Here is a 72,089-nt window from a genome sequence, read left to right as displayed (position 1 = left end):
CGGTTGCATGTTCCTTGATTTTAACTTGACTGTGATTTAGCCCTCCATGGTGATAAACTAGTACAGAGTTAGAAAATAAATTGGCTCAGGTTAGCTTTTCCTTTAGGCTGCAGAATTGGGGAAATGAAAACTAATCCCTAAAAAGTGATCTGCCAGGAAGAAAAGCTGCACTGAAATGGGCACCTGAATTTTTCCTTTCTACTTGTTTGCTTTGGTCTTAAAGAATGTAAGAAATTCTTACTGCAGGAATTTCTTCACTGGCTCCTAGTCACCTCTTCCTTCATCTTTTATTTTTAGAGCTTTGTTTGGATCTATATGTCTTTTAGGTCTGAGTAGTACCTTCCATGAGATAATTCAATTCTGAGAAATCAAGTCAGGAGAAGATGAAATGTAAGGTTTGCCTCACCTCTGCTATACTTTTTGTCTGCTTTTAAGATTGACAAAATTTAAAGTTTTAAATTTCCTCCAGGATTTCTTGGCATCATCTATATTTTTTCCTCTTAGTTACAGAACATTTTAAGTTTGATGGTACCCTAGCAATCATGTAGCCCACCCTTCTTATCTTACAGAAGAGGAAATAAAGGCCTAGAAAAGTATTTGGCTTGTCAATAATTGTATACTTAGTGACTGAATAGGGACTCGAACACAGTTGTTCAGATTTCCAGTTCTGCGTGCATTCCACTTCCACGACCAGCCAACTAATTGACCAAGCCCAGAGAATAAAAGCAATTACCATTCAACCTAACCTAAAGAAAAAAATATGGAAAAGAAGAAGAAATAAAATCTTCAAAGTATTGAGTTTTACTAGGCAAAGGGGAAGATTTTGAGCCATGTGGAAGAAAGAGGCAGAGAGCTATTGGTTTTTGGAAGGATTGCTTTTAAGCCCACTACCAGATTGCTTAATCCTCTGGGCAAGTGCCTGAATGTTTATTTAATGGGTTAAAGGATCCCTTCAAGGTGAGTGAATGAAACACTGTCTCATTTCTGTGTGAACAAAACTTTTAAAAAGAATTTTTTTCCTCTTGGGAGTTTGTCACATTAAATCTGCTTGGTTTGAACATCTATGTTGAAAACAGGCTGAGAACTTCATCTTATTTCTCTCATTGGCTTCTTGCCTTCCTGTCTTGCAAGAAGTGATGCTGTCTGGGCACCCTGTTCCTTCCCCAGCTTGAGACTGAACGTCCACTGTCCGCTGGGTAGCTCGTCTCTTTCTGGGGAACCACGCCCTAGGTCAGGATGGTTTGTTTTCACTATAGGGCCAGCTGTTCCAGGATTACTTTTTCAGAGTTGGAAACCACAAATTTGAACCCTGAGGCAAAAGGCTGAGAATAAAAATGTAAAGAAAAATGTCAAAGAACTTTTTGTCAGACTGTCACCTTTCTGTTCAGAACTGAGTCTGTCTTTTACTGTTGTTCAGTATCCCTCCTATAAACATATTGCTCTAAATAATATATGATGAAAAGTCATGAGTATAAAGGGAAAAAACACGTCCCTCTTCTTTCCTCTAGGCAACAAAAGCAAATATTAAGAAGGAGTAGAATAGTTGGAATTTATACTCTTCCTTCTGAATAAAGGGGCACTTCTTGATAACACGAAGGGTTTGGGCTCTGGGGTTGGACTCTCAAGTCCTTCGTTGTGTAATTAAAAGACAGTGATCAAAGCCAACATTTTGGTGAGGAAAACAACTTTGGAGCCATCCTTACCATAATGGGTTGCTGAAGTTGAGTAATTAGTAGCTACAGAATTTAGAGCAGGGTTTTAGGAAGTCAGTCTCTGTGGTTGAAAGCATATGCCATGTCATGAGAATTTACTGTACCATAAAAATATTCAATGAATTCTTTAAGACAAAGGAAAAAGAAAGAGATAAATATCAAGTTGAGTAATTGAAGCTTGTTGTATTTTGGAAAGTAGGTTATTTTTTCCTTTGTATTTAGATTACACTTAGAAACTTTTGAATCATAAATCCCTGTGATTTTTAATAAAGGTCACCAACAATATAAACACACATTTAAAGACAATTCATAATCACATTTCCCCATTTAATGATACATATTTTTACATAATAGTTTCTATAGTTCTTTTCATAGGCCTATGTGTTTTATATTTTCAACCATACTATTTTATATTATGCTTTTTAAATATAATATTCTGTCTCTATTAAAATTTCCAGTTTTTTAAAATCATATTAACAGTTACTATTTAAATGATCGCATAATAATATTTCATATTATCTATCTTAATTTGCTAACTTCTACTGTTCAACCTTTAGCTAGCTTTATTTTGGCAATTAGATGTGTGTTATAGATAACATTACATTGAGCATCTTCTTGTTTGTAGGTATTTATTTTATTAGTGTTCAATTTTTTTCTCATAATTAAATTCCCACAAATGATTGTGATTATAAGCATCCTTATGCTTCTTGCTGTATAACATGACATGTTGTTTTCTGAATTGTTTATGTAACATGACCATATGACATCCTCGACAATGTTACGTATGTTGGATATTGCTATCATTTCTTTGTTTTAATTTGCATTTCTTTGATTAGTACTGGAATGAACATTTTCCTTTGTGGATTTCCTTTTATTGTTTTTGCCAGTTGTATTTATTTGAATGTGCACTGTCTATGACAGTTCAATAGCCTATTTTTTCCTGTTTAATAGCTTCTCTGAGGAATAGTACACTTTGATCTCTGGACACTTGACTGTCTATTCTAAAGTGATCTTCAGGCCAGGAACATTAGAACACTTTTTTCTTAGGTGAGATTTATCTGAAACCATCGCACTACATTTTAACTGCAGTAACTATTTGTACCATGAGGAAACTATTCCACTTTCTCACTGTGTCCTCTGAGAAAGAGAGACACCTCTGGTGACTCTTCTTATACAGGCATTAACCCCATCATAGAGCTCCACCCTTATGACCTCATCCCACCCTAATTACCTCCCACAGGCTCGATTTCTACATGTTACCACATCGAAGGTTACGGCTTCAACACACGAATTTTGAGGGGACGAAACATTCAGTCCCTACGCTCTCTTTCTCCCTCAGGTCACTCCAACCTCTACCCAAATACACATCTTCTTAACTAAGGGGAACTTGATGTGTGTTAAAGACAGAAGTATTAATAAAATTTCAGGAACACTTAATTGAGCTTATAAAAATTTAATCAGTAGGTATAGAAGAAATTGAAATAAACAAGCAAAAGAACAGTGTGGGAGGAGATGGGGCATTTTATATCAGGGCCAGTCTTGAAGCACGATTTGCCTTGTGGGTATTGATGGCAGTCTGTGGTTTTAAGAGTCCATTTAGAAGAATATTTTCGTGTCTTGTAACTCATGCGTTCTGAAGTTTGAGTCTCAGGCATGAATGACAGGAATGGAGCTTCACGATACAGGGATCTCAACAGCACTAGCAATTACCCCTTGGGTGCCTCCACTCCTCCCCTTCCCTTCCCTTCATTCCCTACCCACGGCCCTTGCCCTAAGCTCCCACATACCAGCTGGCATCAGGCTAGTTACACATCTGGCTATTTCTTTATTTTCTTTTGTGAGTCAGAAATGAATCAATACCCTGGCAAGGAGTTAAAAAGGCTAGTCTTTACGAAGTGCTGTTTTGTGGGTAAATACAAACACGATAATTTGAGTGTTTAAAAACTTAAGCTTGAATAGTTATTTTAGGATTTAAAGAATCCCATTATTGATCATTAAAAAAAATTCAATTAGCTTGTAGGATCTGAATAAATCTTATTTGTACATGGTAAAAATACAAGCATTAGAAAAAGGTGTACAGTCAAAAACAAATTTCCTTCCCATTCTACAACCCCAGTGCCTTTGTCTCTCTTTTTCTCAGAAGCAACCATTACTAATTTCTTGCTTGTGCCCTATGGAAACACTCTCTATATAATCAAACTTAAATATTAGTTAGATAGTCCCCCTTAAAAACTCAAATAGGAAATACTGTATACACTTTGTGTTTATTCTTATTTTTTCACTTTTAACTATGTTTTGCTTCTTGGAAACTGGTCTATATCAGCACACATAGGTTTATCCCATTCTTTTTACTGGCTGTATGATGAGGATGTGTTGTAATTTATTAAATTAGCCCCCTACTAATAGGTACTTAGGTTATTTCTAGTCTTTTAAAAAACAAACCCTAATGCATTGTAAAGACTTGTGTGTTTGTGCAAGTATGTTTGTAAATATATTTGCATGTTGAATAATCGCATGAAGATAAATGTGGTTTTGTAGTGATTAAAGCATGAATACTAGAGTTTTACTATCCACTACCTGCTTACCACTTACTAACCTAGGGACAAGTTACTTAACTATCTGTACCTTAGTTTCCTCATCTGTAAAACTGGTATAAATACAGGTATAAATAAAGAGATGTTGGAGATATACATATTAAGGGTGCTAATACAAGTACAGCATTCTGACATCAGCATAAAAAGTGGTCTCTCTAAATTTTCTTGTTGGGATCATTTCTTGGAATCCAAAACCTTATCGTTTAGAAGTATCAGCACTATTACTGGAGAATACCTTTATTCCCCTCAACTTTGACAAAGAAGAGCTCACTTCTAAGCTTGTCATAAGTATTGACATAATTGATGCTTAATTTTGGCTCAGAGAAGATGGTTGGGAAGGTAAATTGAGAGTAAGAGTTCCTGCTTACTCTCAGAAGCAGGAGGTTGAATTTAGTCTCATTTGTTTTTGAATGTTGGGTTGAAAGTCATCATTTTGGGCCTCAGTGTCCTTGCCAGTTCTATGCAGGGATTAGATAGATGATTCCTAAAGTAACTTCCAGCTCAAACAATTTTGTCTGTGCTTATTCCAGTCTCAAAATGAGGTATGATTTATATGACTTAGGCAATTATGAGAGAGAAGTTTAAAACCTGACTCATATACAGTGTCACTTTGCACATGTTGTTCCCTCTGTGTGGAATGACCTTCCCCCATCTGACTGTGTAGCTGAGCCCTGACTCATCCTCGTAGACTTAGCTCCAGCTGGGTTTTCACTGTGAAGCCCTCCCTGGGTGCCCCAGCTCAGTTAGGCTGTCTCTCCCTTTGAACTATCTTGGCCTCTGCATTATGTGGTGGGGCAAGGAGATCCAACCAGTCCATCCTAAAGGAAATCAGTCCTGCATATTCATTGGAAGGACTGATGCTGAAGCTGAAACTCCAATACTTTGGCCACCTGATGCGAAGAGCTGACTCATTTGAAAAGACCCTGATGCTGGGAAAGATTGAGGGCAGGAGGAGAAGGGGATAATAGAGGATGAGCTGGTTGGAATGCATCACCAACTCAATGGACATGAGTGTGAGTAAACTCTGGGAGTTGGTGATGGACTGGGAGGCCTGGCGTGCTGCAGTCCATGGGGTTGCAAAGAGTTGGACATAACTGAACTGAACTGAAGAGTTTTTAATTATTACCTGATAGCTTTTATTTGTCATCCCAGACTCAGCCTTGGTATTGCATCTTTGATGCATCAGGGTTGAGATGACACAGTCATTTCTTGGATTTTAAGTTCAATCAAAAGTCTGGGCCCTTCAGAGAGTGAGAACGTATGTGTACATAGATAAACCCACCACCAGGAGAACACATGCTGAGCAACTAAAGCTCCGATGCACCAGAAGGGAGAAAGCACTCTGGACAGGAGGGTGCCAGGGGTGAGGAGACGCTGTGGCCTCCAACAGAGGAGTGAAGTCCCCCTGCCTGGTCCTCTCACCTGGTCCTTTCCCCGAGCTCAGCACAGGACTAAGGAGAGTGACAGAAATACTCCAGAGGCGTGAAGAGTCTGAGCCCAGAGGGAAACCAGCGAGGTGGGAAGAACCCAGAGTGGACATGGCTGTGCACAGTACCCAGGTGCCCAGGCCCAAGGGGGCTCACAGAGGCTCAACAGTGTGGCAAGGTGTGGGAGCAGAGGGTGACATCCTGTGCTCCAGCAGAGAGGGGCATGGGTGGAGAAGGGCTGAACCAGGCTTTGCTGTATCTCCTGGGGCCCTGTGTGGTGTCGGAGCCACCAAATGGTCCTGAGTACTGTAAAGGGGCAAGGGGATTAAACAGGGTTGGGCCCCAAGGTACTTTAGACCGGGAACATGGACAGAATCAACAGTTTGACCTACATGGCCCAACTCCTGAAGACCAGATGGAGAACAGTTCAGTAAATACCTGGACTTGTTCACGCACTCCCAACCTGCCCCTGAGAAATGGTAGAATCCCGATTCAACTGAGATTCAGTTTCCATAACCTGGAGAAATAGGAACTCCATGAAGTTTGGTAGAAATGGATGCTTTTGATCTGTAGTGCTGGAGAAGACTACTGAGAGTCCCTTGGACAGCAAGGAGATTAAACCAGTCAACCCTAAAAGAAATCAACCCTGAATATTCATTGGGAGGACTGATGATGAAGCTGAAGCTCTAGTACTTTGGCCACTTGATGCAAACAACTGACTCATTAGAAAAAAAACCCTGATGCTAGAAAATATTGATGGCAGGAGGAGAAAGGGATGGCTGAGGATGACATGGTTGGATGGCATCACCGACTCGATGGACATGAGTTTGAGCCAGCTCTGGGAGTTGGTGATGGACAGGGAGGCCTGGCGTGCTGCAGCCCATGGGGTCCCAAAGAGTCAGACACGACTGAGTGACTGAACTGAACTGAGAAATTTAAAATGTTTGATAAAGATTCCAAGGACTTCTAACTCTTCCCTATTGTCTCATAAATGTTTGATTCCTTATCTGCATTTCTGGATCATGAACTCTTTGAGGGCACTAAGTCTTCGGGCTTCCCAGGTGGTAAAGAATTGGCCTGCCAGTGTAGGAGATGCAAGAGACGTGGGTTCAGTCCCTGGGTCAGGAAGATCCCCTGGAGTAGGAAATGGCAACCCACTCCAATATTCCTGCCTGGAAAATTCCATGGACAGGAGAGCCTGGGGGGCTAGAATCCATGGGGTCTCAAAAAGAGTCGAACAGGACTAAGCTCGAACACATTGTCTGTATCCTCTATTTTATTTTTCCCTATGCTTTGCAAGTGCTGACACAGAGAAGGCCTGTAGTAAGCTTTTGTTGAATAAGTAAATGGACCTTTATTGGATGGCTCTTCTGTGCCACAACCTGTCCTAGCTGCCTTTAGAGCCCTGTGAACAAGATGTTATTATCTCCATTTCACAATTGAGAACACTGAGGCACAGGAAGTGATGTAACCATCCCTGGGCAGTTGGGAGGCAGATCTCATTCACACTCTAGACCCTCTGACACTCGACTGCTTTCCTAGGCAAAAAGGATTCTTTTAGAGTCTGAATATACCTATGGAATTAGGATGAAAATTAGTTTTTCACTTACTGTAGTAAGTTTTTTTTTTTTTTTTTTTTTTTACCTATTTCTCGATTACTTTGAAAATAAACAGCAGGGTGTTCTGCTCATTTTACTTTTCTTATTGATTACAAGTTAGAAAAAAGTACCTATCACAGTATAACTGTGATACTATATGATACTATAAGCATAATAAAGGTATGTGTGTGCTTAGTCGCCCAGTTGTGTCTGACTCTTTATGACCGTATGGACTGTAGCCTGTAGACTGAATCCATGGGATTCCCTAGGCAAGGATACTGGAGTCGGTGACCATTCCCTTTTCCAAGGGATCTTCCTGACCCAGGGATTGAGCCTGGGTCTTCTGCATTGTGGGCTGATTCTTTAACGGCTAAGCCACTAAAGCTTAATATTCTTGCTAACACTGCTTTGTTTATAAAAGAAATGCAGGTTTTTATAGATGATATGTAAAATGAGAAAAGTACAAGAAGTTAGAATTCACTTATGATTTTACTTCCTACAGATACTCACTACTAACCTTTCGTTATATTTCACCCTGATTGAAGAAAAATTTAAAAAATGGATGCTGACACTCCATCTGTCATTGTATCAAGAATGTTCTGCATAGCATGGAGTGTTTAATGTTCACTGAACCAAATTTATTTGGACTCTAGTGATCAGTGGGAGAAGTTATTAGAGTTATGACTTCAGAGGTAAATTGAGATATTCAATATGCAAATTCTTGCTTAAGATACTCTTCTGGAAAACTTAAAATTTCAAGGAAAGTAAAAAAGTTAAAAATATATATATATACATAAATGTATATATATATAATTCAATAAGACTATCATGACTATAATAAACTTTAATTGCAATTTCAAAACCAAGAAGATGATAAAAAAATCACCTAATGAAACTGGTTTAGAAGTGGTTTAACAGTTCTGTGGGAGAGAGGAGGGGCCACATGTCCTGGAGGACACAGAGTGATTGAACAAGTGCAGTAACATCTCCCTCCACTTTAGAGGTGGTGATACACTGGATTACAATAGGGAGTAAAAAGTTAGGACTCGATTTACATTTCAAGCTTTCTAAAAAATTAGCATGTCCGTTTCAGGCCAGTTAAAGAAGCAAGGTACCTTCCACTTAAGGCATCAGAATTTTTTCAGTATGAATGGAAACTGCTATAGGATTGTTTTGGCTTGTGTCCATGGAGTTTAAGAAAGAAGGAGGCCTGGAGGGCAAGCTAAATTGACTTGATGTTTTTAGGTTTTTGACATGTGGGGACTAATCTTATTTCCATGTCAATGGACCCTGTCAGCTGCTGCAGATTAAAATATGATTAGCCCTTCCCTTTAATTGGCCATGTAATAAACTCATCATTCTCAAAGCATGGCTTGGTGGTTCAGAGCACAGACTTAGAACTGGATGTCTATCACGTTACTCTGTATTGCTTCAAGCAACTGATAAGGAAGACAAAAATCATAAGGAAATAAAGAGGCACTGATTTTTAGTCTTTCCCACCTATCCCAGCTGCCGTCTTTTCTGACCTTGAAGGTTGTCTCCAAAGCCTGGACTTACACCAGAAGGTATCCTCTGATTCTGATAGAATTATCTCCTGATCCTACTGCAGTCTGATTGAAAGAAAACAGCTTAAAACATAATATGGATTTTTATCAAAATGGTGATAGTTGTTTTTCCATTAAGCACTTATTGGGTGTCTACTGTCTATCAAAAAAGGCAAAGAGCCCTGTCTCCTGCATTTTAGAAATTTATAGTCAGGGAAACAAGACAGACAAATTACATGATTACAATGTGGTGTGGAGAATAGCATAACAGAAACAAAAACCACACAGTCTAATCTGCTTAGGGGCTTCAGTGGAGGTGGTATTAGAACTAGGTCTTGAAAACTGAATGAGCATTTATAATTTTAAATTGAAGCATTTAGTATAAAGACAAAATTGTGACCCCAAATTATAAAGATTATTCACATCGCTGTCAGTGGCAACAATTTCATCTACTGGCAGCAAAAATATTGTTCTCTGGTCTTCTAAGGTTAAGAAGTGAGCTCATCAAAAGAAAGTAAAAAACTGAGGAAAAAGTATGCTGTTGCATTCTTAAATTATAACAATTTTTAAACAAAGCCCTACTCCTAATCACCGTAGTTTCATGAACTTAACTAGATGTAAAATGTGCCAGGTCCCTCCAGGCTTCTGGAAGCCCTCAGCAGCTGTCACTCATTGACTGCACAGCTTGAAGGTCAGAGCCCATCCTGGATGAGGCAGGGGCCTTGGGTCAGCTACTGACTTTTTAGTAGAGGCGCTACTTATGCATTTAACATTCATATCTTGGCTGGAACTCATCTACAGTGTGCTTTTGGGTTAGCGATGTGTCTGGATTTCAAGCTTCTGTAGAGACTGAAATGAGATTCAGGATATAATAGTAAAGAAAAAAACTGAAAATGCACATGGATAAGAAGAATCTCATCACAAAATAGAGTTCTAAAGCCTCACAAACTAGCAGTTTATTTTTATTTTTTTTGCTTTTATATCCCTTCTATTATGGTTTATCACAGGACACTGAATATAGTTCTCTGTGCTATAGAGTAGGACCTTGTTGTTTATCTATTCTGTTTATAAAGGTTTACATCTGCTAACCCCAACCTCCCACTCCATCCCTCTCCCAACCCCAGAACAATTCCAAGTCTATTCTCTATGTCTCTGTGTGTGTTTGTTTCTGTTTCATAGGTAGATTCATTTGTGTCATATTTTAAATTCCACGTATAAGTGATACAATATGGTATTTGTCTTTCTCTTTCTGACTTACTTCACTTAATATGATAATCTTCAGATCTATTCATGTTACTGCAAATGGCATTAATTAGTTCTTTTGCATGATTAAGTAGTATTCCGTTGTATGTATGTAACACATCTTTATCCATTTGTCTGCAGATGGACAGGTTGTCTCTATGTCTTGGCTATTGTGAATAGTGCTAGCAGATTATTCTTAATTAGTAAAACTATTGTCTTATGTCTTCCATTATAATTTCTTATAATGGAAGTGTGTTTTCCTATGCCAAATGAATATTCCTCATGCAAAGAGTTGACTCATTGGAAAAGACTCTGATGCTGGGAGGGATTGGGGGCAGGAGGAGAAGGAGATGACAGAGGATGAGATGGCTGGATGGCATCACGGACTCGATGGACATGAGTCTGAGTGAACTCTGGGAGTTGGTGATGGACAGGGAGGCCTGGCGTGCTGCGATTCATGGGGTCGCAAAGAGTCGGACACGACTGAGCGACTGAACGGAGCTTAACTGAGAGTGTTGGAAAATTTTTTTTCTCTTCTATTGATGTGCGTGCTTTACCTTGTTGCATTACATGTGTCTCTATAAAACTACCTCAGGTCACTTTTCAGACCAAGGTGGGAGAATCAAGAGGAAATAAATGACTGTAGGAATAAACAAACTCTAAAACTAAAGTCTATTAAAAATTGCATGAATTATCTAATGTGAGTTAATGAAACTGTTCAGTGTCCTATAAAATGAAAACTGTTCAGAGTCCTATAAAATGGTTCCTTTAGTCTCATTCATTTGCAACAGGTTTATAAGAAGTTAGAATACCTGAGTTTTGTCTTGGATCTACATCTACCTACCTGTGTGAGTTTAGGTGAAATACTAGGAGGACACTGATGGATGAATTGACCTGTGAGGAACTTTCTACATGAGATGGTTAGCCCTACCCTTTGTAATCTCTTTAAGTCACTTTACCTCAAGTCTTACCACTACTTAAATCAACTGAATTCACATAATTCATGTGGTTTAGTCTGGACGTATTTGATTGAGGTCTGCTTTCAATTTAGTAAACATTCCTGCCATCCGTTTTGGTTAAAACCTCTCTGAAATACAATTTAATTTAAAGGACATGCAGGCAAAAATAGCATCTCTAAAGGCTGTTGGTGGGCAGGGAAAGCTTCTAGGTGACCTGTGGATTTCCCATTTGTAGGAATGTAGAACAACTTGCTCAGCAGTTATATGCTTAGGTCTCATATGACTACTGTAATTGACAGTTTTCTCTGAGTTTAGTGGGCAGAAATCCTTAAGCATCACATGTTGATGCATTCAATTTAGGTATTGGATTGCTTTATTATCAGAGGTTGTACTTACATTTCCCCAGAGTCATCTCAAGGCATATCATCACATAAGAGAACTAAGAGTATATGCACATTTTTTAAAAAGATATATTCCACCTAAAACTTTGAAGACCAGTTTTCTTAGGTGAAATTTGATCTTCAACTTAATTATTTCCTTCTGTCAGGATTCTAAATTTTCTTCATCTTTCTATTTTTTCTTAGATTCTTGCTCATTCTTGCTCATGGAAACTTTCTCTATATCAGAGGTACCTAATAGAGAAAAGGCTCAGCAGAATGGAGGAAGAGAGATAATCATAGAAACCCACATTGAGCTAAATGATCCCTGGAATGCAATTTGAAGATGAATGTTCCAAATTACTTTTTCTCTGTCTAGTTGACAGACTAATAAAGAAATCCATCAATCAGTCAATCAGGCTCAATCAATGAGAACTGGAGTGAAGCTCATCTGAATAGTGATGGATGATACTTAAAAGTGAATTAGTGACTGATTTGGAGAGATTTCAGAGGAGTACAGCTAACAGTGGCAAATCAGGTTAACTCATATGTATTGCTGACAGGATGTGGTCTGGGCAACAGAAAATTCTATCCAGCAGCCTCCAATTGCCTGTGAAGCTGACCTGGAGACTACTCTACATCCGATTAATTGAAACAGGTCCATCTGAAATAGTTTTTTTTCAGCCTCGTAATTTTTATAATAATATGTATCTAGCCTAGAAACCTACATTTAAGTATCTGAATACATCTGCAGGAGGCAAACAACTCCCAACAATGCCTCCATGACAATGTGCTGTTAGTTGCTAATTGGGAAAAAGCACAAATAATAATTAGAAGGCATTCTATTGCTTGCTGGGGGAGTGGGGTGGTGGTGGGGGGCGGCTCCTTCCCTCAGTGATTAACATATTCAGCTGTATTGGGCAACCAGCTGGTTTAAAAATCTTCGACAGGTGGTGTTAGCAATGCATATTTATTTGTTCACGTCATATCTGTGCAAAAGCTCAAAAATCAAGACCAGCTTTGAACAATCATTAATATGACCACTCTTGGGACCTCATCACTTCCTCTAGAGATAAAGTTCCTTCCATGTCAGTTCACCTTCAAAGATCTTCTAAGCTGCTGCCCTTCCTGTCTGTCCTCTGCAGGCAATGGTGCCATCAGGATATTTTTCCCAGGTGTTGATAATTAACACTTCAGCAAGGTGATTGCCAAGTAGTGGAGGAACATTCTGTAATGCATCCTGAAAGGATGTCAAACCCAAGCTTTTAGCAGGTTCAAATAAGTGAAATTAAGACAAAGCGTGTGGCTCATATCCTCTTAGCCTTTGAAGCCCAGGGTCCTGGCCCAGATCCTATAGTTTTGACTGGATTGCCCCACTGGATGGAGGTACTAGTGTTGCAAATCCATTAGGGGTTTATTCACTCTAGAAGATTTTTATATTGGAAAATAAACTGTAGGCTGTCCCATTTTCTGCTATATCCATTTCCCCCTCATTTCAGTACTTAGAAGTTGTTCAGTACTTGGCAGTGTCCCTTTAGTCTTAAGTTTCTGGTGTATTGTCCCTCCCTCATGCTCTTTTCCCCCAAGAAACAGGGACTGAAAGTAGGTTTCGAGTGCTCCTGCTTGCGGCGGGCATTCTCTTCCTGGCTCCCAGTTCACCTGGCCATTTTAGGCAGCAGGCTGCTGGGATCACCTGGATACCCAGGGGTCACTTGTATGGCTCTGATGGTCCCCTGGTGGATCGAGCTGATTAGTCACAGCCAATTGCTTATTTCAGGGATTTTCCTACTTTGCCAACATCATCTAGTTGAGGACCAGATGCTTTTAGTGAGCATCTTCTGCAGTTTAAGAATCTCCAAAAAAATCTCCCGTTACTCTGGGAATCTAATGCCCAGGCCTGAACAAATAGGTTTCTCCTCTTCTCTCTGAAGGAAGTATGTGATTTTTAAAGGGAGCAAGTGAGCATATGGGTGCTTTTCTTTTCAATGCAGGATGAAACAGTGTTTTGGAGACAGTGGGGGAGCAGGTATAAGTATACACTTTAAGAACTATAAACCGGTGTACACTTTTTTGGGAGGCTATAATTTGATTCTATATCTACCAAGAGTTAAAACACAGATACTCTTGACTGAGGAATTTTACTTCTTACTGTGCATCCCCAAAGTATACTGGCATGTGTTCAAGGGCAAATATATATTTATACAGTATTGTTTACAATAGCAAAAGATTTGAAGCCATCTACATGTCCACTTAATGGGAAACTAGTTAAATGATCACACATCCACATAGCAGATTCTTTTACCAATTGTTAAAAAAAATGAAGCAAGTCTATGTGTACCATTGTGGAAAATTTCCAAGATATGCTGAGTATCTAAGAAGGGACAGACCATGATAAGCATTTATGTTAAAGAAAAAAAAAAAGCCATGTGTATATTTGTGTATGTGTAACTTATTTTGATTATTAGCAGTTGACTCTGTTGAAGGAACTGGGGAGCTGAGAGCCTTTTTATAAAGCTTTAAGTGTTTTCCTCATACATGTAATTGCTATTCCATTAAATAGGTAATTAAACAAACAAACAATAAAGATGTCCGTTTTTAAAAATCTTGTATTTACGATTTCTTCTCACTGCTTGCTTTCCACAGAAAGGATCCTCTTGCTGGTCATTGAGATCAGAGAAATCTTCAGCTCTGGCCCCACTGACTAGTTGTGTGATACTCAGCAAATTACTTGGTATTGTCCAGAGCCTCACCACTTTTTTTCTCCTCCAAAAAGGATGAATAATATCTCAAGACTTGTGAGGCTTACCTAAGTTCTCTTGCATCATACCTAGGACTCCATCCTTGATGGGGCCTGAGTAAAGGAAGCAATGCTGGTGGGTCAGGTATTTCTAGCACCTTACTTCAGGCAGAAATCTTTCCTTTGCCTTTGTGTGAAGCAAGTCTTCTCCTCATAGAACACTGAACATTTTATGGCGTACTAGATTAAAACCAACAACAACAAAAAAACGAGGAGAAGATACCATAAGCTAAATAAGCAAAACCCCTTCTCCACTGGTGTTATGATTCAAAACAGGTCTCCCATGAGGGCCTTAGGCTGGCATTAGAGCAGGTGGGGCCATGGTCCCACTAAGCCTGAAACATCCTCCCCAGGGCCCCCAGAGCTTTATGGTTCTTTGCGGCTGTGACCCTTAGAGGCTCCTCTTGGGTCCTCTTTGTTTGGCAGCCACTCTGTCAGTGTACGAGGACCAAATAGCCACTGAGCTATTCAGTCTTTTTTCCCTAGTCTCCTGGGGTCTTAACTTTCAGGAAGAGGTTTTGTGTTTTGTTTTTTTTTTTCCTTTTCTTTTAGTTTTCAAACATGTTTAAAATATTGTTTCTGTTTTGGTAGGAAGAGGTACTTTTTCAATAACCTACTCTCTGGGGGAACTGCTGTGGCAATGGAGTGTGTGTGTGTGTGTGTGTGTGTGACTTTTAGAGATCAGCAGAGAATCTGAAGCAGGGGAAGTGTTTTGTGTTGGTCCCGCTGTGGCCTTGGTCTAGTTGTAGATTACCACATCCTGGGTAGTTTTACACATACCAACTTCATATGCTGCTGAAGCCAGAGGCCTGGCTTTTTATCCACAGAAAAAGACCTAGTTCTTTTGAGCTCTGGTGAGAGACCCGATACCCAACCATTTATTCCAGCTTTTGGAATTTGTGCTGGTTGCAGGTTTACAGGTACGTCTTGGTGAGGACGGATATGTCTGTGAGTAGCAGAGACCAGAGTATTTGCACCTGTCTCTGTTCCTACACATCACGTCAGTGTGTGTGTGGGGCTGGGGTGGAGAGTGTTGGCTTTGGAGGTAGACTGACCTGGGTTTGAAAGCCCAACTTGCTACTTCCTAGCTGGGTAGCTTTTGCTGTCTTAGTTTGTTTCAGCTGTTCTAATAGAGTACCATAAACTGGGTGGCTTATATACAACAGGAATTTTTCTTACAATTCTGAAGGTTGAGAAGCCCAAGATCCAGGCATTGGCAGATTTGCTGTGAGGGTCCATTTTCTTATAGATTGTTCCTTCCTGCACATAACCTCATATGGCAGAGGAAGAAGTGAGGAGTTTCTCTGTGATCTTTTGTAAGGGGACTAATCGGATTCTAATCACAGGCCCTGCCTCCTAATACTATTGTAATGAAGGTTACCATTTCAACATATCAGTTTGTGGGGGGACAGAAAGGTTCAGATCATAGCACTGGGGTAAGTTATGGAAACTCCCTAAGTCTTAGTGTCTTCATCCATGGTACAGGAATAATAATGGCAGCTGCCTCTTGGGGCTGGTGAGCTCAGCACAGTGCCCAGCACACGGTGAGTACTCAGTCAGGTACAGTGCTAATGCAGACCCTGGTTGTCTTTCCACTCCATGATGAGTTCTCACGGGGCAGACACTGTGTCTTTCCCTTTATTATTTTCCAAGTGCCCAGCATATTACCTAAGCCCTTGATGAGTGAATGAATGAAAAATGAATGCATGCACTCAATCCCCAAAGCCGAATCATACTATGACTGATTTTGTGACACATTTGCCAGTCTTACTTAAATAGCATCCATGGAAGAACTCCTTTTAACTTCATTTCCTTCTTGACTACTTCTCTCCCCTTGGAAAACTCTCCTGCCTCTATGTATTTATCTATAAATTATTTTTCACAGGTACCGTATGATAGTTTGTTTTCTCTTTATTTTGTCTTAAAAAAAAACACCTCTCATTTTCAAGATGAAAAGGAAAGAAAAAAGATCTCAAAGATTTATAGCAGATGTTGTTAGTATTTCTTAAAATATACATTTGGCTAGAATATAGGAGAAATATTTGTTTTTCAGGATTTTATGTAGGTCTACTCTGTGGCACTCAACATATATCCTTAGAGTCTTTCCTCTCCAAACTTGAACTGGGTATCTGTTAAATTTTCATGTAACTTCCTGATGTAGCCTCATCATACCCAGATTCAAAAGTCACAATTACTGAGTTGATTCAAACTATACATTATAACTTTCAAATAGTGGAAACCAACCAGTTACCTGTTTTGTATTTGACCTGAAAATTCTTATACTACCTAATGGTGGTGGTGGTTTAGTCACTAAGTCATGTCTGACTCTTGTGACCCCATGGACTGTAGCACACCAGGCTCCTCTGTCCATGGGATTTCCCAGGCAAGAATACTGCAGTGGTTTGCCATCTCCTTCTCCAGGGGATCTTCCCAACCCAGGGATGGAACCTGCGTCTCCTGTATTGCAGGCACTTTCCTACGCTGCAGGCGGATTCTTTACCACTGAATCACCAGGGAAGCCCTATACTACCTAATAAATGGAAATAATTTGATATGAACTTTCCCCCAAATGTTAATATTTTGGTTACAAAGAGAAGGCACTAGAGTTTTTCTATTTCCTGGAGAGAAACCTCTTTCCTCTGCCTTTCAGACATGGCCAAATAGGGCTCTGATACCTTGTTGGCAGCTTTATAATCATAGAAAGAAAAAGCTGGAAGAGATCATAGAGGTCACCCAGTCCAACCCCTTCATTTTACAGAAACACTGTGGCTTAACCAGGATCACAGAGCTGGTGACAGGGTGGTGACTAGAAGCCGGATCTCTTAAACCATTGTTCAGTGATTTTTTTCTAATTCATGCAATGCCTGTTCTCTTACACTCAAGATTTAGAAGCTCTAATGATTCACATTCTGATATTGTTATTCTTAAGTTCGATAATTTGGGGATTGATGGCAGAAGATTGATTTCACTGAGGAAATTCAACAGATAGTGATGAGGGTGTGCCAAAATATCCCATTAAAATGGGAAAAAGCAAAGATGAGGGATTGAACAAAATGTGCTTGGGGTCATATTGGATATGAAGACCAGCATTTTGTGACCTAATTTATTATCTAATTATCGAGATGAGTCTAGTGCTCTTGTAATAAGTGGTGAACAATAAGCAGGTGGTTTGTGAAATGATAGATTATATGGTACAGAGAAGATGTTAAGTGAGTATTGTGGGAGTGAAAGAAGGCCTCGTGGAGGATGGAAGCTAAATCCAAGTCCTGAAGAATGAGAAGGGTTAGGATTATGTAGTTGGCGAAGCAGGGCATTTTATACAAGAGCAAGCAGTGTGTGTGCAGCAGCGGAAGGCACAGTGAAGCAGTGTGGGTGTGTGGCCTGTGTGTTCATGGGAGATTGGTGAGGAAGCCAGTCTGACTGGAAAGTAAGGACAGGTTGGTAGGGTGGAGTCAGATTATAAAGGGCTGCTTATCATGCCGAAGAGCTCAGACCTGTAGACCACAGAAAGCTCACCTTGCATTTTGTTCCAAAGTGTGATTATATAGACCTGTTTGAAACGGTCACTTGGGCAGTTTGGTTTGGAGACTCTGAAACCCTAGTTACCATGCACTTGAGTATAAAGGCAGGAGATGGTAAGATGGCAGAGCAAGTAGAAGTGGAAAATAAGAAAATATATAGGCTCTCAAAGGGATAACCACTGGGGTATAGATTTGGTAGGTCGAGAGAAGAAATTGTTCAAAGTTGGGTCCAAGGGTTTTATCCTGGGTCACCAAGCTCAGAAAAGTTTGTGTTCCTGAATTTCTTTTCATGCCAAGATTAGAGTTTGAGCTGATTTGCTCTAACAGATCCTATTCCTATTGGCCAGTCTTTCTCTCCCTACATCTCTTTGCTTCTTGTTTCACGTTACAGAGCTGTTATGTTAAAGGCGTGTCTCATTTCCCTTAAGGAAAAATAATATTTGTAAAAAGGTTCTTGGTTCCTTGCACCCGCCCTCTGATTATTGTTGACTTTGCCACTTAGGTATCTCATGGTTAAATATATACAGAAAGATCCCTGGAGCCCATTAGTTCACTGCAGGTGAGAATGTATTTAATCTATGGGAGAAAACAACATTACTTACCTGGAATGTTTGTTCTCTGACTAATAATTTAGTCACATTGATCCACCCTCTATGCCCAGTGAGTTCCCAAAGGATTTGGTATTGAAGGGGGCATAAGAAATGGTTGAATTTACATATATAACTAAGGAGTCAGTTGAGGGATCTTGGATATACTCACTAGGAGACTGATGAAGTTAAAAAAATATGTAGTGCACAGAGGCCTGAAGATCTTACATAACAGAGTGATACTTTTTTTCTGGTCCGGGAGACATCTCTTTCTACCACTGCCATATCCCCTTCATCCTGAGAGAGACTGCAAAGTAGGCACAATAGAAGAGGACGGTGCTACAGGTTTTCCTAATGCCAGCAAACATTTACATAGTACACATATTTATTCTTGCTATTACTTAATCCTCACTGTGGTTATCATTCTCGTTTTACAGATAACGATACTGAGAAAGGCTGAGAAATGATACTGAGAGAACTAAAATGAGATGGGTGTTAAACCCGCTCTCTGACTTTAAATCCTAGATTTTTCACTCTGCTGTGGAGAGCATGGGCAGGAAGTCAGGCTCACAGAAGCTGCCAGCTTGTTTACATGTTTTATTTTTCAATTATGTGACACTGGTTCTTTATGGATTGTTTGGACTTGTCTATTACAACAAGTAATTCAGAGGGTTGTATATTTCTTTCCACCAGCTATTAGCTCCTGGGAACTAATTATGCTACAAGAGTCATCCTTACAGCTGTCTAAATTATCCAACAAATTCAAAGCCTTGTTTTGCTTTTTTTGAGGTCCTGCTTGACTTGGGAAAAACTGGGTATTCCATTTCTCTCACTATATTTAGCTGTCTGGCATGGTAACTTCTACCTGCTCTTTGGGGGTCTGGCTCAAAGCCAAGGTGTTTGGGCATGGGGAGGGTGAAGTGGCTAGTTTAGGCTACGTCTTAGGTCAGTCATTTTTACAAGGGCAGCATTCTGAGAAAAATGTCACCACATGGCTGAAGGAAATGCTAGTTTGGAAATATACTTGATGTGGTTTTCTATAAGTTTACTCATTTTTTTTTTCCCTCACCTCATTAGGCTTTCTTGATCAGCTTGTCTTTTGCCCATGCATTACTCTAAAATAGAGTTCCACGAAAAGTGACATGTCCTTTCCTTGAATATGTGCAAATCATCAACATCACTCCTTTTAAATTCCAAGAAGATATCCTAGGCACCAAGGAAAAATTAGCTTGGATTTTTTTCTGCATGTGATATAATCATTGCATTCCTTGACTGGAGGAGACCTTGAGAAGGCCAGCTTATGCTCATACTTTCTACCTTGCCCCTATCTTCTTGATATGGATCCATTAAAAACATCCTTGGGGAAAGAATCACATTGTATTAAACCCCTAAAGAGAGTCCAACTTCTTTTTATTATTCATTCTATTGTTTAGCATTTAGACTGTGTTTAAATAACAGAAAAAAGCAGATGGTGACAAAGCTGACCAACTTTGTGGCCATCTTCCTGTTTGTTTTGGCCGCTACACAGCCAGTTGAGTTGATTAGGTAAACAGCAGCTATTCACATAGAAGAAGATTGGAGTACGTGACACTCAGGTCACAAAGAAAGACCTAACCTTAGTGTCAGTAAATTCATCTTTGGGGGGATGTTATTTAAATAAATCTCCCATGAAGCTGCCCTAAATGGAGATGGGAATACCTTCCTGCCAACTACTGTATAGGAAACTTCCATAGGTACTGGAAGATAAGATAAAGAGGCTTTTGGGTTCTTAGAGTAAATCATCAGAGACCTCTTTGTAGCTCAAGTCATCCTAGGGACCTAAAGTTGCTCATTAAATAAAGTTGCTTGTAAACGGTTTAGCACAAAGTCCAGCATTTTATAGATTTGGCAAAAATTAGCTATTATTCTTTAAAGAAACCAGAGCTTAAAATGAGCCCTCCACACAAACGAGTACAAAGGAAGGTGATAGAACAAGTTGAAGGTGTTAGGAACAGAACCAAGCCATTGGCCTAATAATTCCCTCTGAACAACGGTCATAACTTTAGGGAAGAGGCACTCTCACTCCCTGCCCAAACATGCCTCTGTGCAGTACTATGGCGTTGCTTCCATTTCCTTTAACCACTTAGTAATCTGTTTCCTATTTATCCATGGCTGACCTTGTCATCTATTTCTTCTTCATTGTCTATGCCAAAGCCTTTGACTTTGTGAATCACAATAAACTGTGGAAAATTCTGAAAGAGATGGGAATATGAGACCACCTGACCTGCCTCTTGAGAAACCTATATGCAGGTCAGGAAGCAACAGTTAGAACTGGACATGGAACAACAGACTGGTTCCAAATAGGAAAAAGAGTATGTCAAGGCTGTGTATTGTCACCCTGCTTATTTAACTTCTGTGCAGAGTACATCATGAGAAACGCTGGGCTGGAAGAAGCACAAGCTGGAATCAAGATTGCCGGGAGAAATATCAATAACCTCAGATATGTAGATGACACCACCCTTATGGCAGAAAGTGAAGAGGAACTAAAAAGCCTCTTGATGAAAGTAAAAGAGGAGAGTGAAAAAGTTGGCTTAAAGCTCAACATTCAGAAAATGAAGATCATGGCATCTGGTCCCATCACTCCATGGGAAATAGATGGGGAAAGAGTGGAAACAGTGTCAGACTTTATTTTGGGGGGCTCCAAAATCACTGCAGATGGTGGCTGAAGCCATGAAAAAAAAGACACTTACTCCTTGGAAGAAAAGTTATGACCAACCTAGATAGCATATTGAAAAGCAGAGACATTACTTTGCCCACTAAGGTCCATCTAGTCAAGGCTATGGTTTTTCCATTGGTCATGTATGGATGTGAGAGTTGGACTGTGAAGAAAGCTGAGTGCTGAAGAATTGATGCTTTTGAACTGTGGTGTTGGAGAAGACTCTTGAGAGTCCCTTGGACTGCAAGGAGATCCAACCAGTCCATTCTGAAGATCAGCCCTGGGATTTCTTTGGAAGGAATGATGCTAAAGCTGAAACTCCAGTACTTTGGCCACCTCATGTGAAGAGTTGACTCATTGGAAAAGACTCTGATGGTGGGAAGGATTGGGGGCAGGAGGAGAAGGGGATGACCGAGGATAAGATGGCTGGATGGCATCAGCGACTCGGTGGACGTGAGTCTAAGTGAACTCTGGGAGTTGGTGATGGACAGGGAGGCCTGGCGTGCTGCGATTCATGGGGTCGCAAAGAGTCAGACACTACTGAGCGCCTGAACTGAACTGAACTGGTCTTGTCATTCTCAGGTCATTTTGTTTGAAGACTCTGGCTTTAGGACCCTATTCCATCACCATCTGCAGCAGAAGTGTCTGAAGCAAGGTGGCCTCTGTCATTGAGCAGGGCTGTGCCTGCTTCGGTCCAACAGATCCCTAAAGTGCCTGGTCAGGTAACATCGGATGAGAACCTCACACCCCTGCTCTCAGCAGGCCAGTGTCTTGCACCTCCATCAGAGATGGCAGAAGGACGCAGCTCTTGGGGAATATTCCCATCAATGGACTCCTGTCGGCAGTGTTTTGCATGGGTTCATGTAGATGAGTCACACAGATCACCAAAATTATCCAGGACACTTAAGGAAACCACAATTTCCTGTGCCCTACCACCTGATATTTTGATCCTTTAAGTTTGGGACAGGACCCAGGGAAAAATTCTAGAAGCTTTATAAATGATCCTAGTGGCCTTTGATCTAAGTAATTGAGTTTTTCCAAAGGGATGATTCATCTTGAATGAATGGGGAAGCTCTTTGAGCTTTAACAATTCACTCACCTGTCTACAAATGTAATGTTTTATATGGGGTGGGGGGTGGCTGTGCAGGGCTCTGCTTTAATTCTGTGATTAGCCCTTACTGAATTCGTTGTGCCTTCTACAAAGTTCATGGCATTACCAAGGTCTTCACTGGGATTTCAAGGTAGGACAGGCCTTCTTAAGTCACCTTCCGTTTCTGAGGCATGGGCAGGTGGACTGCATGCGGGGTAGCAGTGTCTGGTCAGCCCATCTTCCCAGGCCCCCTGCTGCAGGATTAACCTCTTCATTGTCACAGTCTTGCCCAGGCCTGGAAGTAGCCTTAACCTTAATTTCCTGGGCCTGGCATGAGTTCTGCCACATGCACGTGGTATCTCATGTGCCAGATGTGAGTGCCGTGTGACCTCTCTGTTGGAGCCTGTCCTTCCTCTAACATGCTGGCTTCTGCCTCAGTTTACCAGCCTAACTCTCCAGTTCTTCTGTGGGTCTTCAGCCTACCTTGAGCCTTATCCACTGGCCCAGCCCCCTACCTTGCTGCCTAGCTCTTGCCTCCTCCCTCCTGTGGCCTGCTCTCTGGATTCCCTACCGACTGATCCTACCATGCATGGAGTAGAGGATCCTGTGAGGCTGACAGTTCATGTCCAGACTTAAACCACTTTGCATTGGAAGCTTGGCTTGAGTACCTTCTAGCTGGAAGAGCTTAGGCAAGTCACCTAACCATTTAGTTTCTTCATCTAGGTCTCTTTATTTGTAAAGTGGAGAAATTATAGTATCTACCTCACAGAGTCGTAAGAATTAAGTAAGACAACACACATAAAATACTTTAAAAGTGCTTAAGTGTAAGCTGGTGTCATCTTGTTGTTATTGGCTTACTTGGAATCATGAAACTGTTGCCTGCTCAATCACAGATTTGTGTCTGCTCTATGAAATTGAGTTCACCACACCCTTTGGCCATTGCTCTGCCCAGCACATGAGTTCCCAGCTGCTTATCCTCCCCTGTCCCCCAGCAGTGTGAACTGGGTTTCAGGGCACCCTGCAAATATCTCGCCCAACCAGCCTCATTTATCACAATTTGTTCTCGTCAGTTGTTTTCTTTTTCTGGACTGAACTGACCAAGTTCCTCCAAATTCATAGGTTTTAATTTCTGGTCACTCAATCATCTTTCTGCCTCTACTTCCACCTTTTTCAAATTCTTTTCTCATTTAGTTGCTTCCACCAAATGCCATTTTTAAAAGGCTACACACTAGACGGAGGGCAACTGAAAGTCTGTCTTGGAGTTTCTACTTGCTTTCCTTGATTCTCCCTTCAGGAACATGCTAACACGATGAATCTCAGAATGCAGCTGCTTATGTGTTCTCACTCATAACCAAGAATTTTCTGTGTTTTGTTTCATTATTTTACAAAAATAAATAAGATCTCCTCAAGAAACTGCCCATCTATTATGGGAGGCTTAGTGGTAGGCTGCTGCATTTTTTCCCCCAGCCAGTGCTGAGGATATGGAAATAGTGATGAGAGGAGAGAGAGTAGGACATAAGACACTGAACATTCTTCGAGAGATGGGAATACCAGACCACCTGACCTGCCTCCTGAGAAATCTGTGTGCAGGTCAGGAAGCAACAGTTAGAACAGAACGTGGAACAACAGACTGGTTCCAAATTGGGAAAGGAGTATGTCAAGGCTTTATATTGTCACCCTGCTTATTTAACTTATATGCAGAGTATATCATACAAAATGCCAGGATGGATGAAGCACAAGCTGGAATCAAGATTGCTGGGAGAAATATCAATAACCTCAGATATGCAGATGACACGACTCTTATGGCAGAAAGTGAAGAACTAAAGAGCCTCTTGATGAAAGTAAAAGAGGAGACTGAAAAAGCTGGCTTAAAACTCAACTTTCAAAAAACAAAGATCGTGGCATCTGGTCCCATCACTTCATGGCAAACAGGTGGGGAAACAGTGGAAACATTGACTTTATTTTTTGGGCTCCAAAATCACTGCAGATGGTGACTGCAGCCATGAAATTAAAAGATGCTTGCCCCTTGGAAGAAAAGCTGTGACCAACCTAGACAGCATATTAAAAAGCAGAGACATTATTTGCCAACAAAGGTCCGTCTAGTCAAAGCTATGATTTTTCCAGTGGTCATGTATGGATGTGAGAGTTGGACTATAAAAAAAGCTGAGAGCTGAAGAATTGATGCTTTTGAACTGTGGTGTTGGAGAAGACTCTTGAGAGTCCCTTGGTCTGCAAGGAGATCCAACCAGTCAATCCTAAAGGAAATCAGTCCTGAATATTCATTGGAAGGACCGATGCTGAAGCTGAAACTCCAATAATTTGGCCACCTGATGCGAAGAGCTGACTCATTGGAAAAGACTGACGCTGGGAAAGATTGAAGGCAGGAGGAGAAGGGGATGAAAGAGGATGAGATGGTTAGATGGCATCACTGACTCAAAGGACATGAGTTTGAGCAACCTCTGGGAGTTGCTGATGGACAGGGAGGCCTGGTGTGCTGCAGTCCATGGGGTCGCAAAGAGTCGGACACGACTGAGCGACTGAACTGAACTGAACTGAGGACACAGGAGACAGAGGATCCAACTTTTAAAATATTTCCTTCCTAATTACCTAGATAGAAACCCCATTTTCTCTCTCCTGTAATCCTCCAAAACTACCTTTTTTTTTTTTCCACCAGCCTTCCCACCTGAAGAATCCTTGTTCTTCACAGTTGCCCTCTCTTAGGAAATATTTAGTTAGTACCATTTTGTGCCAGGCATTGGTCTAGGAGCGAAATTCACTATCAAAAATGGACACAAAATAAATTATTGTGTTTTAAGAGAAAATATAAAGATTTGGAGGATAGAAATATTTTAAGATGTTTTAAAGTTTAAACAGATCATCGGGGATTGGGAATTATGACATTTTATAACATACTTGGCAAAATACAGTTGCTAGTGATGTTTGAATTAGTAAATGATAAATATAATAAATAGTAATTATGTAATTACTTTTATTTTTTCTACATTTTCAAAAGTGAAACTGTATAATTAAAAGTACATAATTTTATTCTGGTGATCTGGAATCTTCTAGGAAATGTTGATAAGGCTCTAAGGTAAATTGTATGTGGTAAAATTTACAGATTTGACAGTGGTCAGCCATCCTCTACGAGGGACTGAAAATTTTTTGGACTTGAAAAATCAGATCTTCTTTATTATGATTTTCTGAGTAGTAGAGGTGGCAGCGTTCCTATCTAAGAAGAGTTAAGGGTGATGGCGGCAAGAGTAGGGCGGGGGCAGGTGTGAGAGCGGTTTAATCATTTTCTTCTCACATCTATGTTTTTAGGTTGTCTGGTGGATGTAGGGGTTACTTCAGGACACTCAGGGGGCAGCAAAACTGACGGAGGATATGGAAAAGAGAGAGTAGTCCCAGCCTTTAAAAATACAAATTGCTTGGGGGAAGAATCATATCTTAATTCTTTTCAAACTAACATCTTAATGTTATAGGAAGCAAAACCACATAAAACTGTGTTTTGGAATGGTTCTGATATTTTAGTATATTTACATTTACATATTAAAATATTAAATAGAAAAAAAAAGCACAGCTCTTAAAAGAAGTAGAGTGGAAATTTAGAAATTCAGAACAAATTCAACACACTGTTATTGAAAATCCAGCCTGTATCCAGCATTTTGCCAAGGCTCTGTGAATACAAAAGTTGGCCAAGACACCTCTCTAATTCTCAAAGAACTCACAGTATGGTAAAGGGGGAGGGTGAGACAACACCAAATAAATACTGTCCAATGTTGTAGATGGTCTAGATTGCCTCAAATTACAGTGGGATGAGGAAGGGCTGGTTCTAGGGGTCAAAGTATCAGCTTTTCTCTCTCTTTTTACTTTTTTTTTAAAATCTTTATGGTTTGATTATGTCTGTGGCTTTTTGTGCAATTCATCTCAAGTTCTTTTAAGTAGGAAATGTCCTTTAACAGTCAATCAATAAAGATAATCCTCTGATAAAGTAAAATGTGAATACACAAATTATATTAATCTTAAGCCATTATATAAAAACAACCTTCAAACAAATAGGCTGTTCAGAAAGAATTGCAGAATGAATTACCTAGAGGATTTATCCAAGGTCACAGTTTTTCCTGATTCAAAGAGATTCTCCCTAGGTAATTTCCTTGCATTCATATAACATAAATCTCCTGTTCTTTTTACTGTAGCTGAGGTGCAATGAATCTGGCCAGAATCGGGAAGAGAGGGCAACTGTGAAGAAGGAGGGTTCTTCAGGTGGGAAAGCTGATGGGAAAAAAAAAAAGAGACAGTTTTGGAGGATGGTAGGAAAGAGAAAATGGGGTTTCTACCTAGGTAATTAAGAAGATGTTTAAAAAGTTGGATCCTATTTATGTCTGATCTCAGAAAGCAGGTTGAGAAGTTAAGATTTCACCGAATATCCCCAAAGCACAATCAGATGTGCTTAGTCGCTCAGTCATGTCTGCCTCTGTGACCCCATGGGCTGTAGTCTGCCAGGCTCCTCTGTCCATGGGGATTCTCCAGGGAAGAATACTGGAGTGGGTTACCATGCCCTCCTTCAGGGGATCTTCCCAACCCAGGGATAGAACCCAGGTCTTCGGCACTGCAGGTGTTTTTTTTACCTTCTGAGCCACCAAGGAAGCTCAATCAGATGAGTGTAGCCTAAGTGTTTCCAATTCTAAAAATTAAGATAGGGAGAAATTTTGGGTGTGAGAGGCAACACTGAATTAAATTAAACAAGTAGTGACAGGTATCAAAGAGTCATGTGATGGAAGGTACCAACTTATTTGTGTGACCTTATTTTGTGTAGTCTTAAGAATATTTTACATTGTTTATAATTAGCAATGCTAATGAGTAGCTTCTTATTTATGTTTTTAGTTTAGTAAAAGCTTCTTTTATATAAACATTGACTCAATTGTGTGCTAAATATTCTGAGAAATATGTCTGAGGGAAAGCCAGCTGCAATACATGACATGATCCGACTCTATTGTGTCCTCTACTGTCAACAACGCAAATTGAAGGCATAAGAATCCTGCCCAGGAAGAAGAATTAATACTAGCCTTGCAGATCCAAACCTACTAGTGACAGGAAACAGCAAATCATGGCAGGGATCGCTTGATGACCACTTTAAATCAAGAATGGAACATGCTACATTGTCATTGTGTGTGTGTGCGCAGTTGCCCAGTTGTGTCTGACTCTTTGCAACCCCATGGACTGTAGCCTGCCAGGCTCCTCTGTCCATGGGATTTTCCCAGCAAGAATACTGGAGTGGGTTGCCATTTCCTATTCCAGGGGATCTTCCTTAACCAAAACCTGTGTCTCCTGCACAGGCAGGTGGATTCTTTACCACTGGGCCAACTGAGAAGCCCATATTGCATTAGCTTTTCCTATATTTCCCATTGGGTGATAAGTTTTGTGAGAGCAGGAACTGTATTTGGTTTATTTAAAGTTACATCTCTAGAGCCTAACAGTATATGATGCATAGTTTGTATTTGAGAAAAGTTATTAAATAAATGAGACACTAGGGTGAAGGGTAAGGAGAGAAGGATAAAAAGGAGATAGGAGGGCTTCAATGCTGAGCTATATTTATTTTCCAAATTTGCCTAGAATCCCCTTTGTCTTTTCCCATGAGCCTAGATGTTTAATTCCATCTAGAAGGGCTTGTCTAGTACTAAAAAGAGTCTTTATTTAGTTTTCAAAGTATTGATTTATCTCTATTGACAGCATGTTCTTTAATAACTGTGTTAGTAATTTGATTTCTAGTTGCTTTGTAGTCTTAAAACTAAGAATTCAGGGCAAAGATATGAGATTTCAGACCAAAACTTATTTTCCGTACAGCAAACTGAATAAGATGACTGTCTCCAGAGAATTCTCAGCATGCAGGCCTGTCTATTTTATAGAGAGCTGGTAATGTAGCACCTTTATGAAAATGCCTATTTAATTCATCCAAATTAAGTGGGAACAACAGGAGAGATTTAACCACAGAGATAAAGTAACCATCTGAGTTACAAAGCCAAGAACAAGTCCAAGTTAATGGACACACATTAGGAAAGACTTAGGAGAGCCCATTAGAAGAGGCACTGCAAAACTACAAAGTGAGGTCTTACAAAGGATCTTCTCTATAAGGATTAAGGATTAGTGCTCTGAAAATACGATAACATATAGAAAAACAGCATTAGGAACTGAAAAAAGCCATTTTCTAAAACAGCCGTCCTCACCCTGAGTGCAAAAGACGCCTTTCAGCCAGAGTGGCTTTTGCCATTGCTGGTGCCAGGGAGCTGCAGCGTTGGCAGGCAGCTTCACACGGCTCCTTTCCCGCAGGAGTGCCAGCAAGGAGAGGCTTCCAGAGCATGTCTGCACAGGAGACCAGAGGGCTCAGGTTCCTGAAGCTCTGAATAAGGAGATTCATTCTGACTAAGAGTCTTCCTGAGTCAATCCTTAATGACTGCGGAGACGGCAGTCCTTCACGTTTCATTATTTTATTTAAAAGAACATACGAAAAATGTTAATAGGACCCCATGACTAACTATTGTACCTGCATTGTAACACAAGATAAGGTCAGTTTTCCATACCCTTTGTCATCATGAAATCTATTTGATGTACTACAAGCCAGACTCCATAGGTCTTCCTAGAATGTCAGTGAACAATTCCAGACATCAAATAAACTTTTTTTTTAAAATTAAAAGTACTGTTTTTCAATAACTACCATATGAAAATAAAAACAGTTTGACCATGACCCCTAGGCAAAGGTACAACATTTTTAGACGGTCAATAAACAGAACGTTGTTTTAAGGTGCAGTAAACCTAGGCAAGGAAGAGTAGTCTGGAGGTGAATGCAAGAGCAGGAGGGAGGATAGAAAGGGAAGAGAAATCCCGATGGTAGTTTTGCAACCCTGTGACTCTGCCGTGCTCTGGGGACCAGTGACATCTGCAACAACTGGCGGAGTCTTGGGGCCCCTTGTCGCCCCTCCAGTCGACTGAATGTTAGAAGGATTCCCAGGTGACTTGAATGCACACGCTGAAGTTTGACAACTTAGCTCTGGGAGAACTGAGAGGCTGGGTTCTGAGCAGTAAGTCTACAGTTCCTAGGGCTTCTCAAACTTTGTTATACATGAGAAACACCTGGGGAAATTGTTAACCAGGCAAGTTCAGGGCCCAGACCAAACAGGTTCTGATTCCTTAGGCTTCCGGGGTACTTAGCAAAGCTGTATTTCTAATACATTTCCCAGGGGGGTTTGGCACAGATCGTCACTGGAACACACTTTAAGAAACTTTTGCCACTGATATCAAGATCTGGCAAAGTAAATGCTTACTAAGTCTATTGAAGCTGTGTGCGTGTTATTTGCTCAGTCGTGTCCGACTCTTTGTGACCCCCCCTGGACTCTAGCCCACCAGGCTCCTCTGTCCCTGGGATTCTCCAGGCCAGAATACTGGAGTGGGTTGCCAGTTCCTTCTCCAGGGGATCTTTCCGACCCAGAGATTGAACCCCAATCTCCCACATTACAGGCAGATTCTTTACCATCTGAGCCACTGGCAAGTAGGCCTTGAAAACATCCTGTCTGGGAGTAGTAATGGATTTCCTTGTCTGAGACATGATAACCAGTTGCGGTACCTCTAAGCACTCAGCTTCCTTGTTTGATCTGTGTTCTCTGTGTCACACTGAGCTCTTTGCTCTTTCCTAAGATTCTGTGAGCTTTGACACCTGAGTCTTTGCTGCAGTTTTTTTTTTTTTCTCTCTCTCTCTGAGCAGGTTTCAGAGTCTGAAAGGCTGTGTTTGGATTTTAGCTTAAGGCATGCACTAGTTCGGTAACCTTGGAGAAATGATCATAATCTGTTTCCTCAAGTGTAAAATGGGTACTGTAGTACCTGGCTTATGGAGTTATTGCAACAATTACAAGAGAAATGGCCTGTGTCAGATTTACAGCACAGCGTGCAGCATTTAGCAGACCTCAGTGCTTGACCACAACTACTGTTTGTACTACTTTGTGCAGGGGGATGTCTGGAGAACCGCCCCCCCCTTTTTTTTCCAAAGCTTGCTGCTTGTAGCGGTCCTTCAAGAGCTTCCTTTAATTCCTTCATGGATTGCTCACACATCCACATTCTCATAGTACTTAAAGATGTCTCTCTGTCCCTTTTTATTATGTATTATTAATTTGTTCTCCATCTTTTCACTGAACTGTGAGCTCATCAAGACAAGCACACAGCAACCATGGAAACAAACTCTTTCTTACCCTCGTAGTTTTAGCACCTTGCATATAATAATTGTGAAGGCAGGGTGTTTGTTTATGTGCTACACCCTGTTCTAAGCACTTTTAATGGATTAACTCATTTAATCCTCAGAACAAGCCTATGAGGTAGATGCTGCTATTATCTCCATTTTATAGATGAGGAACTGAAACACAGAGGGTTAAGTAACATCCAAGGTCATGCTGCTAAGTCGTAGACCTGTAATTTGAACCTAGGCAGTATGGTTCCAGAATTCAAAACTTAGCAGACCCCAAACAAATGCTTGCTGAATTTCATTATATTGTGAATACATTGACTTTAGGTAAGGTCTTCTTCAGAAAATAATGTTCTGAAGATGAAAAGTAAGCAAGTCAAATCATTGCTCAGTTTCTGATGTATCTTGTTATCTCAAAACAATATTAAAACAAATCATAGACATGAAATGGCTAGTGAGTGCCTTCTGAAAGGAAACCTCAGATCTAAGTACTATGAATGTGATGATCAGTATTCAGATTATTTCTAAGAGCAAGATTTTGTCAAACAGCAGGAATAAATAAAGATTTCCTAACACTGAGGTTTCCTTTTTTGCTGCTGCTAAGTCGCTTCTGCTGCTGCTGCTGCTGCTAAGTCGCTTCAGTCATGTCCAACTCTGTGCGACCCCATAGACGGCAGCCCACCAGGCTCCCCAATCCCTGGGATTCTCCAGGCAAGAACACTGGAGTGGGTTGCCATTTCCTTCTCCAATGCACGAAAGTGAAAAGTGAAAGTGAAGTTGCTCAGTCGTGTCTGACTCTTAGCACCCCATGGACTGCAGCCTACCAGGCTCCTCCGTCCATGGGATTTTCCAGGCAAGAGTACTGGAGTGGGGTGCCATTGCCTTCTCCGAGGTTTCCTTTTTTAGCTTTATTGAAATATAACTGAGATATAATAAACTTGCTCATTTGAGTGTACAGTTGGATGAATTTTGGTAATTATGTGTAGTTGCAAAATCCTCACACTGTCAAGATATAGAAAAATTCCATCATCCTAGAAAGGACCCTTGTGGCTCTTTGTAGTTTATCTTTTTCTCTGACCCTTGGGTCCAGGCAACCATTATCTATTTTCTGTCACTATAGTTTTACTTCTTCCAGAATGTCGTATAAATGGGATCATATGATATGGTAGTCTGTTGTATCTGGATAGCTTTGCTTAGCCTAAAGCCTTTGAGATTTATCAGTGTCGTTATTTTTATCAGCAATTTTTCTTTCTTATTGATATGGAGTGCTTCATATTATAGCTATACCATGCTTATTTACCCATTCAGTAGTTTGTGAACATTTGTGTTGTTTCCAGTTTTGATTATTATAAATAGTGCTGCTATGAATATTCACGTACAAGTCTTTGTGGAAATCTGCTTTTATTTCTCTTGGGTAAATATGTAGGAACAGGGGTGCTGGTCTGCATGGTAATCTATGTTTAACTTCATACTATCCCGCCCCGCTGTTTTCCAGGGGCTGTACTTGGAATACTCTTCTGTATCCCCTGCAGCAATATACTAGAGTTGATAGAGTTCTGGTTGATTCTGTCTTGATGTTATTTGATATTGTCAGTCTTATTAACGTTAGCTATTCTAGTAGCTCATTGTGCCTTTAATTTGCATTTTTTTGATGACTAGTGATGTTGAACATCTTTTCTTGGTCTGTTGGCCATTTGAATATTTTCTGTGATTGTTCACATCTTTTGTTCATTTAAAAAATTTAGAGTATCCTTTCTATTGATATATATATATATGTATATATATCTTTTCAAAAGAAAAAATACTGTTAATATAATCTTTTGTTAAATACACGGTTTGCAAATGTTTTCTCATAGTCTGTGGCTTGCATTTTCATTTTCCTAATTGTGCCCTTTGAAGAGCAAACATTTCACATTTTGATTCATTTCATTTTATCCATTTTTTTCTATTTTGCACTTTTATGCCTTGTTTAAAAAAATATTTTTCTAACTCAGTGACACAAGGATTTTCTTCAAGAAAGCCAATTATTTTTGCACTTAGGTCTACTGTCATTTCATGTTAATCTTGAGTCTGACGTAGAGATTGAAACCCCCTCAATAGAAATGCTTTCACTGGGGTTCTCTTTTCATTATTTGTTAATTTTAAAAAAAGTGTATATATTTATTTGGCTGTGCTGGGTCTCCGTCGCTGCACAGGCCACTCTACAGATGTGGTGTGCAGGCTTCTCACGGCGGTGGCTGAACACAGGCTCTAAGGTGCACAGGCTTTCGTCATTGCGGCTTGTAGGCTCAAGAGCACAATTTCAATAGCTTTCGTGAACAGGTTTAGTTGCTCCGTAGCATGAAGGATTTTCCTGGACTAGGGATTTAACTTGTGTCTCCTGCATTGGCGGGCAGTTTCTTTACCACTGAGTAGTGTAGAAAAAATGAGAAGAAAATTGCTCACAGTAGTTATGGTAGTTAAGAAAATTTTTAAAATCTTTAAACTTGGGGTGGAGAGATATGTTTGAATCAAAGTTAACTAGCTAGAATAAGGATGACTATACTTAGGACTCAAAGTTTTGTTGAATTTTCTAAATATTAGGCCAAGTGATATTGTTTTGCTTGGTTTTTCCTTTTCTGCCCATTTCCAGGAAGCACAAAGTTTTTATTTAAAGAGAACAAACACTTTTCTTCTTGCTGCAAACCTACTTGAAACAGGGAAGGACCAGTCTCAGGAAAACTTTTCAGCTGATGTCTTTTTTCCTAGCCTGCCTTTTGCCCAAAACCACTCCCACACACTCTGTTCCTAAGATAGTCTGAAGTTTCAAAATGCCAACAAAAAATTCTCTGTGTTTAGGTTGTTTGGGATTGTTAATTATTGGTGGCAATGGATGAGTGTTCAGCACCTTGGAACTTTTGCAAAAGAAACTTAATAAGGATACATTTGCTGTAGTTGGAAAAGTATTTGATGAACAGCTGACCTTTCAAATGTTTACATGAGTTGAATCTCTGAACTGCTAATGTTAGGAAGGTCCAAGTTCTAATTCAGACTCAGACACTGAATCTCTTTGTAGGGAAAGCTTTTAAATATCTTCAGTTTTCTCATTTGTTTTTTAAAAAAAAGGCTGACTTCACTCGTCCATTAATTGGTTAATGCTTGTGAATGTTTTGAGAGGATGAAAAGCACTTTCTCAGAGCAGTGCCCTATCGTTCCCTCTCATGATTGTGGTTTGTCATCCACCTGAAGTAAGTGGGTAAGTCATGTACCAAGTTTGCATTGTAGAAAGGAAATGATTCTACAGATCCTTAACCACCAGAGGAAAAAAAATATGTTTCTTTCACGTGGAGTTGGTGAATAAAGCTTCCACTGTTCTGAGAGAAAAATGCAAAAGGAAGTCTGCTTGTGTGGATTAAGTCACTTATGAATACTTTTAAAAATATTTACATAAATCTCTACTGACTAACCAATTCTCTGAGCACATTCCATAAAAATTTCTTCTCAAGCACTTTCTCTTAGAAATTCACACATATATATATTTTGTCCCTTGTGTCTTGCATGAGACTGTTTACGGCGCTTAATTGACTAAAGAAGCCAGTGCACGCAGCTAAAAGACCTAGGGAGATGGGCTAAGGAAGAAAGTGGGGGTTGAGAAATTAGGAAGGGCCTCCTTTCTACTGTGGCCTTCCCCGCCACCACCCACCTCCACCCCCACCCGCACCCAGGTCCTATTTCAGCATATTTTTTTCCTTAGGTTCAGTTGCTTCATTTCTCGAGTTCCTTGTTTAGATGACCTGTGTTCCTCACACGTGTCCTAGTCTGTCTCACCCTGAAGCTGTTCAACAGCACTCCCTTTGTGGTTCTGGACATTATCCAGGGAGCAGTGAGTTGGTGCTTCCAAATCTTCATCGAACATGTCATCCTGAAATTGTTCTGAAAGCGTTGATCATTTTGGTTGCAGCTGGAGTATGAAAGGAGTTCTTGGGGAATCCATGTCTTTGCCAAGTCCACATCTGGTTCCCATGAAGGGAAGAAAGAATTGTGGTTGTTAATTTTGGAAACAGAAAGAAAAGAAATGCAGGCATCTGCTCATCTCTGTTAAGGTTTGACCACACCTTGATGCAATGAAGACCAGAGGTCACATTTAGGTTTTTAGTTTACCTATAGAGTATTCAAAAACTGAAAAACAAACAAAAAACCACACTAACAACAACAACAACAAAACCTAAACTAAAATTTCCAGCATTTAAAAATCTAGAGGTTTCATGTAAAAATCTAGAATCTCAGCTTCTTTTGAAAAATCAGAAAGTCTGACATCTCTGAATCTGCATTCTGACATGGCAAGGTTGACTAGATTGGAGCATCAGCTGCCCCCTTGGGATGTCTAAAGTCTCATATTACCAGCCTGTCCTCTGGAGACATGATCTGGTTTTACATATTCAGATCCAAACCTATTATTTTAAAATCATTCTTTTCACTCTCTAGATAAGTTCTTTTCTTTTGAACAGGAAATAGACATGAGAAAGTAAGATAAGAGAATGAATGATGTTAGCATGTTTTCCCATGTCTGTTTCCTGTTCTAAGAGTAGGAGTTACCTGAAAAGAGTGAAAAGAATGATTTAAAAGTATATATTTGGACCTTTATTCAGCTGTTTACAGTCAGCAATTCACAAAGTTACCCCATAATTCAAATTCAAATATACTGATTTAAATATGCATGCTTTGATTCTTCTGAGAGAGCGCTATACATGTGTTATGTATTGTTTGGCTTAAAAAAATTAAATCTCTTTCAAAATATTTTATCTAGACATTTAGGACCTTTTAAGCAAAACCTTCATGTGACTGCTTGACAGCTAAATAATCTCCACTGTAGTCTGTTGAGTACCAGGGTATCTTTATATCTAGAAAGAGTAAAATGACAATTTTACTGAAAATACCTTTTTACTGAAAAGTATGTGTCAATTTATGAGACCACTTTTATTCTGAGCTGTCTTTTGTCTGTAATTCTGCTTTTATCCATTAGACATAAATTGCCTTGTAGGCTAGGTTTCCTGGTGTTCATTTGTCCTTCCTAATAGCATCCTGATTTCCTTTTGGCCTGTTGTCTCTCTCCCATGTAATGCAACCTTGGGAGTCTGGGTCTGATGGTGATAAATAAAGCTTGGTTCTTAGTCTCTATTGCTGAGTTCAGTTCAGTCTCTATTGCTGAGTTCAGTTCAGTCACTCAGTCATGTCTGACTCTGCGACCCCATGAACCGCAGCATGCCAGGCCTCCCTGTCCATCACCAACTCCCAGAGTTTACCCAAATTCATGTCCATTGAGTCAGTGATGCCATCCAACCAACTCGTCCTCTGTCGTCTCCTTCTCCTCCTGTCCTCAATCTTTCCCAACATCAAGGTCTTTTCAAATGAGTCAGCTCTTTGCATCAGGTGGCCAAAGTATTGGAGTTTCAGATTCAACATCAGTCCTTCCAACGAACACCCAGGACTGATCTCCCCTAGGATGGACTGGTTGGATCTCCTTGCTGTTCAATGGACTCTCAAGAGTTTTCTCCAACACCACAGTTCAAAATCATCAATTCTTTGGTGCTCAGCTTTCTTTATAGTCCAGCTCTCACATCTGTACATGACTACTGGAAAACCGTAGCCTTGACTAGATGGACCTTTGTTGGCAAAATAATGTCTCTGCTTTTTAATGTGCTGTTGGTCATAACTTTCCTTCCAAGGAGTAAGTGTCTTTTAATTTCATGGCTGCAATCACCATCTGCAGTGATTTTGGAGCCCAGAAAAATAAAGTCAGCCACTGTTTCCACTGTTTCCCCACCTATTTGCCATGAAGTGATCGGACCAGATGCCATGATGTTAGTTTCTGAATGTTGAGCTTTAAGCCAACATTTTTACTCTCCTCTTTCACTTTCATCAAGAGGCTCTTTAGTTCTTCACTTTCTGCCATAAGGGTGGTGTCATCTGCATATCTGAGGTTATTGTTATTTCTCCCAGCAATCTTGATTCCAGCTTATGCTTCATCCAGCCCAGCGTTTCTCATGATGTACTCTGCATATAAGTTAAATAAGCAGGGTGACAATGTACAGCCTTGACATACTCCTTTTCCTATTTGGAACCAGTCTGTTGTTCCATGTCCAGTTCTGTTGCTTCCTGACCTGCATACAGGTTTCTCAAGAGGCATATTGCTAGGTATGTGCCAATAAATGGGCATGTGACTGAAACTTAGAAATCTGAAGTCGCCTGGTTATTTGAATCTTGAGCAGAGTGGTGCAAAGTCAGAAGCAACAGTTAAAACTCATGTACTCCAGGAGTATTGCTCTGATGGTCATAGTTTCTAGGCTTATTCTTGTCCAGTTCCTAAGTCTGGTTCTCCAAGGCTCCCTGTCAGTTTCAGGAAATTCCTCAATATTCTGTTTCATTTTCTTTTCTTTCTCTTTATTTTTGGTTGCGTGTTTTTCTCTTGCATATAATCAGAGAGCTCTAACTGATGGAGCCTGTCTCACCACTTCCCCGGCTACTGCCCTAGTCTGTTCCACATTCCATACCATCTCTTGCCTAAAATGCTCAAGTAGCCTCTTCACCAATTCAGGCAGATGTATGTATCTGCTTTATATGCATCTGCTAAAACATTTTCAAAGTCAAATCAGATCATTTCTCTACTCAGAACTTTTCAGTGCTTGCCTACTTCACTCCAAGTTAAGACCAAAATGCTTGATGGAATATAGGCTTTGCAAGGGCACATAGCATTCACTTCAGTATCTTCACCATATAGAATAATCCTTGGCATGTTAATTTGTTGAATAAATGATTTGCTCCTTGGGAAAGCAGTTATGTTTTATTTGACTTAAATACTTAGTATGTAGCATGGTGCATGGCACAGAATAGGCACATAGTAAATATTTGTTTTTGTTGTTGAGCCTAGCTGCTTTAACTATTAGAAAGGACAGAGTCATCCAAATCTAATCCTTTCATGATTTCACTCTCGTTGAAACTATTGGTTTGTAACAATCATGGGGACTAACTCCACCTAGTATTCAGCTTATATTCATTTTGATGAAAAACAAAACAAAACATTAATGGCAACCTGATCAGGATGGAACTTGCTTAAAGAAAGGCTCAGATTAGTTTCAGCAAGTTGACATAGTCAGCATTGTGGAGGTGAAGCTCTGAGATTGAATCAAGCCAAGAAATACAATTGATCCTCCTAGTCTGCAAATTTCATTTGCAAGTTCAATTGAAGTGTAAGTAGAATGGGATCATGTTATTAGTTCTCTTAGAGGCACAGATTTCCAGGATAGGGAACTGTGTGTGTGCTTGCCTGGTGAGGCTGACATGGACTGTCAACACAGTGTTCCCAGGAACACTCCTTGGATTGGCAGCAAGGACATATTCTTAGTAAGATGTTTGATGCCTCCATCCTCTACACACGCCCCCCTTCCCAGCACACACCAATTAGACCAAATGGTTTTAGTATTGTGACAGAAAGATAAATATAATTCTAATCTAAATTTAGTCTATTCTTTCAGTCAGACTATTTCTTTTCTTCCCTTTGCAATTAAGCATTCTAATTTTCTTTTCCTACTGCAGAATTGTGTCTTTTTAGGTTGGCAGGGCTTCAAATGGTTTTGATCATAATTTCTAAGTATTTAAGTTATTTCAGTGATTGAAGAGAACTCCTATGATTATAGGACACTGTTGAATAATGGATTCTTCCAAAATCTCCTCAGTCAGTTTCAATTTAGTTAGGAAAAATAATCACAAAAGCAGAAGTATAAATTTTGAGAAGCTACCCTTTTTAGTTTTGGAGAACCACTAGATTGTGTTTTTCTTGTCAGAAGTAGAGGAAAGGTTTTGCTGCAAACTTGGGCAAATACTGCCTAATAACTTCCTTATAATATGATGAGAACTTTTCCTTTCTGAGTTTCAGCAATTTTGAAATGCTGAGATACTTTAATTTTTCCTTTATAACTCAACTCTGGAGTTCAGAGTTCTTCCTTGGATTGTGAATTCCCAGAGCTCAAGAGCATTTTGAATTTCTAAATTTCTTTTTAATAAAATAATAAAATGGTACTGGCAATATTTCAGTTAAGGTCAAGTCCATCTTGTTTGAAACCTGCTATTCAAATCAAAACCAGCTGGGGCCAGGGATGGCTCTGTTGTGCCTGCATATCCAAGCAAATAAGTATGGAGCCCCATTAATGGGCGGTAGACAGTTGACTCTCAGCCTTCATCTCCACATATCGGCTGAAGAAATAAGGCCACTATACAAACCTTGAAGCGAGACTTTACTGGGTTTTTTTTTTTTTTTTTTTTTTTGGTGGGGGAGGCAGAGAAAGGGGAGCATTGTTTGCTTTTTTGTTTTAGTCAAGTTTACACATTTATAAAAGTGGAATTTGTTCTGCGGGTTTTTAATGGATATTCGGATACAGCATCAATTTTCCACTTTTATTTTATGTCAGCTTCAATAAATGTTCTTATACGTGTGAGGTCAAATAAAGTAACTACCCAGATGGTGTTATTTTTTCATTATTTATGATAATGTACATTTGTAGTCAGTGGTGCAGTTGTAGGTTCCAGATTGCAGGGCCCATTCTTATTCATTTTTCCATCCTCAGAGCCTCGCACAGTGCCCAGCACATAGTAGGTGCTCTATACCTGCTTAATATGAATTAACTGAACTAATGGAGTGGTTTGTTACTATAATCTTATCTTTTTGACCTATATAAATAGCATCCATTACTACTGATACTCTGTTCTCATTATGCCATTTAGAAGTTCATGCTGCTGCTGCTAAGTTGCTTCAGTTGTGTCCAACTCTGTGCGACCCCAGAGACGGCAGCCCCCCAGGCTCCCCTGTCCCTGGGATTCTTCAGGCAAGAACACTGGAGTGGGTTGCCATTTCCTTCTCCAATCCATGAAAGTGAAAAGTGAAAGTGAAGTCGCTCAGTCATGTCCGACTCTTTTCGACCCCATGGACTGCAGCCTACCTTAGGATACATATATTACGCTTATAGTAATAGATCCTTGAATTTGAATAACTTTATAAGAAACAATAATCGTATTGATTATTTTAGCATGTTCTTACCACATCTCTATGAAGTCAGGAGGCAGAAAAGCCTGGAGATTAAGAGACTATTCATCATTCTTTATTCTGACTCGTAGGCCAGTTTTCCTGTTTTACTAGCCATGTGGTGGGCATAATGAACACATTATTAATTTCTAATGAAAGACTTCCTTTCTAAAAGCTTGTTGGTCTATACTGTTAAAATCCTGATGCAAGGGGACTTCCCTGGTGCTCCAGTGGTTAAGAATCTGCCTTGCCACGCAGGGGATGTGGGTTTGATCCTCGGTCAGGAAACTAAGCTCCCACATGCCCTGGAGCAACCAAGCCACAACTGCTGAGCCCGCGTCACAGCTGGAGAGTTCACTTGCTGCAACAGAGGTCCCCCATGCTGCAACTAAGACCCCAGGTAGCCAAATTAACTAATTGATTTAAAAAAGCAAAAGCTCTTAAAAAATACTGATAGGGAATTCAGAAATCAAGCTTCTGACACCTTTACATTTTTGGCATGAATTTAAGTTTTTTTGTTTTTGTTTTTAAGTAGCTATTTTCCAAAATTGAAGTTCAGCATGACAGAAAAATCAACTGTGGGTTACCTTGAGAATTGTTTACTTGGTGGATTAGACAGTTGTTGGCTTATTCCAAGTTTGTATTCACACTGGGGGTCCCTGAAGGTTGATATGTGCTCCCAGATTACAAAGTAGTTTAAATAGCAAATTCAACATAATGAAATGTCTTCTGAATTATTAGGCTGATGTACCATTTAACTCCCCAATGGGGAGAATTGAGAGATGCTTTTGTGAATCCTTGTACATTAAAAATCTTATTTAAGTTTTGTAAACATTTAAAAAATGGGCTGTTTCTTTCTTAAAATTGTTTGCTTAATTTCCCCACCCCAGCACTGCTTTGCCTGTTTCAAGGTCTTTTTTAGTCTCCTCTCGTCAGAGTATGAAGGCCTCTAGTTCTATTCAGCTGCCTCCTCTTTCGGTGAGTAATTTTTCTAGTTGGTACTTTCAATAATACAAGAAATATTTATTTGACTGGTTGATTGATTTCTCAGAATCTTATATCTGGAAAGTATTATGTCTCCCTCCACAATGTACTCATCCTGATTAACAAGGTTGTCCTTATGTGTGTTCAGACCAAACTCTCCCCATTTCTTAAAAAGTTTTATTAATATAAAGCTTATTATTACCATAAAAACTTATTATTATTATTATTTGAAAAAGCTTATTATTAACTTAAAGGAGACCATAGTCTTTTGTTTTGCTCTAAATGACCTAATCTCAAATCTTTAAACATTTTTTATTCCTTTTTCTTTTTTATACTCTTTAAGTATTTTCAAGTACATACCCAACTATAGGGCTGACTCAAATTTAACTGGAATTCATTATAACCTTCAAATTTTTTTCATCTAAATGTGTAAACCCTTAAGGGTAGAGACCATAAAGACCTTACTTGTCCCATATTCCACTTTACATTCTTTTCCTATAGGAAGTGCCCGGTACCTTTAGACAAGGAGCATCGTGCGTGGTTATTTGCTTAATGAGCAAATTGATAGTGGTTCATATTTGTATTTCTTAATATCAACAATAGCCCTTTGAACATTGATTTCATATAAATGTTAGACAAGTTATAAGAGTGGTAACAAAACAATGCAAATTGTTTCACAGAACTGACAGTTATGGCAGCTATTAATGCATGATTATGTGTCCTGAAGATATCGGTAAAGTTGTCTCAGTCTCATTTTATTTTATATCCTATCCCTTTGCTTACCCTGTGCTTTGATGTTTGAATAGGACATCAACTGACTTTAATGACTAGTCTTACACAGTTATGTTCTTTTCTCCCTTGTTTAATTTTAAAGGACTATCCCCATCCTTAAAATGTCACAAAGATGTGACAGCTTATGGGCATTGCAACTGTCCATATCTAACCAAATCAGGCTCTGATTCTATGTAGATTATTCTGAGACTGTTAGTTAACTAGGAGGATTTTGCAGCCTTTAAGATGATGTTTGGCTTTTGCTTAACATTTTACATGGTACCTAAAGTGCCCTTAAATTTAAAGAATGAAAATTTGAGTCACTAGCCCAGTGATTAAGAGCTTTATAAAATGTCATATTTTATGGATAGATATGAATAACTGCAGTTTCTAATTTATAGTGACCTCAATGATTTTCCTCAGTGGTGGGGCAATTAGCTCTTTAAAGTTCAAAGCTAACTTAGACAGTGAGATACTGGGTCACGTGTGTGAGTGGAGTTTTCTTCCGATGGGAAGCTTTGTGAGAGAGCTTTGGGGTTAGACTGACTAGTCTGGTGTTGACTCTTGGTTTTGCCATTTGCAAGCTGTGTGGAAGTGCTAGCAAAAGATTTGACTTTTGTGTCAAAAGCAGAAAGGTAATAATAATAATAGTACTTCCCTCATAAGGTTGTTGGGTTTCCCTGGTGGCTCAGATGGTAAAGAATCTGACCCAGGTTCTCTCCATGGATTGGGAAGATCCCCTGGAGAAGGGGAATGGCAGACTGCTCCAGCATTCTTGACTGGAGAATTCCATGGACAGAGGAGCCTGGTGGGCTACAGTCCATGGGAGTCGCAAAGAGTCAGATATGACTGAGTGACTAACACTTTCACTTTCACACTTTCATTTAATGTTGTTATGAGCTTGAAATGGTATACTTAGCTTAAAGTGCTCAATTAGCACTCAGTAAAAGTCAGATATTATTCTCTGCCTATGAAGTAGCTCACTTTTCTTTTTTCTTTGCCATCGGCATGCCATTGGCCAGGAATTACGGGAGGGACCCTGAGGACTAACTATTTCACTATCTACTCCTCAGGATTCCCCCTTTCTTCCCCTTCTCTTCTTTCCTCCTTTCCAGATTGGCAGTGCTGGGAAAGGCAGTCTTCCTAATCTGTTGCCCCTTTCATTTTCCGAGTTTTGATATTACTTCCTAAGAGAAAGCAGAGTTTAACAACCATGGTGAAGTGATAAAGCTTAAATTCAACAGAGTTCTTACAACCTTGATCCCTGGCATGATATTTGCCTTCCTCACAGAGATATCTCCTCTCATTTAAAGTATTTAATGGCAAAAGCACCTGCTTTCTCCTTTCTCCATCAGTGCCCCCTCTTCCAGAAAGATGAGTACTGAGGGTGGTAGGCTTTGTGTGAGGTGAGATTCATTACTCTGTTTTATGTAGGAATAGTGCCGTGGGGGAATTCTTTGCAAACCCAGCACAAAGTCTATTATGTAATTAATTTATCAAATTCAAAAAGTACTTCTGATTGCTTAGTATGGCGTTTCTGATTTTATTTAAAAAATGTGTCACTGCAGTTTAGTGGGAAGTCTGTACTGAGAAAATCTGTGAAATTTATCTTTTGTAAGGATATTGTTGAAGATAGTTTTCATTCTTTGTTGTCCTCTTTTGGAAGACTCTTGGAAAAAAAAAATTCCTATTTTGTTTTCAGTTCAGTTCAGTTCAGTCGCTCAGTTGTGTCTGATTCTTTGCAACCCCATGAATCGCAGCACGCCAGGCCTCCCTGTCCATCACCAACTCCCGGAGTTCAATCAAATTCACATCCATTGAGTCGGTAATACCATCCAGCCATCTCATCCTCTGTCTTCCCCTTCTCCTCCTGTCCCCAATCCCTCCCAGCATCAGAGTCTTTTCCAATGAGTCAATTCTTCGCATGAGGTGGCCAAAGTACTGGAGTTTCAGCTTTAGCATCATTCTCTCCAAAGAAATCCCAGGGCTGATCTCTTTCAGAATGGACTGTTTTGTTTTAGTGTCAGCTAATTATTGATTTATTTTCCTAAGTAATTGTTCTATCTTAGGAATCATACTTTTTGTGTTCACATTTTGATTTAGAGACTTTGTATTTCAAATATCTTTGTAAGCTACCTTAAATGTTTCCTGAGACCAAGGTAGTATATAAAAGCTCTCATGTTTATAGGTATTAAAAGTATGGTATAGTAAACATCTTTCATCTCCTCAGAATTACAGTAATCATTTGTTCATTTCCTTGTGTCGCAAATCATGCAAAACACTTTGTAAATTATCTCTCTGAATCCCCAAGACAGCATTACACAGAGGATATTTTTTTTTCCTTTTTATAGGCGAGAAAACTAAAGTGTAGAGAGGTTAGGGTCATAAAATTAGTAAATTAAGAAGCCAGATTTTGAACTCAGACAGGCTGAAACTTGAACCCTAGTTTTTACTATTTTTAATTACTTAAAAAGAAGAGTTGGTCTTCCATGTTTTCATTGGCAATGACATTTGAACAATTCAATGTCCTATGCCTTTAAAATATGTTGAAATAATTTAGCAATGTTATCAAATGTCAAATTACAAGTTAAAGAGGGCATAATAGACATTTTGGACTTCCCAGATGGTGCTAGTGGTAAAGAACCCGCCTACAAATGTAGGAGACTTAGGAGACCTGGGTTCGATCCCTGCGTCAGGAAGATCCCCTGGAGAAGGAAATGGCAACTCACTCCAGTATTCTTACCTGGGAAATTCCATGGACAGAGGAGCCTGGCGGGCTACGGTCCATGGGATCACAAAGAGTCAGACATGACTGAAGAGACTTAACACTCACACAATAGACATTTTTATTTGTAGTCACGTCCAAGATTATTTTACTTGAGCTGCTTTAAAATTTGTAGATGGTGGTAGGTCACTAGAGATCTTTAGATACATTACTACCGATTATGTTTTTTTAAGAGACTGTGAAATTCAATAATTGCTCACATGAAGACAGGTACTCTTAGGGATCAACTTTCATTGTTGTTGTTTTAAAAGTAAACTGTAATATCATCTGAAAATGAGCTAATGTACTTGAGGTTGCCACTTGCAGAGCCTGAAAGCTGGAGTGATTTATCTCAGCCACACCTCTGGGTTCTACTGATGAATTGCAAAGAAGAGAAAGGAAGGACTGTTTTCTTCAGCCCTTGATTGAGAAGTCCAAAGCTCTGTTTTCTTTATTTCTGAGTACCCTTTATGGTCTTACTCCAGAATATTAAATGACAAGAAGAAGGTTCTCTGCCCCCCCTCTTCTCAATTCCTTTTGTTTTTTATTTTTTCCCTAACAGTTTTGGAAAGCATCCTCCTTCCAGGCATTTAAAAGCTTTTTTGGCATCTTATGCTGCCAGTGTTAACACTGGCAGTTGGTACAATTTACAATAGTGCATTAAATATAAATCTCATTTTTACATCACTTGCTTAAAGTTGGTTTGTGATACACCTTTACTGGTAATGATAGATATGTTTGATGAATTATTGCATGTTTAGTCCATGCACTTAAACTACATGGAGGTAAGCAATTACACATTTATTTCAGAAGTATTAATGCATTTCCACAGCTTAATTTTTGTCATGTCTCTGTCAGCTTTGCGAAAGGCCATGATCAGTTTTTATGTCCTTGAGTTAGGTCATTTCCGTTCTGGGAAAGAGACACTGAGCAATTAGAATAAATGATTTTAAGCCTTTTTTAGAATTTTAAATTAACTTCTGACATAAACCTTTCTCATCTGGGTGACTTCTAGGCCTTGAGAGTTTTTGTGGCATGCCTTATTGTCTTTGTGAGATTAGAACATTGTTTGTAGGATATGTGAGTGTGTAGCAGTTTATTTCAAATGTTTTGGGGCCTCTTAAGAAGGACAGAAAAGCATAATATTTTCTAAGCTTTTTCTGGTGTGTCTCTTTTTTTGAATGAGAGCATGTGTTTTGGTTTCAGCTGCACCCGTATTTGGTTTTAGTCTAGCTGATGTTTCCTCCACTCTGGCCTCTGCAGAGTTCTGTTTTCCTTAGAGCACTCACCTTCAGTGAGTCTAACTTTTCTCTTTGAATCCTTAGTTCTCTAGAGACTTTTTGGCTTCTGGCTTATTTGTTATTGTTGTTTTAGGGTCTCTGCCTTTACCAAATTTGATCTTTCCCCCGATTTGACCTTGCTTTTTAAAATAGAAGTTGAAAGTGATACTGTCATCCAGTCTTTCTTAACTTGAGCTGACTTTATGTGAGAGAACTAAGCTCTACTGAAATTGATTTGAGTGGTCATTTTTTTAAGTCTCCCAAGAGACTGAATGCATTGGAAAGGAATTCATTCATTTCATCCAATGGATGCCTTTGGGCATGAGGACTTAATTCCCTTGGAGAACCCCAGTTTAGAAGGACAGTAAGACTATGCTTTTTCCAATGGTCATGTATGGATGTGAGAGTTGAACTATAAAGAAAGCTGAGCACTGAAGAATTGATGCTTTTGAACTGTGGTGCTGGAGAAGATTCTTGAGAGTCCCTTGGACTGCAAAGAGATCCAGCCAGTCCATCCTAAAGGAGATCAGTCCTGGGTGTTCATTGGAAGGAATGATGTTGAAGCTGAAACTCCAGTACTTTGGCCACCTGATGCAAAGAACTGACTCATTTGAAAAGACCCTGATGCTGGGAAAGATTGAAGGCAGGAGGAGAAGGGGACAACAGAGGATGAGATGGCTGGATGGCGTCACTCAATGGACGTGGGTTTGGGTGGACTCCGGGAGGTGGTGATGGAGAAGGAGGCCTGGCATGCTGCGGTTCATGGGGTCGCAAAGAGTCGGACACTACTGAGTGACTGAACTGAGCTGAACTGAAGACTTGCTTTGAATGTACATCCAGCAAGGGAAGGGGCAGGGTGACTGACACTCATTCAGTGGCATCATTGCCTTGGGGTAATGTGTGGGGACCGTCAATGTATTATCTCATTAAATATTAGAGTTTTCTTGAAGAGCTGTGAAATTAATCAGGGCCACTGATAGTTCTTCTATTAGATCTTTCCTGATTTCTTTTTAAGGCTTACAGAAGACCCAGGCTACACTGAGTATATTTGGTTCCTCTTGGAGCAAAAATAATAAAACAAAGATCCAGAGGCTCTTGAGCTGCCTGATAGTAGGAACTGTGTCCATTTGGACTCTTCTCTATCCTTAGCACCTGGAGCTTCTAGCCTATTACAGGTGTACAATAAATACCTTTCAATAAAAATAAGATGTAATCTAGACCAGATATACAGCACACATTTATTTTTAATCTCCTCTAAGATAGTTCTAGATGCTTTTATTTTACATTTGTAGAGGTTATGAGTCTGGTTATGGTCTCCCTGAACCGTCTCATCTTCATTGAAGTGTCAGTCTCTCAGTCATGTCTGACTCTTTGCGACCCTGTGAACTGTAAGCCCACCATACTCCTCCGTCCATGGGATTTTCCAGGTAAGAAAACTGGAGTGGGTTGCCATTCCTTTCTCCAGGGCATCTTCCCAATCCAGGGATTGAACTTGGGTATCCTGCATTGCAGGCAGATCCTTTACCGTCTGAGGCACCTGGAAATAAACCCCTGATCTTTATTAGAATGAATAAAGATTCACAGAATGCTGAGTGTGACTCGATTTGTTTTGTGAGCATGTGGTTGAGAGAGGCAACTGTCAACAGAAGCACATATTTTTCACCTGAAATCTGTTTCGAGAAGCTGGGATGTCCTCGTTCCCAGGCCTCTGGCTGATGCTGCACCAGCTGAGACAAAGCAGAGATTATAGCAGGACATGCCCTCCATTAGGGGCTGTCATGAATCGCTGCTTTTATTGGGAAGAAATTGTTCATGGTAATATGCAGACCTTGATGCAAGAGTGACCATCCCTGGCGCAGGAATACATGAAATAAAGATCTTGGTAGGATTTCCATACCCATTTGAAAATAATTAGGCTTAGAATGACATCAGAGATGTTTTTCTACATTATATGTACTAAAACCAATCTGACTTCGGTGACAGGGACGCTGGAGAAAACATGAAATCATTTAGAAAATGTAGCAAGGCTTTGATAAGTAGAAACATTTAAACAAGTTCAAAAACAAACTATGAAGCTGTTTCTGAAAAGTAGTCATTGTTTTAGTCTTGTCTTGATTGTGTCATTGTCTTTGTCTTTTTCCCCAGAGTGTGGCCTTGTAAGGCATTCCTTACAATTAATTGTGCTTTGTTGAGTTCAGTATGCCAATCTTGTGACAGTAACCCAGTGCCATTCAGTTCAGTTCAGTTCAGTCACTCAGTCGTGTCCAACTCTTTGCGACCCCATGAATCACAGCACACCAGGCCTCTCTGTCCATCACCAACTCCCGGAGTTCACTCAGACTCATGTCCAGTGAGTCAGTGATGCCATCCAGCCATCTCATCCTCGGTTGTCCCCTTCTCCTCCTGCCCCCAATCCCTCCCAGCATCAAAGTCTTTTGCAGTGAGTCAACTCTTCACATGAGGTGGCCAAAGAATTGGAGTTTCAGCTTTAGCATCATTCCTTCCAAAGAAATCCCAGGGCTGATCTCCTTCAGAATGGACTGGTTGGATTTCCTTGCAGTCCAAGGGACTCTCAAGAGTCTTCTCCAACCCCACAGTTCAAAAGCATCAATTCTTCGGCACTCAGCCTTCTTCACAGTCCAACTCTCACATCCATACTTGACCACAGGAAAAACCATAGCCTTGACTAGACGGACCTTAGTCAGCAAAGTAATGTCTCTGCTTTTGAATATGCTATCTAGGTTGCCATTAGTTTGTATCAAATAAGGAAATAAACATCTATTTCAAAAATGAAAGGAGGAAAAATGAAATGAAGGATTGATTGAGTGAGTGGAGGCAGGAGATTTGGACATAAGAAGCAGTAACATAAGATAATGATGAAATCCTATGCCCTTGAGAAAAAAAGAGAAATCTTGGAGAGATCTAGAGGGTTCAAGGATGTCATACCTACATATCAAGAATTAGGGAACCTTTGCTGATGTCTGGATAACATTAGTCAGCATCTTGTTATTCACCCAATATTGCAGCAACGTCTCCCTCCTCCCTATCCAAACCCTCATCATACAGCCCACCACATAACACCAAAATCTAGGAGTCAAACTTGACTCTGCTTTTTCCTTACCTCCCACAACCAACCTATCAGCAATTCTGAGGTTCTTTTTCCAAAATAAACTTTGGAACTATTTACTCATCTCTGATTCTACTGCAGTCCTGGTCTTAGAACACTATCATTTCTTTCCTGGACAACTGCCAGAGAATCCTGATCTTCAATCAAACTACTCTTTTCTCATTCTTGTTGTCTATGCTCCTTCCTTCCACAGCAGAGACATATAAGAAAACTAAAGAAAATCACAACAAACTGTGGAAAATTCTTCAAGAGATGGGAATACCAGACCACTTGACCTGCTTCTTGAGAAAACTGTATGCAGGTCAGGAAGCAACAGTTAGAAGTGGACATGGAACAACAGACTGGTTGCAAATCAGGAAAGGAGTGCATCAAGGCTGTATATTGTCACCCTGCTTCTTTAACTTCTATGCAGAGTACATCATGGGCAACACTGGGCTGGATGAAGCACAAACTGGAATCAAGATTGCTGGGAGAAATATCAATATCCTCAGATATGCAGATGACATCACCCTTATGGCAGATAGTGAAGAGGAACTAAAGAGCCTCTTGATGAAAGTAAAAGGGGAGAGTGAAAAAGTTGGCTTAAAATTCAACACTCAGAAAACTAAGATCATGGCATCTGGTCCCATCACTTCATGGCAAATAGATGGGGAGACAGTGGAAACAGTGGTAGACTTTATTTTGGGGGGCTCCAAAATCACTGCAGATGGTGACTGCAGCCAGGAAATTAAAAGACGCTTACTCCTTGTTATAACCAACCTAGACAGCATATTCAAAAGCAGAGACATTACTTTGCCAACAAAGGTCCATCTAGGAAAGTTATGGTTTTTCCAGTGGTCATATATGGATGTGAGAGTTGGACTATAAAGAAAACTGAGCGCAGAAGAATTGATGCTTTTGAACTGTGGTGTTGGAGAAGACCCTTGAGAGTCCCTTGGACTGCAAGAACATCCAACCAGTCCATCCTAGAGGAGATCAGTCCTGAATATCATTGGAAGGACTGATGCTGAAGCTGAAACTGCAATCAATACTTTGGCCACCTGATGAGAAGAGCTGACTCTGGAAAAGACCCTGATGCTGGGAAAGATTGAGGGCAGGAGGAGAATGGGACGACAGAGGATGAGATGGCTGGATGGCATCACCGACTCAGTGGACATGAGTTTGAGTGAACTCTGGAAGTTGGTGATGGACAGGGGGGCGTGGTGTGCTGCAGTTCATGGAGTCACAAAGATTCAGACACAACTGAGTAACTGAGCTGAACTGAACTGAAAGAAAATCAAAGTTCTCGTTTGTTAAAAATGCACCAGTGGGTCCTCTTAACGCTGAGGATGATTCAAACCCCTGCAGTGCTGGGGGAAGCCGACCCCCTCACCCTGTGCCACCCACTCTCCACAGGCTCCAGCCACACTCCTTGCCTATGTTTTGGGTCCCAAGCTTCCTCCTGCCTTAGGGCTTTTATTCTTGCCTCTCACACACATCTTTTTCCTCTTGTCCTGTCCCTGGTTTCTCATCCTTCCAAATTGATTCAGATACCCCTCCTTGGGGAAATCGTTCTGTTCCATTCTACAGAAAATTGTCCCCATTTACTGCTGCTAAGTCACTTCAGTCGTGTCTGACTCTTTGCGACCCCATGGACTGCAGCCTACCAGGCTCCTTCGCCCATGGGATTTCCCAGGCAAGAGTACTGGAGTGGGGTGCCATCCCCATTTACTACATTGCTTTATTTCTTTCACAGCACTTGCTAAGATCTAGAATTTGTTTATGTTCTTATTTCTCTTCCTACCAGAGGCAGGAACCTGTGGCTTTTTCACAACTGCTGTAGTCCCATTGCCATTGTTTAGTAAGCACTCCATAAATACTGGTTGAGTGAAATAATTCTTTATTCAGATGTCCTCTTTCCTTATGGCTAAGAGAGTCCTTGAGACTTGATATCTTGTATTTCGACTTTCACACCTCTCTTTTCTGTTCCCCTCATCAAGCGAACCTCCTACTAATTGATTCATTGCCCACTCCAGTGCAGGGTGGGCAGCAACCCCTCTGGTCATCAAAAGGACACAGCCATGGCTGAGTCCCACCCAGTAGGGGCACAGCTTGGGCTGAAACTGGCCTCACTTTTTAAAAATTTTATTTTATTGAAGTATAGTTAATTTGCAATCGTGTTAATTTCTCCTGTACAGCAAAATGATTGCTATACATATGTATATATATATATATGAATATATATATTCTTTTTCATATTACTTTCTATTATGGTTTATCACAAGATATTGAACATAGTTCCCTGTGCTGTAAAGTAGGACCTTGTTGTTTATTTATTCTATGTGTAATAGTTTGCATCTGCTAATCCCCAAATCCCAATAAACCTTTATATTTCTGTGGTATCAGTTTTAATAGTTCCTCTTTCATTTTAAAAAAATTTTATTTATTGAGTTTTCTTTTTCTTTTTTCTTGGTAAGTCTTGCTAAAGGTTTATCTATTTTATCTTTTAAGAAGTTAAGCATCACATAAGTCTTGATGTGTTTACATTTTCATTTTTCCCAAGATTAAAAAAAAATCTCTCTTGATTTCTTTACCCACTAGTTATTCAATAGCATGTTGTTTAATCTTCACATATTTGTGAATTTTCTAGTTTTCTTTTTTTGTGACTGATTTCTAGTTTCATACTAGTGTGATTGGAAAAGAGCCACTTAAACTTATTAAAACTTGTTTATGAAAGCTTAACTAAATTTATTAATAAATTAATTTATTAAGGCCTGACATATGATGTCTCCTGGAGAATGTTTCATGCGCACTTGAGAATACTATGTTTTCTGCTGTTGCTGGATGGTATGTTCTATAGGTGAATGCTAGGTCCGTCTAGTCTAACACAGAGTTTAAATACAGTGTTTACTGGTTGATACTTCTGTCTATCCAGAATGTCTCTCCAGTGTTAAAGTGAGTTACGGACGTCTCCTACTATGGTTATATCACTGTCTGTTCCTCCTTTCAGATCTGTTAATATTTGCTTTGTATATTTAGATCACCCCCATGGTGGCTCAAACGGTAAAAAATTTGCCTGCGATGCAGGAGACTCAGATTCAATCCCTGGGCCGGGAAGATGCCCTGGAGAAGGCAATGGCAATCCACTCCAGTATTCTTGCCTGGGAAATTCCATGGATAGAAGAGCCTGGCAGGCGACAATCCTTGAGGTTCAAAGAGTCGGACATGACTGAGCAATTAACACTTTTGTATATTTAGGTGCTCCAATGTTAGATGCATAAATATATATGAATGCTTTATTCTTTTGATGAATAAATTCTTTTATCATTACATAATGACTTTTTTTTTTTTTTTTTTTTTTGGTTTTCCCGGGGGGGTAGAGGGTAAAGGTTCTGCCTGCAATACAGGAGACCTGGGTTTGATCCCTGGGTCAGGAAGATCCCCTGGAGAAGGAAATGGCAACCCACTCTAGTACTCTTGCCTGGAAAATCCCATGGACAGAGAAGCCTGGTAGGCTACAGTCCATGGGGTCGCTTTCTAATGACTTTTTTGTGTGTCTAGACTTTGAGTTAAAGTCTAATTTTTTAATTATATCACTTTAAACCTGAAAGCTGAGATAGGTCTCTGGTAGACAGCAAATCACTAAATCTTGTGTTTTTAGCCATTCAGTCATTCTTTTTGATTGGAAAATTTAGTTGATTTACATTTAAAATAGTTATTTATAAGCATGAACTTACTCTTCCAATTTTGTTCATCATTTTCTGCCTGTTTTATAATTCTCTGTCTCTTCCTCTTTTATTCTCTTCCTTTGTGATTTATTTTTGTAGTGGTGTACTTTGATTCCTTTTTTCTTTTATTTATCTGCTATAGGTTTTTACTTTGTGGTTACCATGGGGCTTATATATATAAAAAAAAACATATTAATAACAGTCTGTTTGAAGCTAACAACAACCTAATTTCAAATGTACTCATAACTCTAAATTTTTTATCTCCCCCTCATTTAATGATTTTCACTAACAAATACTGCAATTGTAAGTATTTTCAGTACTTTTGTATTTTAACTTTATAATAGAACTGTATTACCACAACCATTACAATATTAGACTATTCTGAATTTAACTATATATATCTTTACCAGTGAGTTTTATGCTTTCATATGTTTTCCTGTTACTAGTTAGCATCTTTCTAATACAGCTTTGGTTTTATCTTTATTTATATTTTCATTTTGATGGCATTCTGAAAGAAATTTTACTTGAGCATATTTTAGATGACCTGGAAACCTACTTTGTAACAGTGGCCTGTAGCAGCCTTGCAGTATGCTCATTTGCATTTCTGTTTGTGATTAATCTATATCAAGTGAAGGCCAACTGATATTAGTTCCAGTGAAAAAGAGATGTTTTGCAATAGTTTAAATAGAGTTGTGTTCCTTGACCTTTGTTTCCAAATACGTATGCCTACATTACTCCTGTGTGATAAGCTGTCACAGAATGTTGATTCTCTCAGGGTTGCAGTGGCAGTCCTCAGGGACCCCTGGAAAAGTACAGTGGGGAAGTGGGGTGAGCAGAACTCTACTCTTTCTCCCCTGAATCCACCCCTCCTATCCCCTCATGCTTGAGTGCCTGCTCAGTCACTTTAGTCTTTGCGACCCCACGGGCTGTAGCCCACCAGGCTCCTCTGTCCATGGAATTTCCCAGACAAGAGTACTGAAGTGGGTTGCCATTTCCTCCTTCAGGGGATCTTCCTGACCCAGGGATCAAACCCGTGTCTCCTGCACTGGCAGGTGGATTCTTCACCACTGACTCACCTGGGAAGCCCTCCTACTCTCTCCTATATCCCCCTCAGCAAAGTGACTTTCTTTTTCTATTTTGTGTATCAGTCTTGTTTATGACAAGTCTGTTGACCAATGGTTTCATGCTCTCAAAACAAGTGTTTTTAAACCACTGGCCTAGACTGTTGCAGCTTCAGGAGAGAATTTAAAATATTATAGGAATTTGTAATAAAAAAACAATTGGCTAAAATTTGACTATAACCTTATTTTCAGAAGCAAAATATGGGAAACTCAGAAGTATAAATGCAAGTAAGTTTCCATTTAAAACAAAACAGAACACATTTCAGTACCATGAAGCATTGGAGTGGGATACTTCACGTCTCTCACGTTAGAATTTCTTAGACAACTTCAGGACCCCTGAGTGAATCAGAGGCAGAGCCAAGACTAGAACAGACTAGTCTTGTTCTAACATTTTTTCCATTATTCTGCCTCTTTCTCACACTCTTATCTCTCAAAACTACTTCACTTAAAAATTCTAGGGAAAATTAAGCTTTTCTCATGAGGGTTTTGAGGCATAAGGACTGAAAGTGTCCTTTGAACCAGAGTGAATACATTTGCAAATCTCTTAAGTTTCTTTTTGTCTGGTAACAGCTTGTTCTTTTCTATCCTCCCTTCTCTTTGCTGTAGCGAATGCCTTAGTACATATAAGGCTTTGGACTGTAGCCCACCAGGCTCCTCCATCCATGGGATTCTTCAGGCAAGAATACTGGAGTGGGTTGCTATTCCCTTCTCCAGGGGATCTTCCCAACCCAGGGACTGAATCCAGGTCTCCAAAATTTCAGGCAGATTCTTTACCATCTAAGCCACCAGGAAGCCCATTTAGGTATAAGTAAGGGTTTTTAAACATTTTCTGTTCATTTGTGAGATCTTTTGGAGTTAAGATGTATAGCATGGTTGAAAAAGAAAGCACTATAATTTTACTGCCCCTGAGGCCTGATTCTTGCCTGTCAACTTCTTAGTATCTTGGATGCTCTAATCTGAAATACACTGATATTCTTATTTGGTATGTAGACTGCTCTTTACCCTGCCCCTTGTAGCATGTCATCTTTGGTCCACTTGTCTAGAAAACTGAAGTCCAATGGGTAGTCTTCAAGCTTACTCATAAAATTCACATTCTGGAGGTTTACTATGACTGGGACATATTTTTCTTCTATTTGCAAGATTGGTGCTAACCAAGTTGGCTATAAAACTGTAGTGTTACTTCTATTTATTCTTTTAGTCTACAGAAACTCTAGAAGTTCCTCCTTTTAATGTTCATATCTTCAAATTTCAGATTAGCTAATTTTCTATTGAACATTTGCATTATTCTCCTTACTTTATCAGGTAGCTCAGCTGGTAAAGAATCCACTTGCAGTGCCGGAGACCCTGGTTTGATTCTTGGGGCAGGAAGTTCCCCTGGAGAAGGGATAGGCTAGCCACTCCAGTATTCTTGGGCTTCCCTGGAGGCTCAGATGGTAAAGAATCTGCCTGCAATGTGGGAGACCTGGGTTTGATCCCTGGGTTGGGAAGAGGGCATGACAACCCACTCCAGTATTCTTGCCTGGAGAATTCTCAGGGACAAAGGAGCCTGGCAGGCTCCAGTCTATCGGGTTGCAAAGAGTCAGACATGGCTGAGCGACTAAGCACAGCCTAATTTTCTATTGAACATTTTCATCATTCTCTTTACTTTATTTCTAAGTAATTTCCTTTCTCTTTCCCTCTCTCCTTCCCTCCCGTTCCTCCTTAAAACACAATTATTGACACTGCTTTGTGTCAAAGAGTGTACGATTATAACTATAGCCAAAAGTTTAATAATTAGATTGAGTAGCTCCAGATGCTATCTTCCATCTGTGTTGCTGAATGAAGTTCTGACTGTGTTGAGTATGGAGGAAATGGAGTATTCTAGCTTTTCTCTTTTCTGGTCCCCCTCCCCCTAGATTTACCCAGCTGTGTTTGTGTTTATTCATTATACCCTGTGGCTCTTGCTGACTGCACTTCTGATTTCAAAGATTGCCCGTGTTTGTTGATGTCTCCTGGATTGAATTTATTGTTTCTGGTTTTCTGCTGTATGGTTTCCTACTTACATACACTGGACTTCATTTTATTTTTGAAAAGGCTGTTTCTCTGAATCATCCCAGCCAATCTGAACCCTTTTTTAACTCCTAGAAGCTTAACTCCTTTTTTAACTCCTAGAAGCTTGTCTTCCCAGTGAAGACAAATACGACTGACTGTGCTTCTTTCTCTCATGTAGGTCACTGATAAAAATTAATAATTTGGTGCTTTTTCTCTTGATGTAGAAAGTAGGTTACTGTGGGCCCATAGAAAACATCTTATTTTGCTGTGTTACAATGTTGCTTGTGATCATGCGAGTTGTCCTGGCATTCATTTACTTCTTTATATTCCCCAGTTACAAGTAACATAAGACAATCATGCTCGATGTTTTGTTTTATTTCATTTTAGAATATGTGTGTCAGAGTAACGAGATTAAATCTAAAGCTTCATCTGACTCTTTTTGGTAGCATGTTATCAGCTAGGTGTGCAGTTTGCCAAAAATATTTCAACATAAAGGCACATTCAGAGGCTTTTTAAAAATAATTTCACACCATGCATACTGTACTGTGGTTTTCTTTTAGCACTTAAAATAACATTATTGTATTTCTCCAGATTAACAGATATGCATTATGCTTTCTCTATAGCTGCATAATGTTCTGTAATACAGATATACTATAATTTATAGCCATTACCCTATTGATATACATTGATTATTTCTAATTTTTTTTGCCACTCACTAAAAATATTGTGTAACAACATTAAAATGTTACAGTGATAACCGTTATGCATACATATGTTTTTATTATGGTGCTTTTACTGCTAAAGGATAGATTCCCCACAATATAGTTGGTAAGTCAAGGTATATATGTTTCTTACTGGAATAAATATTGCCACATTACTTTGCAAAAGGCTGTAGCGGTTCATGCTTCCATCAGCGATGTAGGAGTGTCCATTTTTCTGTATCTTTCTGAACACTGGATATTTTTACTCTTTTAAACATAGGCCAAAAACTGATGGTTTAGAAATAATATGTTTTATTTTCTGTTTCCCATTGTCCACTGATAAGGTCAATTTTTTTTGGTTTGTTTTTTGTTTGTTTGTTTAAGTTTTATGGCCATTTGGCTTTCCTGTGAGTATCCTGTACATAACCTTTGCTCAGTCTTATTTTGAGTTGTTTATTTTCTTCTTGTCAGTTTGTAGTTCTTTATATTTTAGAACTAGTAATCTTGTATTTGAGTTTTTAAAAATAAACTTTTAATTTTAGGACAGTGTTAGATTTGTAGAACAATTGTGAAGATAATCCAGAGAGTTTCTGTGTTTCCCTCATCCTCCCTGCCCCTGGTCCCCATATTGGTAACGTCTTAACATTTGCCACAATTAATAAGCCTACAAAATACATATTAGTAACAACTTAATGCTTATCAGTCAACGAACACATCATTATTAAATGAATCTCATACTTTATTGAAGTTGTTGCTGTTGTTCAGTTGCTAAGTCACATCTGACTCTTTGTGGCTCCATGAACTCCAGCATACCAGACTTCCTTGTCCTTCACCGTCTCCTGGAGTTTGCTCAAACTCATGTCCATGAAGTTGCTGAATGCCATCCAACAATCTCATCCTCTTTGGCCCCCTTCTCCTGCTCTCAGTCTTTAGCAGTATCAGGGTCTTTTCCAAGGAGTTGGTTCTTTGATTCAAGTGGCCAAAGTGTTGGAGCTTCAGCTTCAGCTTCAGCATCAGTCCTTCCAATGAATTTTCAGGGTTGATTTCCTTTAGGATTGACTGGTTTGATCTCTTTGCTGTCCGAGTAGCTTTAGTTATTATTTTCCCTAATATTTTTTTTCTGTTCTGGGATACTATCCAGGGGACCACATTGCTTTAAATTGTCATATTTCTTTAGGTTTCTCTGTGCTGTGAAAGTTTCTCAAAATTTTCTAGTTTTTGATAACCTTTTCAGTTTTAAGGAGCACCATGCAGGTGTTTGTTAAATGCCTCCACAGTTAAGATTTGTGTCTGTTTTTCTCATGATTAGACTGAGTTTATGGGTATTTGAAGCACGATTGCAGAAGTAAAATGCCATTGGAATTGAATCACATCAAGCGTACATTCCATTAACATGAGTTATGATCATGTTTTGTTGGTGATCACCTTGATTGCTCGGCTGATGTAGTGTTTGTTGTGTTTCCTCATTGTCCAGTTATTCTTCCCTGGCCTCCCCACTTTCTGTACTAACTGCACTCTGGAAAGAAGTAACTATGTGCAGTCCAAACATGTAAGGAATGGGGAGTTATGATCAACCTCCTTTGAGGGTGCAGTATTTATGTAAATTATTTGTAATTCTGCAAGGGAGATTTGAATCTTTCTCCCTACTTTATTTGTTAATACTCCTATCATTGTTTGTTTGTTTTAGCAAGAGTACTTCCTTACAGTTTCTATAAGATCCTCCAGGCTCATCTACTATATTTCCTGCCATGGTCCTAGAATCAGCCATTTCTTCAAGGGACCATGATTCCTTTACCATACAATATTAGAAAATAATCTGGCTCTACCTAAGATGACAAATTCACCAGACAAGGCAAGGGAATGTATGTGTATACATTTCTATACAAATGAATATATCCTTCTATATGTAACTTTTTGTATCTATATTACACTAATAAGTTCATTCTGATATCTCCAACTCTCATCCATTACCACTGGATCATTCTAGTCTCCTCTCATTTATTTGTAACCTCCAAAAGAGATGGGAATACCAGATCACCTGACCTGCCTCTTGAGAAATCTGTATGCAGGTCAAGAAGCAACAGTTAGAACTGGACATGGAACAACAGACTGGTTCCAAATCGGGAAAGGAGTCTGTCAAGGCTGTATATTGTCATCCTGCTTATTTAACTTATATGCAAAGTACATCATGAGAAACGCTGGAATGGATGATGCACAAGCTGGAATCAAGATTGCCAGGAGAAATATCAATAACCTCAGATATGCAGATGACACCACCCTTAGGGCAGAAAGTGAAGAGGAACTAAAAAGCCTCTTGATGAAAGTGAAAGAAGAGAGTGAAAAAGTTGGCTTAAAGCTCAACATTCAGAAAACTAAGATCATGGCATCTGGTCCCATCACTTCATAGCAAATAGATAGGGAGACAATGGAAACAGTGAGAAACTTTACTTTGGGGGGCTCCAAAATCACTGCAGATGGTGACTGCAGCCATGAAATTAAAAGATGCTTGCTCCTTGGAAGAAAAATTATGACCAACCTAGACAGCATATTCAAAAGCAGAGACATTTCTTTGCCAACAAAGGTCTGTCTAGTCAAAGCTATGGTTTTTCCAGTAGTCATGTATAGATGTGAGAGTTGGACTATAAAGAAAGCTAGAGTGTCGAAGAATTGATGTTTTTGAAGTGTGGTGTTGGAGAAGACTCTTGAGAGTCTCTTGGACTGCAAGGAGATCCAACCAGTCCATCCTAAAGGAAATCAGTCCTGAATATCATTGGAAGGACTAATGCTGAAGCTGAAACTCCAATACTTTGGCCACTTGATGTGAAGAACTGACTCCTTGGAAAAGACCCTGATGCTGGGAAAGAATGAAGGTGGGAGGAGAAGGGGACGACAGAGGATGAGGTGGCTGGATGGCATCACCGACTCAATAGACATGAGTTTGAGTAAACTCCGGGAGTTGGTGATGGACAGTGAGGCCTGGTGTGCTGCAGTCCATGGGGTCGCAAAGAGTTGGACACGACTGAGCCACTGAACTGACTGAACAACAAGAAACCTAGCTCCCCCCACTTACTAGTCATTTCCTTATTTGTACCACTGTGTATAAATTGTTAGGACTTCCCTGGTGGCTCAGAGGGTAAAGCGTCTGTCTACAATGCGGGAGACCTGGGTTTGATCCCTGGGTTGGGAAGATCCCCTGGAGAAGGAAATGGCAATCCATTCCAGGACCTACACTTATTTCTAGGGAAGAAGACTTTGTCAGCATGAATTCAGCTTTAGTCTTGTAGATTCTGCTCATTTCCATTTGTTTAGGTCAGCACCTTTTGCCTTGGTTCCCTTCTGTGGGGCTGTTTCAGGCATTTGTAATGCTGTTAGAATGTTTTTTCACATTATACATTCCTTCCTGAGGTTGCCTGGCCTACTAAATTGTGTTCTTAAAATTTGTATACACTAAGGTTCACTCTTTTTGCTGTAAAAGGCTATGGATTTTGGCAAATTCATAGTGTCATTTATCCATCATTACTATAACATACAGAATAGATTCAGTGCCCAAACTATTCCTGGTGACTCACTTATTCACCTCTTTCTCCTTCCATATCATTGATCTTTTTACCATTTCAGTAGGTTTGCATTTTCTGGAATGTGATACAATTGGAGTCACCGAACGAGGTGCCCCTTCACACTGATTTCTTCCACTTAGCAGTATATATTTAAGATTAACATGTCTTTTCATATTTTTCTAGATTATACCTTTTTAAAGTCACTGAAAAACTCCATTGTATCATATTTTACCTATCCACTCACTTTTGGGGGAATTCCTTGGTGGCTTCCAGTTTTGGGTGATTGTGAATACAGCTGCTGCAAGCATTCATGTGCAGGTTTCTGTGTGGACATAAGTTTTTAGTTCGGTAAATACCTAGGAGAGCGCTCACTGGGTCATATGATAAAATGAGGTTTAATCTTGTAAGAGTTGCCAAAGAGCCTTCCAAAGTAGCTGTGAGTACTAGCAAGAGTGAGAGTTCCTGTTGATTTGCACTCTAGTTCCCAGTTGGAACTGTGTCAGGTTTAGGGATTTAAACAAATATTCATAGGGTTTTATTCATAATTGCCCAAACATAGAAGCACCTGAGATGTCAGTAGAGGAAAAGATCCTACTGGGTACATTCAGGCAAGGGGATGTTATTCAGTGAAACAAAGAAATCAACTGTGTATCTATAAGGAAACTTGCAGGGAACCGTAAATGCTTATTACTACTAAATGAACGGAGCATCTAAAAAGTTACACGCTATATGATTCCAACTACAGAGGACATTCTGAAAAAGACAGAACTATGGAAACAGTAAAAAGATCAGTGGGTTGCCAGGGGTTAAGGTGGAGAGAAGGAAGAACCCGGGTAGGTGTTTCTCATCCCAGGACTCCTGGAGTCTTGGTAGAACTGAGAGCCTGGGAGATCTGGCTTCCTCTGAGAAGAGAAGTCCAATGCCTCAAGTCATGGTTCTGCCATTTTTCAAGCTGCCTGTGATTGCTTCCTGCAAGGTTTTTTGTTTTTGTTTTTTTTCCGCATGATAGCCATTTTAATAGGTATGTAGGTGTAGCTCATTGATGTTTTATTTGTAGTTCCCTAGTGACAAATTATGTTGAGCGTCTTTTCATATATTTATTTGCCATCTTTGGTAATCTGCCACATCTTTTGTCAGTATTTTATTTGGGCTGTTTTCCTAGTGTTGATTTTTAAATGTTTGTGTATTTTGGATATAAGTCCTTTATCAGATATGTATTTTGCAATTATTTTCTCCTAGCCTATAATGCGTCTTTTTGTACTCTTCACAATGTCTTTGCAGAACAGAGTTTTTTGCTTTAATGAAGTTCCAACTTATCCATTTCTTCTTTCATGAGTTGTGCTTTTGGTGTTGTGAATAAAATTCACTACTAAACCCAAGGACACAGTATTTGCTTATGCTTTCTTCTGACTTTTATAGTTTTGAATTTTACATTTTGGTCTGTGATCTATTTTGAGCTTACTGTTGTGAAAAGTGTAAAGTCTATGCCTAGGGTGTTTAATAATTTATTTTTCCACATATGAACATCTCCTTGTTCCATCATCATTTGTTGAAAACAATATCCTTTTTAAATTAACTTGTCTTTTCTCCTTCATCAAAGATTAGATGATTATATTTGTAAGGACCTATTGGTGCACTCTCTGTTCTGTCCATTGTCTATTATTTTTCTAATACCATGCTATCTTGATTACTGTGGCTTTATAGTAACACATGAAATTGGGTAGAGTGAGGGGGGTTATCCTTGTTCTGGATCTAAGGGAAAAAACAGCCAATTTCTTTTCCGTAAGCATGGTGTTTTTAGGTTGGTGCAAAATAATTGTGGTTTTGGACCTTGAATTTTAAATCATTCTAACAAGCTTTATTAATTAGTCAAAATAGAAATCATTACAATCAACACATTTTTGCCAGCAAGAAGTAAGTTTACTTATTCCTGTGGCATAAAAATCTGTGCTTCAGGATTCTATGAACTCTTGGAAAGCATTTTCTGCATCCTGCTGGTTGTGGAAGCATTTTCTCTGCAAAAAGTTGTGAAGATGCTTCAGTAAGGGGTAGTCGGTTGGTGAGAGATCAGGTGAATATGGCAAATGAGGCAAAACTTCATAGCCCTGTTCATTCTTGTGTGACATGCGAGCAGGCATTGTCGTGGGGAAGAACTGGGCCTTTTCTGTTACCACTGCTGGCTGCAGTGTTGCAGTTTTCTTTGGTGCATCTGATCGATTTCCTGAGCATACTTCTCAGATGTAGTCGTTTCACTGGGATTCAGAAAGCTATAGTGGATCAGACTGGCAGCAGACCACCAAACAGTGACCAGGACCCTTTTTTTTTTGGTGTAAGTGTGCCTTTGGGAAATGCTCTGGAGCTTCTTCTTGTTTCAGCTACTAAGCTGGTTGTCGTCAGTTGTCATTTAAAATCCACTTTTTGGCGCACATCAATCCAATTGAGAAATGATTCGTTGTTGTTGCATAAAAGAAGATAACACCTTAAAATGATGGTTTTTTTGAATTTGCAGTCAGCTCATGAGGCACCCACTTATCAAGTTTTTTCACCCTTCCAATTTGTTTCAAATGCCAAGTGACCAACCATGGAATGGTTGATGTTGAGTTTTACAGCAACTTCTTATGTAGCTGTAACAGGATCAGTTTCAATGGTGGCTCTCAGTTGGTCGTTGTCAACTTCCAAAGGCCAGCCGTTGTAACCCTCATCTTCATGGCTCTCGTCTCCTTTGCAAAATTTCTTGAACCACTGCTGCACTGTATGCTCATCAGCAGTTCCTGAGCAGTGCTTTCCACTGCTTTTTGACTCAACTAAGGAAATTGCTGGAATTTGCTTTTTGTCTAATATTATTTCCCTAGTCTAAATGAAATATAATTAATTAGACTAAATAAATATAAATTAAATATAAATAAATATAAAATACACAGCAAGTAACAAATAATTTGCAAAAAGCATAAAGCGAGAAATGCACATTAAAGTGATATATAACATAACCACATTTATTCAGAATTGCAGTATATTGCAGAATCAAATGGCAAATTTCAACAATGCAAAAACTGCGATTACATTACCACCAGCCTAATAGTTGTAGGTCTTTTGTAGATGTTCTTTATCAATTTGAGAATGTTCTCTTTAAGTTCTTAGTTTGCTGTTTGTCAAAGATTTTGCAAATATTAACCCTAATCTATAATTTGTATTTGTATTTTGTTCTCTTTTGTTGTCATATACACATCTTACACTTGTTTCCCAAGATTATTATAAACAGTGAAAGTCAAAGTCACTCAGTCATGTCTGACTCTTCTGCGACCCCATGGACTGTAGCCCCCCAGGCTCCTCTGTCCACGGGATTTTCCAGGCAAGAATACTGGAGTAGGTTGCTATTGCCTCCTTCAGGGGATCTTCCCAATGCAGAGATCAAAGCCAGGTCCCCTGCACTGCAGGTGGATTCTTTACTGTCTGAGCCGCCAAGGAAATCTAGCTCTCAGATAAACTTCGAGCTCCTTTGGATCATTTTCTTTCTTCCTTTATGTCTCTCTCCAGTGCCTAAGACTTCTTAGTGGTCAAGCATGTGGACGTAGGGGTCAGATTTTACTGGGTTTATTTCCTAGATTTCCCTGTACTAGTTGTCTGACCTTGGGAAAAATTATTTTACCTCTCTGAGCCTTAATTTTCTTCACTGAAAAAGTTGGTATATTACACCTTTCTCAAAGCATTTTTGTAGCATAAGTACTCAATAAGTGGCTGCTTTTATGGAGAAAGTAAATGTATTAAGATATCCAGTCATATGACATTTCTAGGCAATGAAAGTGACCAGATTAGAGTTGCATTTATGCAACTGTTTTCTTCTATGAACGGAGAAATATCTTGGTCAAATTCTAGATCCATCCATGCTATGTATCACTATTATAAGTAAGTAATCTTCTTCTAATTACTAGCCTTGAACTGGGTAATAGAAATGTAGTAAATTTTTGTTGTGGGGAAACTTGATGGGGACAGTCTTTCATGGATGTGTATAAAATGTGGTGGCTATAACCTGGAAAATTGACTGTTTAAATGCTTTATAGAAATTATAAATCAATGCAAAGAACATTATTAACAAGTTGCTAATACACAAAAGAGACTCCTTGGTAGATTATTACTTCATTATGGCCACTCAGATGGGATTTGTGGAACCTGTGCACACAGTTGGGAGCAGGGATGAAGTTGGTGACAGCTGTATTTCTTTATCACAGTGCTGATTTTGTATTTCTCAGATTGACATCACTAATTAGGAACAACTTGACTAGAAATAGCTAAGGTTCTCCTGGGAAAAGGCTTTAATTAGGAATGTGCTCTTGGAATTTCTGGATTTGGAGAAGTATGATTGTTGAAAGCACACCAAGTGTTTGGAAAGTAATACTTGCCAACCATGTAAAACTAGCATGAATCCTGGGCTAGAAATTAAGCCATTTGGGTGCTAGGAGCCCATTATTTGCCTCGCTTTAAATTACTTAACCTTTCTTGATTTCTCCAGTTATAAAATAGTAATCATACTTTCCATTATTTAGCTCACAGAGTGTTATAAGAACAGAACAGAAATAAGATTCTTCATTTGTTTTCCATTTCTTATAGGCTGTAATCCAAATTCCTTAGCAATATCATAGTGGCTGAAAACACAGGTTTTGGAGTCAGACAGATATCGTGAGCCCAGATTCTGGCTGCCACACACAGTCATGTTCTTGGACACTTTACTTGACCTTTCTAAGCATCAGCTTCCTCATCTATAAAATAGAGATAGTAATTATTTTTCCCCTTAAAAGAGTTGGTGTGAGAATGAAATTGGGTATTGTGTGTGTAATGCAAGCACAGTGTTTGGTACATTTTATGTATTCAGTAAATGGTGGCTGCTGGTTTTCACATCACTGTGTCATATGAAGTTTTGCTGGCTGGTCTTTTGAACCTCATCTTCCATCACTGACTCCCTAAGTTTACCCCATGTTTATGCTGAGCCCATTTTTCTATTACAGCACACCCAACTTATCTCCTGACTTTTATCTATCATTAGACAGTATCTCTTAGATGTCAGAAATGTTAACCTTGTCATAGTTGAATACTCATTAGTTAACGTAAGATGGTAGCCAGTTTACTTAAGACAATTGTGCAGAATTAAGCTAGTACAGGGATAATCATAAATATATAAGAACTGGTCAGATAAGTATATATTCAGTGCCTTAACAATAAAGTGAATAAAAATCCCTGTGTATATGAGACATCTTAAACCAGTGGTCAATGGGCCAAACTCGGTATATGGAGTTGTTTTGTTTGGTCTCTTGTGATGTTAAAATAAATCAGAGGAATTGACAACAAGAGTTTGAATTTCAGGCTTCTCTTGAAAGGATTGGAGATGTAGAAATTGAACCTCTGTTGCTGCGTAGGAATGGTTAGGGTTCTCCTGTTAGATTCACTCTTCACTCAGGTGATAAGCAGTATAGATACTTCGTGATAGACACTCTTTGTTTGACTATTAGTAGAGAGTTCATATTCTCCTCCAGAAAAGAGACTTTGATTAATGCAAAATAGGGAAGAATACTGCTCCTTTTTCATTCCCAGATAGGTAGGGCATAACTGATCTACTTGAAGAAGCAACAGCAGCCACCCCACACTACATCCCAGTTTCAGTTCAGTCACTCAGTTGTGTCTGACTTTTTGTGACCCCATGGACTGCAGCACACCAGGCTTACCCTGTTCATTACCAACTCCCGGAGTTTACTCAAACTCATGTCCATTGAGTCGGTGATGCCACCCAACCATCTCATCCTCTGTCGTCCCCTTCTCCTCCCGCCTTCAATCTTTCCCAGCATCAGGGTCTTTTCAAATGAGTCAGTTCTTCGCATCAGGTGGCCAAGTATTGGAGTTTCAGCTTCAGCATCAATCCTTCCAGTGAATATTCAGGACTGATTTCCTTTGGGTTGGACATCCCAGTTTACCTAACTAAATATTCTTTAAAATGTTTGATCTTGGTAAAGCCCATATTTTTATATGTGTATAATTTTGCTGCTGAAAATCCATTGAAATTGCTGTTGTTGTTTCTTCTGAGAAGTCCTACAGTGTGTAAGGATGAGTTTGAGTAATTTATAGAGATGGCTTGTTTTTGATGAGCCCAGTTCTTCTGCAGCTCTATGACAGTGGCAGGTAGTGACAGGCTCCGGGGTCCCATGCACTCCTATGAGGAGGCTGTGTAGAAGCATTTGACCTGGGCATTAGGCCAGTTTACAAATTTTGATCACTTGAGTAATTAAATATCGTCTCTAATGGCTATAAGTACATCCCATAAATTCCCATGGTTGGTAGAATACCCACAAAGAACAAAGGGAACTGATTTAGCAATAATATAGTTAATTTAATGTAGGCACCCCAGTTGAATATATCATATTCTGTTTTGAAACTTGAATTGTGCACTTTTTTTTTACACTGACTAAATTGAGCATAAAATTATCAGATCACTTTACTCCATATTTTACAGATACAGCCTAAAGGCCCAGATTAAACAAAGAGATAGTATTTTTCTCTGAGCAGAGTGTGGGAATTTGAGGTTCTTATCAGACTTTGAAACCTGTGAATGTTAAATGATCCTCAGTTGGCACTTCCTGCTTTTACTTGTCATTGAATTTATTTTCTTCCTCTGAAGCCCAAAGCAAACTTTCAACTGTATATCCTTCTGTGCAGTGGTGTGGGAAGAGATGAGGTAGAGTTGCAGCTGGGAAAATATTTAAAAATTTAATCAAGAAAATTTTGTATTATTCAGCTCAAGTACAGGAACAAACATGACTTGTGTAAGATCTGGCAACCTCTCATTCCTCTTTCAGAATGAAGCACATCCAGAACACCTTCATGAGGCACGTACTAATTGGCTCTTGCTGCTTGCTGGTTATTGTGTTATTACCTAATCTTATCCATTCAGATGTCCAAAAGGAGGCCCATTTACAAGAGACAGTATGATTCAGTGGATTAGCACAAACCCTGAAGCTTAATACTCTGGTGCTGCTGACTTACTTGCCAGACTCTTAGGAATATGGGTCAACATTACAATATCTGAGTTTCCATAAGGAGCATAATGGTTTTCTTTCCCCACCTCCCGCATAAAGATATTATAATGACTTCAAGGTAAATTGCTGTAAAAGAAAATAATGCAATTCGATGAATGTGATAAGAAATAATTATGTGAATATAGACTATATGTATGTTAAGTTAAGTTAAGTTGCTCAGTCGTGTCTGACTCATTGCAAACCCATGGACTGTAGCCCACCAGGCTCCTCCATCCATGGGATTCTCCAGGCAAGAATCCTGGAGTGGGCTGCCATTTCCTTCTCCAGGGGATCTTCCCGACCCAGGGATCGAACCCAGGTCTTCCGCATTAGAGGCAGACGTATGTTAGGGGATGTGATAACAGAGTAACTTAATTTTCATCCCCACATGACTCAACCACGTGCATGATCTTTCTTATATAAGCAGTAGTTCTACACAAACACTCTTTACTTCTTGTCTGATTTGTGAAATGGGCTTGATAGGTTAACTTAAATTCCACTGAGATGGTGATAGTGTCCCTCAGGTATGCACTTTTGATATCTGGTTAAAATCTCCTTCTATGAGAAGTCTTCTCCAAGTAATCTCCTCAATCTTATCTCTTTACCTAGTTGGATTTGCTCTCTTATAGGTAATACCACTTTTCTTACAGAAGTTGTGACACAGAATTCCATCTTTCAGTTTCACTGGGGTCTGTTCCTAAAGAGAGTGTCTTGAGGGTGGGACCCAACTTCTCCACCTTTGTATCCCCTAGGACAGGTAGAGAGTCTGGTCTCTAGCTGTCTGCTCAACGTATGATTATTGAACGGATGAATCTATCCATTAACAGTAGTGCTACAATAACCATTTAATCTAACAAGGTTAAGTTACTGCAGCTCAGTAGACCTCAGACTTTTCTCTCTGTGAAATAAAGATTTGGACTAGCTAGTAAAAAGAAGTTTCCTACAGCTCCAAAATTTGACTCTGTGATTTTATATATTGTATTACATGGTAAATATGCATAACCTAGAGTGTTTCTGAGGCCCTGGTATGAATAATGCAGGAAAACAGAAAGATTTTGAGTTTGATTTATTGAAGTATTATTGTTTAATTTTAATTAATTAGTTATTTATGCTCGTTTGTATTTCCAAAAGCATTACAAAATAATTAGGTGACCAAATGTTTGGGGGACTCTTTGTTTATATACATTTACTTAATGGATTAGCCATTAAAAATTATAGTAAAAAATTAACAATGACTTAAATAATATACTTAAAGACAGTTAAATAGTGAAAATAAATTAAAATTATAAGATATAATTTAATATCTTAATGGCCAGCAAACATCAACCATGACTGTTAGCATATGACTATTTAAAAATTGAATCAAGAAAATTTTGTATTATTCAGCTCAAGTACTTTTTCTAAGTGAAAATTTGTCCTGTCTACTGCCTCTTGAGAAATCTGTATGCAGGCCAGAAAGCAACAGTTAGAACTGGACATGGAACAACAGACTGGTTCCAAATAGGAAAAGGAGTACGTCAAGGCTGTATATTGTCACCCTGCTTATTTAACTTCTATGTAGAGTGCATCATGAGAAACACTGGACTGGAAGAAACACAAGCTGGAATCAAGATTGCCAGGAGAAATATCAATAACCTCAGATATGTAGATGACACCACCCTTATGGCAGAAAGTGAAGAGGAACTAAAGAGCCTCTTGATGAAAGTAAAAGAGGAGAGTGAAAAAGTTGCTTTAAAGCTCAACATTCAGAAAACAAAGATCATGGCATCCGGTCCCATCACTCCATGGGAAATAGATGGGGAAAGAGTGGAAACAGTGTCAGACTTTATTTTTGGGGGCTCCAAAATCACTGCAGATGGTGATTGCAGCCATGAAATTAAAAGACGCTTACTCCTTGGAAGAAAAGTTATGACCAACCTAGATAGCATATTGAAAAGCAGAGACATTACTTTGCCCACTAAGGTCCGTCTAGTCAAGGCTATGGTTTTTCCTGTGGTCATGTATGGATGTGAGAGTTGGACTGTGAAGAAGGCTGAGTGCCGAAGAATTGATGCTTTTGAACTGTGGTGTTGGAGAAGACTCTTGAGAGTCCCTTGGACTGCAAGGAGATCCAACCAGTCCATTCTGAAGGAGATCAGCCCTGGGATTTCTTTGGAAGGAATGATGCTAAAGCTGAAGCTCCAATACTTTGCCACCTCATGCAAAGAGTTGACTCATTGGAGAAGACTCTGATGCTGGGAAGGATTGGGGGCAGGAGGAGAAGGGGACGACAGAGAATGAGATGGCTGGATGGCATCACTGACTTGATGGACATGAGTCTGAGTGAACTCTGGGAGTTGGTGATGGACAGGGAGGCCTGGCGTGCTGCGATTCATGGGGTTGCAAAGAGTTGGACATGACTGAGCGACTGAACTGAACTGAGTGGATATCTTAATGTTTGAAAGTTTTTTCATCAAGAGTTTAGGTATATTAAACATTCCCCATAGAGGGAGGCTTCTGTATATATGGAGTTGACTTTGATTTAAATCCAGGTGACATGACTACTGATTACCTTTTCTTATAGATATGAGGGACTAGCCAGGAAGGAGTGTGAGACCTTTCCTTTCTTTAGGTCCTTTTAAGTTGCTAAAAGTTTTGTTTCTCCTCTGTCCAGGCCTGACTTGCCTGGGGCAACTCAAAGCTGCAGGGCCTGTTTAGCTGCTGCTATTTCCCTGTGCTGACCAAGGTTTATATTCTGGTTGCTTCTGTTGAGAAAGCAGCTTTGAAAAAGTCAGTGATGCCTATTCCAGGAGGGATTTTTAGCTGAAATTCTTGCTTACTACTCATTCTTCTTCATTTTGGTCTCTTTTTCTTTCTTTGTCATGACTCTCCATTTTTTCACTCATAAACATATACTGGACCCTTTCTATACCAAACACCTTGCTGGGTCATGAGAACAGAGAGCTAAAGATATGCAGATACACTTCCCAGCATCTAAGAGCTTATTTCACAGTATAGGTTTTTTTTGGGTGCAAGTTCTTTGTAAGATTGGTCCTTTGTTATTTATAACCACTGGGCATGTACTTAAACTTTGAATGCTTAGCTTTTGATTCTTCACTTTAAATAATTGATTCCTAAATTCTGTTAAGTATCTGTGAAAGTCAATCAGCCAAAACTGTCTTTAGCCATCAGTTAAAAAAAGATATGGCCACCTAATATTAGTTTTCTTTCATTTGCACATGTCTCTTTTTCAATGAGAATTTCAAAACCAGGATAACGCTTTTTTTTGTATATATATATATAGCTTTAAGTTTTCTGATAACTAGGTTCTAATCTTGCTGCTGCTGCTGCTGCTAAGTCGCTTCAGTCGTGTCCAACTCTGTGTGACCCCATAGACGGCAGCCCACCAGGCTCCTCTGTCCCTGGGATTCTCCAGGCAAGAATACTGGGTTTGGGTTGCCATTTCCTTCTCCAGTGCATGCATGCATGCTAAGTCGCTTCAGTCGTGTCCGACTCTGTGCGGCCCCATGGACGGCAGCCCACCAGGTTCCTCTGTACAAGGGATTCTCCAGGCAAGAATACTGGAGTGGGTTGCCATTTCCTTCTCCAAGGTTCTAATCTTATTGGTTACTAAATTTGAGGGTGGATGTTGAAAGAAAATTTTTACATAAGTTACAAAATCTGAATCCTCCATTACACTTTATTGAAAGCCTCTATTGAAGCTATAAACTTTCTGCTTCCAGTTTTTTTGTTCTTTCTCCTAACAGTTATGGATAGAGGAGACAAAATGCTTAGATTTCTGTTTGAAATTTGTGAGGTAGTTAGTAGAGAGATTATTACAAGCTTCCAAATTTGAGGCTGGAGAAGCTACTTAAGGTTATTATTGTAGCTAAGCTGAAAAAGAGGGAAATATTAGGAAAAAGCCATTATAAGAAACCATAGGAGTCAGTTTCTTTGAGCCAAAGAATGCTTTAATTCTTTATTGCTTCATAACTCTCTTCTTCCCCAAAACTTGGTGGCTTAAAACAATGGCCATTAATCTCCTAATTCTGTGGACAGGGTTCAGTTGCGTGGTTCTTCTGCTTCATATGAAGTCATCTGGGGCTGCAGCTACTTTGGATCTCAACTGGATCAGAGCACCCAAGATGGCATACTTAGGTAATAGAGATGCTGTCCATCAGCTGGTTGCTCAGCTAGGACTGTCAGCTCAGGGTCTTGATTTTCCTCAAGACTTCCTGAGTGTATCCTTATGACTGTTTAGGCTTCCGTGTAGCATGATGGTTTGATTTCAAGAGGCAGAAAGCGGAGGCTGCTAGTCCGCTTAAAGGCTAGCCCTGAAGTGACACAGCTTCCCTTCCGCTATATGCTACAGGGCAAAGCAATCACAGGCCCAACTTATATTCAAAGGGGTGAAGAAATAGACTTCACTTCTCATGGTGAGGGCAGGGAAATGATAAAGATATAGCAGTTAACTTTAATCAACTATAGTAAATCTATGTGTAACTAAACAATATAAGAGCTAGTGTTTGAAAAAAAGAGAGGAGTATAAAAAAGACTAGGTATCTCCTGAATGCATGTGACAAAAATGGGGAAATTAGCTGCTCATGATCACATTCGGTTGAATTTTAAAAAGTTTACTTTTAGATCATTCATTCTCAAACTTGAGTGTTCAGAATTTCTAGAAGGGCATGTGAAAACACATACTGCTGGACTCCACCCCTGGAGTTTCTGATTAAGCAGCCTGGGGTGGAGCCTGGGAATTTGCATTTTTAACTAACCATCAAATGAATGCTGATGCTATTGGTCTTAGGAACCACAGTTTGAGAACCACTACCTTAGACACCTGGAGGGCCAGAAAAAGAAAATAAAAAAGGAGAAAAGAAGGAAATATATTCTTTTCCTCTAGCAGTATCTTTAAAAGCCAGGAGTAAGTTGCAGGCCACCATGAACACATTAACATGGGGCCTTTATGTTTGTCTTGGTCATTGATCCTAGGGTTGCACCATCAACCCTTGAAATCTCATTAGCTTAACACAGCAAAGGTGTATTCTTACTCATGTTAAGTCTAGTGTGAGTCAGTAGCTTTCCTCTGTATGTCCCTCCAGCACCTGGGACAGGCAGCCCTCAGTACTGCTCAGGAGGGGACGAGGAAAGAGAGGTGAACAAGGCACATCGGCTCTGAAATGCCTCAGCCTGGAAGTGACACAAGTTACGTTCTCCCAGAGGGGATTGGCCAGAGCTAGTCACATGACCTCCACCTAAATGCAAAAGAAGCTGAGAGATGTTGGGAGCACATGGGTAATTAGCAAACCCTGACCATCTCTGCTAAAGCACGAAACTAACTTTAATGTCCCGTATCCTGTGATTAGGCAGGTCTGGAATTGGAAAGACTCCCACGGGCCTTCAGAACCATATTAAACCTCTGCTTACAATCATTTAAAAATTATTATCAGGACTTTAAGATACTTGTTCTCATCTATGGGTAATTTCTGGTTTTATTCCTAATTTTCTGTGTGGAAATAAACAGGAAGCCTAATGACATCCTTATCTTAAAAGAAAAATCTGTTGTAACAACTCCAGTATT

This window comes from Oryx dammah, unplaced genomic scaffold, assembly GCF_014754425.2.
Source record: "Oryx dammah isolate SB20612 unplaced genomic scaffold, SCBI_Odam_1.1 HiC_scaffold_5, whole genome shotgun sequence".
NCBI lineage: Eukaryota > Metazoa > Chordata > Mammalia > Artiodactyla > Bovidae > Oryx > Oryx dammah.
This window is presented reverse-complemented; position numbering follows the sequence as displayed.